The sequence below is a fragment of the Mirounga leonina genome, unplaced genomic scaffold (genome assembly GCF_011800145.1).
Source record: "Mirounga leonina isolate KUSES-001 unplaced genomic scaffold, KU_Mleo_1.0 Mir_101664, whole genome shotgun sequence".
In the NCBI taxonomy this organism is placed as follows: domain Eukaryota; kingdom Metazoa; phylum Chordata; class Mammalia; order Carnivora; family Phocidae; genus Mirounga; species Mirounga leonina.
In genome coordinates this window covers 20,275,013-20,335,372 of record NW_023270175.1, presented here as the reverse complement: position 1 = coordinate 20,335,372, position 60,360 = coordinate 20,275,013, and the positions used below count along the sequence as shown (strand labels likewise).

The window sequence follows — 60,360 nt, the reverse complement described above, 5'->3', positions numbered from 1 at the left end:
AAACCAGTTTATATTTTGGGCTACACAATCCCTTGAGGTCAGCTCCTGGAATGAGAAGGCTGGGCAGAGTCAGAGACTAGGGCTGTGCCGGGTCAGTATCAGATGCTCTCACTTGGATATCAAGTTTAGACCATAATCTAGGAACCTCATTTACATAAAGCACCTAAATTAATCCCTGGCTCAGGAGATTCTTAATAAGTTGTCTTTATTGGTGAGAGAGTAGCCTTAGGGCTAGTGTTGAGGGTTCAAGCCCAGCACCTAAAACCATTCAGGCTGGAGTCAGAAATCCACAGTCTAGAGATGAAACAAAATTGAGAACCAGCAGGAGCAGACAGGTATCAGAGGTGGGAACAGAGGCTAGGTTTGAGTTCAGTTGCATTGTAATATCACCTTCCCTGCCACCCTAGGCATTTTTTATTGGGCTTTCTGTATGTTTAGCTTTTGCACAGTGGCATCTTAAAGGTGTCTTTCAGTCTCTGACAGGAGCCAACAATCCCAGCACAGTGCTGTGAATACGGGAGGTATATAATGAAAGAGTTCACTGATCTCTCTCCTGTTGAAATGGATAACGTGGCAGCAGTGTTGGGGATTCACTTGAGACGATGGTGCTAGAGAACAGCCATTTGGCTAGAGCAAGATTACTGCCCAAGCTTTTCCTCATCAGGGAGTGGGGTGCCTGGGATTGGGACACCAAGAGGTCAGGCAGATAAGGATTAACTCCAGGGACAAATTTAGAGGCTCTGAAAACATGGGGGCACATGGATGACACAGGTTCAACAAAGTGAAGAATGGGTTTCCTTCTTACCTTTCTACCCCTAGTCAGTAGCATAGATAAAGGAGGGAGGCAGGCCAGGTTTGTTACATATAGACGTTTATCATAACATATAGCATTGATTGTGTTTCTCTTATATGCCAGACATTTCCTGCACATTATCTCTAATCTCCCTTATAACTCTATGAAGTGGGTATTAGCTCTATTTTACAGAAGTTTATATAAGCTACTGAGGGCCAGGATTTGAATCCAGGTCTATTTGGCCATAAAGCTTTTGTGCCTTCTGCTATACACACCATTCTGCCTCTCCTATGTCAGTCATAGCAGCCCCGACCTCAGTGAAGTAGTTGCTGCCTAAGAACTAGTTGGTTATGTGTGGGCAGGGTGTCCCATGGTTCTTTCCTTTGCTCATCAATTCATTATACAAGTAAGTATTTATTTATGGCCAGAGTGTTGGGAGAGGAGTGCAGGTCAGGTAGGTGGTGTGGAAAGGGACACGTGTGTGGGGGGAGGGCAAGGGGACATGGGAGGGTTGAAACTTGAGAAAAAAGAGCAAAAGAAAAGGGTCATCATGAGCTGGAATGCAGGATGGGGGCTGATTTTGGGGGTCTGTTCGTGCATGCAGTACTAAATGGGTCTTTGGGTGTTTGCAGAAGAAATACCTGGAGCAACAGTAGCAGGCAAGCTGCAGCCCACTGGAAGCCCTCAGGCCCGCACTTTATACTGACACATCCACAAACACACACTCACAGGGGAGCCATAAATATGGAGACAGATATCTTTAAACAGGCACACCAAAATGTATACTGCACAATGGAAGCCGATTGCAATGGTTTTTCTAGTGCTCATCTTGTGACTGTTAACTCCCCTTCAAGGGAACCAAAGCTCATATGGATACATAAAGTCTGGGAGGTTTGTTGAGAGGAGAAGGAAAGAGAAGAGAAAAAAGAAACAATCTCATTTTATAGTCACAATTTAGTTGTGTGTGTGCATTAAGACTTCCAGGATTATATGAAATGATGTAACTATAGAGAAGGAACTGCTATGGAATGTTTGTCCATATAAACCTTACTTATGTTTCTTTTAGTGGTAAACACTAGTAATAACAGATAGTAATAAAACAAGCCTGACCTACACAGCCACTTAATCCCAGAGGGATGTGACCCAGAGCAGGGTGGGGCAGAGCCCAGGAATGTGTTGCTGTGACACATTGATTCCAGGACTCCCTGGGCTTCACCTGCGCCTGAGATATGCACAAAGTATGTTTGGAAGCTGCAGAGATTTATTTGTGACTGCTCCACAGTCAGGGGGATGGCAGCTAGGGTAAACATGCTATGAATAGTGTACACAGTCTAGTGTACACAGGCTTGAGAATCCAGGGGTCTGATGGGGCTGAGGGAAGTTCCTCTCCCTTCCATACCAAGCGTGCCCAATACCAGCACCCTCCAGGATTCAAAGGGGGAGAATTGGAGACAATGATACTGATCATACAGTTTATAGGGAATAAAGCAATGATTATAATCAGCATGAGTGCTAAGGAACAATAGAAGCTTTATAAAGACATACTTTACCCTAGAAATTAATTATAACACATCTCTCTCATAAGAGAATTACCTAGTGATTTTTTAATCCTTTTAAATTTTTGATTGAAGGGTGGTGCCATGAAAGTGTCAAATGTAATTATCATTAAATAGCTTTTTTTTTTTTAATATCACGTGGGACCCAAATACTGTAAAGGAGAAATAGTTCCTGACCATGTACGTGGTCCTTCAACTAACACACACAAGAGCTGCCTTGGGAAGAGCTTTGGCAGTCTCCTCTGTATTAATTGCAAATACTCTCACCCTAGAGAAACTTGATTCAAGTTCAGGAAAATAGCTAGCAACCTAGGCACTGTCCCCAACAGTGTGACGGGTAAGGAGAGGCCACCCTCAGCCCTTTCTCATATTTCCCCTTATATTTGGAAGCCAAGAGCGATACTAGTGGAAACAGACCTAATGTCTTTTAAAGTCCGCTGTATAATATTCATGCCCTGATTCTCAACTGTTTTTCCCACTCCAGTCTCGAACTTCTTCTAAAGGATGCGGCTCACTCTGGATCAGTAGCAGTGGCTCATTGTGGCAGTAGCTGCAGAGGGGGGAGGCAGAAGGAAAGAATCAATGTGGTTGGTGGGTGGGGATTCTGCCTTGGATCCCCGCCCCCCTCCAATTATCGTAAGCTCTCCAAAGCGAACAGTAATTTACAACCTTCTTGGCAATCCTACTTCATTTCCTACCTGGAAGAATTTAAGTCCTGTCAGTAGAGTTTCTCTAACTTCATACAGTCAATTACTTGTTTTCGGTACTGCAAAATGATTCTACGTTCCTGGGGACAGCTATCCCTTTCAAGTTTCTTTTTATGTTTGTTTTGTTGCAGAAGCCTTAGAGATGCAGGCCAGGGTGACTGGGACAGAGGTGAGGTCCCTAACTAATGAATGGGACTTGGGAGGCAGAGGACTTGTTTTTATGCTGAAAAAGAGTAAAATCCGGAGTAGCGGTTGATTTCATGCACGTACGGCCGACGAGGCCCAGGGCGGACCTAGTATGGGGTGAGCACCCGGATCTGTGAGCCAGTGTTGCTTCAGCGTCTCACCCTGTGTGTGAGAGGAGGCTGGTAGCCCTCATTGTCCCATCAGCACTACCCTTCACTTCCGTCTCTGCATAACTATATCAGTAGAAAGCGACACTTCCCACAGCGGCGCTCGGACCCCAAAGGGAGGCTGGCAGTGGCTTGGCAGGTGGGCACGAAGCCGGGAGATGGGTGGGGGAGTGGGGCGGAGGCAGCGTCGAGTGGCGTTTGGGATAGCCAATGGTAGTTCGGGGCAGGGGAGGCAGGGGCGGAGGCGCCGAGGCCGACCAGCCAATGGCGGGCGAGCAACTACTGGAACGACCTGGTGACGTGAGGAGCGTTCCATTCGGCCAGCGGTGGGCGGTTGCCACAGCTGGTTTAGGGCCCCGACCATTGGGGCCCCTTGTCAGGAGGAGGCAGCCTCCGGGCTGGGGAGGAGAAGTCGCTGCCACCCCTGGCAGCTGACGCGTTCCCCTGGGACGGTGCACTTCCTGCCCTCAGTTCCCGGCCGAGTTCGGTCTCCCGGGTTCAGGTAACGAGGGGTGGGGGTTGGGGTCTCCTGGGCTCGGCCGCATGGTGGGCTGCCAACCCCTCCGCTGCGCCCGGCCGCGCGGACATAGGCACCCGCCCTTCTCAGCGGGGCTGCCGCCGAGCCCCTGACCGCGGGTGACTACACGTGGCGGGGCGTGTGTGAGTGTGTACGAGCGTGTGGAGGTGGCGCGCGTCCCAACCTTCCTGGGGCGGTGGTCGGCTGCGTGGCGGAGGCAGGGCTGGCCTCCCGAGGCCGCGCCCGCCGCCCGCCCAGGACTCGGGCCTCCGGTCCCCGGCTGGTGGGCCGGTCGCTGGCTCTCGACGGATTTTGATCTTTGTTCTCCCAGGGCCCGGCTCCCCTTCCTGGTCTCTCTTCTCCCGCTGGGCCGGTTTATCTGGAGGAGATTATTTTCCAGGTTAGTTTTACACAAAGGAAGTGTTCTCTGCACCTCTGGTGCTCCCTCCCTTTGGCCAAGCCTTCTTGCTTTCTCATTTCCCTGCTCATCTCCTGGTTTCTATTTGGACCCTTGCCCTCTCCAGCCCGGAATGATTTCGGGTCGGTTGTTTCTCATCAGTCAGGCGGGCTGCAGGCTTCCACCTCATTCTTGCCAGCGTGGGGCATGTGGTGTCAGTAAACAGAAGCCACAGCACCACACCTGAGAGGAGAAGGGTGGCAGTGGTTGAGAAAGGCTGGGCCTGGGGGTTCAGGATGCCAAGTAGAGATGGCAGTTATGAAATGTCCCAGAAAGCAAGCACCTTTATGACTTTTCTTAGCTGCTGCCATGTCCACCCACCCCCACCCGCAACCATTCCAGAACCTCTCCTGCTTAAGTCAGCCTTTCACCTACAGATCTGTGATGTGGTTTCATTAAGATTCCCACAAATGTTAGGCTAGACTGGCAAGATTGGTTCATTTCCCGAACTCAGGAAGTTACAGAGGGTTTGATTAGGGGAAATCTGTTTTGAGTAAATACAACCTGGGTATGTGTACAGAGTGTCCAGAACCTCCTAGCCCTGCCAGAGGGTGATTTGTTCCCGGGTGTGATTCATATTTGAGTGGCTAATTGAAGAAAGAAGGTGAAGTGGAGGAGGGGAGGGAATGGCTCCTTAAGGACAGAAACTCCACTATTGTTTTTAGAGTCCTCTTACTGATGATTATAGAACAGTGTGGTATACTGGAAAGTGCCCTGGACTGGAAGTCAGCAGATGTGTTTTCTTGGCTTAGCTTTGCAGCTGTGTGACCCTGGACAAGTTATTTCCTCTCTTTGGTCTTAACTTTACTCATTTCCAAAACAAAGTAATTGGGGTTATCACCCATAAAATCCCTTCTAGTTCCAAGGTTCTATGATGATCAAATGAACAGTATTATATTGGAAGCATAGGGATTTATTTAAGACGATATGCTAGCCCCCTTCCTTTTTTTTGAGAACCTTTAACCTTTTCTCCTTTTAGGGGACAAACACAGATTGGAAATAAACTTTTCCCGCTTCCCTACCCTTACCCCTTCAGGCAGTGCTCATCTTTCCACCTCTGGGAAAGGAGGATTGAACTGCATTTTCTTGTTCCTGCCTCATTTTTTTTCCTTTTGTGCTTTTTCTTAGGGCTAGAAATTGGACTTTTGATGATGTTTGACCCCGCGGCAGCAATAGCAGGCATCGTGATTTCAAAGCTGGGCTCAGCTTCTGTTTCTTCCCTCTTGTAATCACAAAGCTCATTTTGGACCAGGAATTCCAATCATGTCTGTGATGGTGGTGAGAAAGAAGGTGACACGGAAATGGGAGAAACTCCCAGGCAGGAACACCTTCTGCTGTGATGGGCGAGTCATGATGGCCCGGCAAAAGGGCATCTTCTATTTGACCCTCTTCCTCATCCTGGGGACATGTACACTCTTCTTCGCCTTCGAGTGAGTTTCCATTGAGTAGAGTTACCTGATTATGGTTACTTTGGGTCTAGAGGAAGAACCGTCTTTCTGGGAAGTTTGTGGATGGTCCTTGGAAGGCACTATCCTCTTGAGCAATGTCCTTAGATCATGCCAACCGAATTCATTTCTTTGTGCTTTTAGCAGAGTACCTGCTTCCTAAAAAGGCCAAGACCTTTGACCCCAATTTTATAGCACTGATTTGGCGTTACCCTTGGCACACTTGGGAAATAAAGGAATTTGTCTTTGTTATTCACCTCTCTTTTTCAGTGGTCTCCTTAGTTGCTTAGTGGCAGACTCCCTCTTCCCCACCCCTTTTGGGCCTAGGGGCAGCCCTCATGGTCATAACTCGATACCACAAAACTCACCTATTCTGTTATTCTGGGTCCTATTTCCTTAGGGCTCAGCTGTCTGCTAGCGATTAAATTGAAAAGCCATCAGAATTGGGGACCTACAGATCAGTTCCAGCCTCAACTGTGCCACAAACTAGCCGCATGTGTGGTACATATGTGCTTATTAAATGTGAGTTTCACTCAGGATCACTCAACATAAACAATTCTGTATTCTGTGTGTGCCTGATACCAGCCTTGGAGTTATTTTTTTCTGCCATGTAATAGCTAGTACTAGAGCCACTGTTTGAATCCTGTATAGGTCACTGCTCTAGGGAGGTGGCCAGTGGGATTCTAGGGTACTATGGCATGACTACTGGGTGTGCTGAGAATACTGTATACTCTAGGGATGGAAGCAATGCTAATTGGTTTAGGATTATTATGAGGAGGGCTCTGAGGAGCCAAGAGGTGTGTGTGTAGACTGGGAGCCACACCTGATATGAGCCAGCTATAGTTCATATACTAGAATGACCTGAAAATGGAGCTCCCATGCTGGGGCGTGGCCATGGGAGGGAGGAGGGGGCTCCTTGGCCAGCCTCTGTGGGTAATTAAAATGAGCTCTGGTCTCTTGGAGCTCATTTTTGCCCTTCTTTTGTAAGGGCTCCAGGCTTTCCCAGTGCATCAGGAGTGATTTTTCAGGCTGCTTTGCCAGACTTTTTGATGGTTGAAGCTGGCTTGAATAACAGCAGGGAGAGGAAGGGGCAGTTTATAACAGGGCTAGGAAAGGAAGGTCAGAGAGGCTCTTTGTCAAAGGCACTTTTGCTGCTGCTGTTGCTGCTGACTTTGTGAAGTATTTGGCAAAGTCGGTTGGTGATGGCTTCTTAGCTGCTTTCCAGTCTGAGGTTTATGGTGGAGCGTGTTATGTGTGTACTTGTGTGTGGTACAAGTGAGCATGTGCGGTCAGGCAGGCGTATGTGTAACATTAAAACAAAATGTTTCCCCTCTCACCCTTCTCTCCAAGTTGTTTGTTTTTTTCTCTTGATTCCTGCCTTGCTGCTTTTTGGAAGTACAGAGCTGAACTCTGCTCTCTATCATTCTCCCTCTCTTTCCATCCTCCTGCTGCTGAATCACTAGCTCTTTCTGCCACCACACCCTTCCATCTTAGAGTTAAATTTTTGTGGTTGGAGCCATTTGAAACAGAGATGAGATTTGTTTTCAGGCCCTGAGTGAGCTGGTAATTCTGGGTCCGGGAAACCTCTGGTCCAGGGGAACTTGAAATTTGGAGCTATTGGCGTTTGGCCCTTTTTGTATCTGGGAGCCAGACAGAGTCTGATTTGGATCTGTCCCACTTAGGCCCCAGAAGCCTCTGAACAAAACTGCCTGTGGGATGAAGCTTATAATTAGCCAAGTTACTGTTTGACGGAGGCAGGTTGAGTTTTCTACCAAGATGACTTTTTTTCCCAAGTTATTTCTTGTGCTTTGCCCTCAGATATGAAGGGTAAGGTTGTCTGTGAACTGCCTTGAGTTCCAGCTATCTGTGTGATAGAGTAAATATTTTTTTAAAGATTTTATTTATTTATTTATTTGAGAGAGAGAGAGAGCGAGCAAGCAAGCCAGGAGCAGAGGGAGAGGGACAAGCAGACTCTGGGCTGAGCGCAGAGCCCAATGCAGGGCTCCATCCCACAACCCTGAGATCATGACCTGAGCTGAAATCAAGAGTCCAACGTTTAACCAACTGAGCCACCCAGATAGAGTAAATATGTTTGTGGGTAGGGCTGGGGGGAGGGAAAAGGGAGAGGAGAAGGGAGAAAGAAGTTAACATGTGAGCGAAGGAGTGGAATGGGAAAGCATAAAGCTGACCAAAGGGGAGAGGACCCTGGTGATGAATCGTTTTACTGAGAGTGGTGGAATCTGTTTGTGCACACGTGCACGTGTTTGTGTGTGTGTGTGTGTCATGTGCAGACACACTGACACTCTAGGTGGTGGCTGCCTTATGCCTAGCTAATGACAGGCTGTACAAAGGACACTAGCATGCCTCTGAGGCATGCAATCGCTTTCTGGTCGACCTTTTCCTTTGGAGTATATAATTCACTACCAACCACACAGTGGGGGATAGGATTTGGGGGGCAGAATATGGGCCCCTTTGTTAGCATTAGAATTTAGGGAGACCTCAGGAAATCAGCTGATCAAGTCCCCTGCCTTCAGGCAGGTGAGGGCATCTGAACCACCAGTGACAGAGGACTATTTTCATCCTCAAATTGTCGAGGAGTGTTGATTCCACATCCTCTGGCCGCTGCATTTTTGCCTTAGGGAAGTCTAGATCTTGCTGCACATCTGGACCTGCAGTTTTGTAATAGGGTCTTGCCTGCAGCAGGTGCTTAGGAACTAGTGCAAGTTGATTTATAGCTGCCCATTGCACAGCCCTGGGTCAGCCAGATGGCTGGGGAAATCTGGTCAGGCATGTGGGCACCCCTTGATGAAAAACATGCAGTATTAGTAGTGCCAGTGGATATCTTTTTATTTTGGGATTTTGCCTTTACACGTTTAGACTTCTCAAAGGAGGGACCTGTAATTTTCAGTGGACAGACAGTATAGGTTGAATATATAAAATGAAAGAAGGTTGTCCATCTAGGAGCTAGCTAGCTCTGTATTGTTAGAAGTGTTTCCAGAGATACTCGGTGGCCATCTCTCAGGGCTGCTGTCGCAAAGTAGATTCCTGCCTGGGATGGGAAATTGGGCTAGATTATCACTAAGCCTCCTGCAAGTCTGAGAGTCTGAAATTCTGTGTAACTGTTGTGTTTGTCTGGAAGATTAAAATATACACACTGAAAAGGAATGGTTGGATTACCAGTAGGTAGCTGTATTTAAATATATTTCATATTTAAATGTAACTGTAACTATGGTAAATGTATTTAAAAGCAGAGTGAAAATTGTGCAGTGCTTAAAAAAAGGATTTCCTAATTTATTTTTAGGGTGAGGTATTTAGGAAATGTGAGTGGATATGCCAGTTTCAGCTTTGACCACATGAACCATTCTCCTTCTTTTCTGCCCAAACCCTGTCCAGCTTGTCTGAACAAGTAGCCACCAGCTTGGCCGGTAATGTCAGGACATTATAGTGGAATGGCACTGACAACTGTGAGGTGTCCAGCTACTCAAAGACTATTGTGGTGTTTAGTTAAATTCAACTTCCTGATAAAGCTTGGAGGAAGGACCAAGTGCACTGTCTTCTGGAATTGGCTTCCTAGCTGTCTCTTTTAACTTTATGACCAGATTACAGGTGGGGTCAAGGTACCCAGACTTCTCTTGTGACAAGAATGACTGTGTGACTCTTGACGCCTGAAGTAGAAGCACTTTGCTTCTACGATCAGCACTTATGCCTCATCGTGCTGTATGTAGAGGAAATTGTATCAAGGCACTATCGAACCCTGTTGGACTGACCCTTGCAGGTGCTTTTGATATGTAGAAGAGTCATTGAATTGGATGAACTGAAAAAAGCTTTGTAGTGCTGCTTCATAATTGACCCACTTCTAGTCTATGCAAATTCTGCCTCTCTTTCAAGTCCCTTCTTGAGTCTTCCTTCATGAAACCTTTCCAGTAATTTCTGCATTTGTAGGACTAATTGTACATACTGCTCATTTAACACATCATCATATGACATTTCTTAGATTTCTAAATTCTATGATTATTACACTTTGAGCTCTTTCAATGTCAGGGACTATCTCCTATGTCTGTATAGCCCCCCACGGTGCCTTCCACCAGACCCTATGTAGAGTAGGTGGTCAATAAATGTGACTGAATTAATACATTCTGGATACACTTAAAATATAACAGTCTTGACTCACAGAATCATAGAATGGTAGAACTGGAAGGGGTCTTGGAGACTATCGCTATCCTTTTGCAGGTAAGGAAATCAGGCCCACAGAAGAGAGGTCCCTTTATTGAGATCAGCCAGCCAGCCAATGCCTCTATATGACACTACCTTTCATCTCATTGTTATCTTTTGACTATGGAATCCTGAAGACATTCAGATTTACTAAAGTGTACATAGTGCCAAATGCTAGACTAGCATATTCTGGGTTCTTCCTAGCTAGTGATTGTGTTACCTAGTAGCATCTAGGTTATTTGGGCCTCCCCAGCTCATGCTCCTAGGAAATGAAGGTGTCTTTGTAGAAAACTAATAGCATTCTGGCATAGCATTCTGGTAGTCTTGCAATAACAGAGAAGCCTATGTTTAGTGTGAACCTAGAAAGGAAGTTTTGTGGGTTAGGGGGGATCATCACCTCTGTGGCTACTCATAGTCCCTGCTGCCCGAATGAGGATGGCTTGGAGAAAAATTAAGCAATGTGTTCTCCCTACCTCATTACCATGTGGGTGATCCTGATGAGAGGGGCATCATGTCCCTGCAGAGAGATGGAAGAGAAAAAGCAATATGACAACACAAAGTTACCAGGTTGAGGGAACACAGAGCTATGTAGACCAAAACCAAACCGACATGGCAGAATATTTGTGTCTATAATTCCAAGGTCCAGGTTCCTGAAGTTACTTACATGAGATTGGGAGGAGGAAAAAGTGGCTTTATCATGATCTCTAACCAAGAGAACATTCTCTGGAAAATTTTTCTATGGAGGTTCTGTCTTGTGCTTTACCTAGCCCAAGATTCTGTCTAAGACTTGGTCAACCAAATGGCAATTTTAGAAAGTCATAGTTGCCTCTCTGATACCAATCTGTTAAGGTACGTAGCTAAGTTCAACTTCCTGATAAAGCACATTCCCTGGAGAAGGGTTGGGTTGTGTCTCCTGAACAGTATGCTTTCCTTTCTTTGCAGTTCCATCATTCAGAATTTATTTGTATATTTTCAGCCTCTACTACCTTTTGTGGTGATGAGTTTCACACTGTCAATCTCTACTGAATGCATCTCCCATCTTTTTTTTTTAATATTTATTTATTTATTTGAGAGAGAGAGAGACAATGAGGAGAATGAGCGGGAGGGGCAGAGGGAGAGAGAATCTCAAGCGGACTCCATGCTGAGTGCAGAGCCGGATGCGGGGCTCCATCCCAGGACCCTGAGATCGTGACCTGAGTTGAAACCAAGAGCTAGACGCTTAACTCACTGCACCTCTAGGCGCCCCTCCCATCTTTTGAGAATGAGTCTCAATTGAGTATAGTGATCTTCTATTTTGGGAAAAGTGAGCACAAAGAACAGGGATTTCCCCCAGCATGCTGACATCAGTTGAGATGTTTATTGAGGGAAAGAAGAGACCTCCTAAATCTTCTTCCTCAGAGACACCCGAGCTGGTATTGTGTTTAAGAACAAAGGAGGTACCTTATGCCTTTTGCAATAGCAAGAAGCTAGTGAATTCAGGGTAATTAGGGGGATATTTCTGGAATGGTGCAATGAGAAGGCAAGAACCTTATGATGATGATTAGATAAAACCAGTTAATGGAGGGCCTTGGAATACTGGCTTGTGGGGTTTGGGGATTAATATAATAAGCAGCAGGGAATTGTTCTAAATTTTTGAGCAGGAGTATATTATATTTGAAATTTGTTATTTGTTATATTTGAAATTTGTTATTTTTGTTATAATCGAAATGTGAAATTTGCTATTATCACTGCGATTTAGCAACTACTTAGCAGGTTTGCCTGGCTAGAGATTTTGGCCCTCCTCAGTGAGAAGATGGCTCATTGCCTCAGAATTGAAGATGTCCCTGTTTGGTTAATTTTCCCCATTGCTACTGGAGCAAAACAGCCTTATGCATCTTCCTCTGACCTTCACATAGCAGTCAATCTAGAGGCTGATTTTAAATTATGTTTTTAGTGTCCAAGGAAACTTTTTCCCTATCAGCAGACTCTTGAGTGTCATCAGAAGACCCTCGAGCCAGTCTTATAGGTGATTCTACATGTTTACTATGCTTTAGAAGTAGGTAGTGTGTAAGAGAACAGACAACCGTCCATATCAGTGAGGACTTATAGCAAAGGCTTATTACTATTATGTGAGACAAGGGCCATCATGGGACTCTAACCTTGGGCCCTTTCTGCTGTTCCAAGCACAGCTTTTCCTTAAAGGCACCCTTAACAGCTGCTATGGGAGTGGTTTTAAGCAGCCACCAACTTCCCAAGAGAGCTCTTCTCTGACCGCTTACAGTCCTTAGAGTCTGAATCACCATCCTAACACTTGGTTATTGGTCTGATCTTATTCTTTAGCTGTTTCATATGTTAGTTATGTTTTTCCCAACAAAATTAAATCCTATTTTCTCTTGTTCTTCATTTGTTAGACACATAAATACTTGTTGGCTGATTGATTGCACTGAGCTATTAGGGAGACTTAGAGGTAGAGTGTTGTTTAGAACACCAATCCATGCTCCCAGTCTGTGAGGCAGAGCTCTGCTATGGAATCTGTCTGGTTTCTTACCAGATCCACTCATGAATCTCTTGAGTTTTTTCATGTCAGTTGAAGTCTGTGTCATTATCATTGTCCCGCCAATGAACTAGCGTGCTAGGAATGGGGGATGGGACATGACACACCAGCCCAGCCTGGCACTGCTGGTTACTGCTAGACAGTACCACCATGTGGCCCATGGGACATGTGGAAGTCCAGTCATGTAGCCCAGCTATGGAAGCCTGAGGCCAAACAAGAAGTTGGTAGAAGGTGGCTTAAAATAATATTTCTTCAGGTGGCGTAAAGGAAGATAGTGGGGACATGGTTGCGTTTATAAAATTCACAAGGGAGAAAAGCGACTTCTAAACCCTTTGGAAGGGGGAAAGCCTCTTAGTACTCTAAAGACAAAAGAGAGTTCTGTTTCAAGAAGTGTATGAATATCATTATTCCAAGAAGTAATATAAATGGAAAATACTAGGGGATTTCAAAAACAGTTAGCTTATATTCATGGATGACAGATCCAGTCCTCCAGTAGGATGAATTAGTGATTTAGGATACTCCTGACTTTTCAGATTGATGTTGGGAATTGCCACCCAATTTTCACATACCCTATTCCTGTCAGAGACAGATCTCTGGCTTGCTGCAATTACGGGATTAACTTAAGGGGGTATTTTTAAAAAAGATTTTATTAAATTATTTGAGAGAGAGAGCAGGAGCAGTGGGGAAAGGAAGAAGCAGGCTCCTCGCCGCTGAGCAGGGAGCTGGACGTGGGGCTCGATCCCAGAACCCTGGAATCATGACCTGAGCCGAAGGCAGACAACCAACTGAGCCACCCAGGTGCCCCCTAAGGGGGTATTTTTGATCATAACTATTAAAGACAGACATGATAGGCTGTAGTTAAGAGCAGTCTTAGCTACTGGCTCTCTGTTTCCTCTTACTTGGAGTGGAAAGGCCTGCTGGTCCCACATCTGCCTTCCCAGCCACACCCACTCGCTAGTGACAACTGGCTGCCAATAGCCTCATCTCTGGAGAACAATACAATGAGCCTATTGTGTACTTGTTGATATACAGAGTGGATTGTTTTAGCAGGTGCAGAAGATAGTCCGTGTAGAGATTACAGAGACCTTTATCCTTGATGGCGTAGCATAATTCAAATCTAAGTTGTCCTTTGTCTGGTTAACAAGCAGGTGTTGGAATGAGATTTAGTTAATCTCGGGTCCTTCATGCATGGTGGCAACATTGATCTTGTGTGTGTGTGTGTGCACGCGTGTGTGTGCGCACGCGCATGTGTGTGTGTGTACGAGGGAGAGAGATTGTTTTATTTTCTCTATATCTTTTTCCTGTAATAAAATGATTTAAAATCCCTTCGGTGGCCAATCAGATAGCTCTGATTTTTCTATTCATTGGAGACTGTACACCCAGAGCAGTTTGTGTCCTAGAGAAATTATTTGTTTGTTTTCAAAGAGTGATCTTAGAAATGGGCAGTGACTAGAAAGATGGCTATTTTCTGTTAGTGTGGTAATTTTACTTGGCTTGCTTGTGAAACAGTCTTATGTTTCTCCTGTGTCCTTTGGGTCCCTGATTAGGTGGAGGTGACTTTTGTTTCCAAATTCACTTCTTGATTATCTGTACTACTGAAGGTGGAACATGGAAAAGAAGGTAATCCACAAGCTAGTGATACGCAAGGGCCTTAATTACCCTGTACGTAGTCAGATCCTTCAGTTCTTCAAATTATACCCCCTACCCTTAGCTTTTAGGGGAAGGAAGTAAATCATACAAAATCAGTCTATGACCAAGGATTTTGTTAAAAACAAACAAGCAGGCAAGCAACCAAAAAGCCACAAAATCATTTTGCAAGTTCACTACGTATGTTCACCTTCTGCTGACAAACTGCTCAGCCTAATATTATAGTTGGGCTATACTGCCGCCCCCCCCCCCCCCCCCCCCCCCCCCCCCCCCCGCCGCAGTCATGTGTGTGGCAGGGAGACAGGGGGAGGATCTCATGTGGATTGTTCCAAAACTACAGTGAATGTACAACCTGGGGTTAAATGTTCACTCTGAGTGGACAGCAGCTTGCTTAATCCCCATGCCAATGAGGTAAGCCTTTTTCCTCAGATTACTTTCTCCGCTCTCCCTCTGGTCCTTGCTCATCCACTTAGAATCTGCCTCCAAGAGAAGATCTCTGTATTGAAGGAAAAAATGTGCCTCAGGAGGAAGAGAATAAAAATAGGTCAGTGATAACTCTCACCACACATTCCTATTTATTTGGTTTGAAATTCAATTGAGTGCCACAAGTATTTGTTGATAGCTTCTTTGTTCCCATACTTGTATTAAGCTCTGGGAGATACAGAACTACGATGGTAATGTTAAGAGCTGACATTTACTTAACGTTTACTATGTGTCAGGTGCAGTTCTAAGCACTTTATTTATATTCATGCATTTGATCCACACAATAACCCTATGTAGTACTATTATTATCCTCATTTCACAGCTAAGGAGACTGAAGTTAATTAAGTCACCCAAGGAGGAGCTGGTAGAGCCAGAATTCAAACCCAAACATTCCCACTTCAAAAAGACAAGGTTCTTGCTCTTCTGAAGTCCAGCTGGGGGAGATGAGGTCAACATAGTGAAAACCAGCTAGGAAACAATACAAGGCTCTGGCAGTGAGGACGACAGTGGTAGAGAAGGGAGAGATTAGTGCAGCTTAGGATAGGCCTCTCAGAAGAGGCAAGACTTCTCTAAATCCCAGAGTCTTCAGCTATCAAATGGGTATGATAGACTCTACCTTCTAGATTTAGTGTGAGACTTGAATGAGATAATGCATATAAAGGGCTTAGTGCAATGCCTGGCATATGCTGAGTGCTCATTAAATTGTCGTGATGATGACAACGATGGCATTGATGTCTCTGGGACCTGAAAGATGAGTAGAGTTGGGATATCCAGAGAGGAAGAGGGATGGCCTTCCAGGTGAATTATGAGGAAAGAAGAGGGGCAAACATGATGTTGGGAAGAGGTGCTGAGGAGATACAATTTTCTTATTCCTTTGCCTAAGGTCACTGAGTACCTACTAGTAGAGCTAATTGAGGAGAGAAGAGGATGGATGTTGCAAAGTCAGTCAGCAGCTGTGAAGCTTTTTCATTGGCCTTGAAGCATGCCAGACGTACCGTCTGACGCTGGGACCCTGCTTCATGGATGGCCCTCATCTTTTCTTCCTCCTCCTTGAGCTCAGGCCTAATGCCAGATGAGTGGTTATGAAAAGCTCTAGACATTCCCAGAGTGAGAACAGCCTGTGGTACTTACAAGTCCAGGCTCAGTTGCTTCCCTGACCTTAGTAGGTGTGAGCCTTTCCCAAGGCACAGAGGGAATGTGGTTCTCAACAGGCTGACAGGAGGAACTGGATTTGGTGATGGAGAGGCCCCTTGAGACTGTCTTCTGTAGGTTATAGGTGGCATCAATCAGATAAGTGTTGAGCTCCTGCTATGTGCAGAACCATATATTAGGAGTTATGGGTAGTTCAAGAGAAGAAAACCAACATGGTCCCTTCCCTCAAGGTACTGCTGATTTTGTTGTGGAGACCGGATCCACATGCTGGTAACAGTTTGTGATCAATATAGGGTAGGTATAACTAAATGTTCAATCACCTACTTTCTTCAGATGTCGCTACCTGGCTGTCCAGCTGTCTCCTGCCATCCCTGTGTTTGCTGCCATGCTCTTCCTTTTCTCCATGGCTACACTGTTGAGGACCAGCTTCAGTGACCCTGGAGTGATCCCTCGGGCCCTACCAGATGAAGCAGCTTTCATAGAAATGGAGATAGGTGAGTGTTCTAACCAGCTGGCAAGATGCTGTGCAGTGGGTGACTTTAATCACTAAGGGAATGGAATCCTAATAGTAGTTGGAGATTAAGAATCATTTCTAGCCTTTTCCCTCTAAGATCCTGAATCTGAGATCATGACCACCCTATGATTTTGGTAAGGCAGGTTTAGCAAGATTTGAAAGCCATATGCTTCATTCTTCCTTGCGTTGGGTTGTGTTTCAGGAGGGGTTTGTTACCAAGGTCTTGCTGCACTGTTCCCAAGAGGATGGGATTTTTTTACTTTTGAGGGGTCATGAACTCATTTGGTTCTTTTTTTTTTTTTTTTTGGATGAAAGCTATAAGCCTTCTTTTCATAAAAATATTCTTTTTTTTTTAAAAGATTTTATTTATTTATTCGAGAGAGAGAGAATGAGAGACAGAGAGCATGAGAGGGAGGAGGGTCAGAGGGAGAAGCAGACTCCCCGCCGAGCAGGGAGCCCGATGCGGGACTCGATCCCGGGACTCCAGGATCATGACCTGAGCCGAAGGCAGTCGCTTAACCAACTGAGCCACCCAGGTTGTCCAAAAATATTCTTATATGTTTGCATATACGTATAATTTCAGATGTAATTTCAGGGATTCATAGATCTTTTGAAGCACATTCATGAGCCCCACCAAGAATTCCTGCTTTAAGGCAATACATAAGGTGAGAGGAGACAGCCATGGTGCCAGGAACCATTGAGAATTCTAGGAAGGTAAAGGAGGGTAAAGGAAGCAGTTACAGGCTCATTACAGTGCAGTTTTCAGCTCAGGGTAGGTCTCTTTGGGACAGAGATAAAGTGGTACACTAGCCAGGAGCCAGGGTGGCTCCACAAATTGAAGCAGAAGATCCCAGGGCTAGAGGAGGGAATATCCTAGGAGCTCACACTGGGAAAGAAGGCCATGATACCAGTGCTAGCGGGGACTGGGAGCCCCTCAGACCCCATAGCAGTGCCTGCCGAAATTGTTTGCAAGTCCAGTACCCAAGTAGCTTGAGTCAGCATCCAAGCCAGATAGATTAGAAGAAAGGGGCCCAGAACTTGTAAGACTAAAAGCTATGCCCATGGACCACCAATCTATAGTTAGCCTTTAAACTGTTAGGGTGTTTGTTTGTTTATTTTAATATTATTTAATTAAAAACACACAAACATATTAAAGTTATAATAGGTAGTATATTACATTTATATTTTTTGAGAGAATTTACATTTGTATAATATTATCTGCCTATCCAAGAAAATACTGTGTCTTTATTTTCAGATTGAATTTTATGCCCTTGAATAAAATTTTTAGTTTTAGAATCTAGTTTCTCTGTTTCTCATATTGAGTTTATTCCTAATGTTTATATGCATGCTATCATCAATGAAATATTTTCTCCCATTTCCATTTGATGTTTTTTCCTCCAGTTTTATCAAGATATAATTGACACAACATTGTGTAAGTTTAAAGTATACAATGTGTTGATTTGATACTCCTTTAGAGTGGTTTGAAAGCTTCCAAGTTTTTGTATTTCTTTTGTTTATTTTAGTTGCATTTCCCTCTAGCTTCTCAGCGAATTTCTTTTTGAAGAGTTCCAGCCTGTTTTAGTTGCGCTAGGGGGACATAGGTTTGTGCACGTCTGAGCTTGAACTACTTAGGGATGGGGTGAGAGTGGGAATAGTGGGGAGAAAGCAGAGGCTGGGTGTGCTGGTGCAGCTGGAGTTCAGGGGAGACCTGGTAAAGCTGAGATAGGAGCAAGATAGGAGGGAGAGTTGTGTGTGCCATCTTTTCTCCATCTCGATTATTCTTTTATCATCCTCTTTCCATTCACATATGGAGAAACTGAAGGTCAAGGCAGTGCCTTGACTTGTCTCTTGCATCTAGCAGCAGGTGTTAGCAAGGTTAGTTCTGTTTTGCCAGATCACTGGGCCTGGAGCCCAGGCTTGAGCTGTCACATTGAGACCTCTCCTTTTAGCATGTTTCTCTCCTTAGAAGAATGCATTCTTGTGTTCATTCGTATGTTTATGTTAGCAAGTTTTTGTTAACTTACATTCATCCCTGTGCTGGGTATGCTGTGTGCGTGGGGGCTGGGGGACGGGCAGAAGACGACACTGTGATTCCCTTGCATCATAGTGCCTCATGGGGAGGATGAACCATGAACTCTATCTCACGGGTGCCCTCATGTAAAGCCCATGCAAAGGAATATTAAGGTGGCATGCTGGTACTTATATCATTCTCTAATGAATAGCTATCCCCATCCTTTTAAGACTTGTGGCACACTGTTATTGTTTGATTTCACAGCATCCACCCCACTCTGCAAAAAAAGGAAAAAAGTTCCATATGGCAGATATTTTTAAAATCAAAGTGAATTGAAAAATTATTCTGTTTTTAGAATTATCCTGCACATCTAGGGTGCAACGAGACAGGCATTCTCATATGCTGCAGATGGATGGGCGTGCAAATTGATACAATCTGTCTGGGAAGCATTTTGACAATAAGCAATATGGGCTTTAAGGATTCATACCCTTTGATCCAGTAATTCCACTTTGCTTAGAGTTTAGTTAAAGGAAATAATCAGAGTTATACAAATTACTGTAGAAGGATTTTCAGCACGTCATTTTTTTCTTTTTCCTTTTTTTCTTTTTAATATGGGCCTAGCTATTTTAATGCCAGCAACTTCATATATTACTGCTCAGACTTCAACATGTTTTTCTTTTTTTCTTTCTGTTTGAGAAATTAATTTTAATGCATGTATATATTCTTTTTTTAAAAAGATTTTATTTATTTGAGAGAGAGAGCAAGAGAATGGGGGGAGGGGCTGAGGGAGAGGGAGAGAATCTCAAGCAGACTCTAGGTGAGCCTGGAGCCCAACTCTTGGGGTTCAGTCTCACTACCCTGAGATCATGACCTGAGTTGACACCAAGAGTAGGACGCTCAACCGACTGAGCCACCCAGGTGCCCCAACAAATGTATTTATTCTTGAGGAGGGGAGGTGGAAATTGGGATTGGGGTGGTGATCAGAGGGGATTTAAGCTTTATCTGTAATATTTTAAGTTTTTTCATGCAACACCATTTAAATAGTAAAAACCCAGAGGCCACTTAAATGCCCTACAGTATGGAATGGTTAAATAAATTATGGTATGTGCATATGAGGGAATATTATATTGCCAATATTAATATTTTTGGAAGAGAAATTAACAACCATGGAAAAATGTTCACCATATAGTGTTAAGTGAAAAATACAGGGTACAAAATTATATTTATAATATGATCTCAAGTTTTTAAAAATCACGAATGTTTATTCACCTGTTAAGGAAATACACCAAAATGCATGGATATTCCTGAATTGAGAGACTGTCGGTGATTTTTATTTTTTCTTATATATATCTTCTGTTTTTTCCAAACTTTTTACAATAAGCATACATTACTCTTATTTTTAAATGAGTATTATTTTTTTTAAAGATTTTATTTATTCATTTGAGACACAGATACAGAGAGAGAGAGAGAGAGAGAGAGCATGAGCAGTGGGAGAGGCAGAGGGAGAGGGAGAGGCAGACTCCCCGCTGAGCCAGGAGCCCGATGTGGGGCTCGATCCCAGGACACTGGGATCATGACCTGAGCTGAAGGCAGACGCTTAACCATCTGAGCCACCCAGGCACCCCGAAATGATTATTTTTCTGATTCTAAGTATTACCAGTCTTTTTTTCATGCATATATTTTATTTTTGCAAGATAGAATGTACACTAGTTGCTTTCTAGTGTACACTTTCATTGTGCAATATATTGTGACTGTTGTCCTGAGTCTTCATTCACTTGTCTATATCATTTTAAATGGTTGCATAATATTCCATCCTATGCATGTATCATAATTTACTTAACCAACCCCCTATTGTGACACTGAGGTTATTTTCAGGTTTTCACTATTAAAAGGGACTCTGTGACAAATATCCTTGTGTTAACATCTTTTGTGTATCTCTTTGTAATTTTGTTAAATTCTTAGAAATAGAATTGCAGGGTCAAAAAATATATGCCTTTAAAGTTTTGGGAGCCACTGCTTTATTGCTTACTGATAATGTATAAAAATACCTTCTTCCCGTCCTTGCCAACACTGGGTATTTTTATTCTTTTTAGTATTTGTTAATATAGTAGGAGGTAACAGTATCTTTGTGTTGATTTTTATGTCTTTGATTCTTAGTGAATTTGAATGTTTTCATTTCATATATTTATATATTTTTTAGCCATTTTTATTTCTTTTATGAATGTTTTTCTTTGTAATCTGCCAAAAATGTGAAGAAACCTTTTTTCACATTTGCACAAAAGAATTGCATGGCATTCAGCAGAATTTGACACGACACTCTTTGATGTTGAGAGTGCCCTCAGGCAATGCTAGTCTGGAGAAAACAGTGGGCCTAGGGAACTGGTGATTGCTCCCACTGCTTTTGGAGAAGTGGTGAGACTTTGGGGCTCAAATAATGGCTGGCAGTGATATTAACTGTCTTTACTGATCTACAGAAGCTACCAATGGTGCAGTGCCCCAGGGCCAGCGACCGCCTCCTCGTATCAAGAATTTCCAGATCAACAACCAGATTGTGAAGCTGAAATACTGTTATACCTGCAAGATCTTTCGGCCTCCCCGGGCCTCCCATTGCAGCATCTGTGACAACTGTGTGGGTGAGTAAAACCAAAGGGGCTCTGTCTGGGGGGAAAGGCTGAGCTGAAGGAGAGGGTCAGGGTTATTTTTCTAGGGAAAAATCAGTAGGGGTGGGAAGATAGGTTTCTATAGGAAATAAGCTAGATTTAGTTAGGAAACTTTAGATAGGAAACATGCTTCTGAACAACTGTAAATCAACTGTACTTCTGTAGTAGATCAAACCATAATTTAAATATCCTCTAGTCTAAAATTTATTTAAAAAAACCTTTTTGGTAAATGGGGAAGTAAACTTTACCTGTTTTTCAAATCTGGATTTGTTTCAAGTGGAGCCCACCTTACGTAGGGGGAGGAGAAATCTAGTCCACTGGAGGGCAGCATCGGGGAAGGAAGGGATATGTAAGAAGTAGTGTTACCAAAGAAGAAAGTTGCTAGCATTTATTGAGTTCCTACTATATCCCAGGCACTGTGCTAAGTGCTTTCCCTTTCTCTCATTTAAGACTCGTAAGAACCCCATGCGATAGGTATTATCCCCTTTTTACAGATGAGGAAATAGGTGAAGCACCTTTATGCAGGTTCATGTAATTAATGTGAGATGAAACTGGAGCAGGTCTGATTCCAAAACTGTCACTTCATCTTTCTCTGCTGATGCTGCAAGGGTGGCAGGTGTGCATAATACATGGGTCTGTGCTTCTATCTGGGTATATGTGGCTTAATTGTAATCACTGCCTAGTGTGTGCTGAACCCTGGGAAAGATCAGAAACAGGCAGTAAATATGTCTGTTGATAGGCATATATGTGCAACTCCTTACTTTACCAATAAACATACTTCCTTTTTTAAAGATTTAATTTTTTTATTTGAGAGAGAGAGCTCGAGTGCACATGCGTGCAGGGTAGGGGGATGGGGGGGAGGAGCAGAGTTGGGGGTGGGGAGAGGAATAAACAGACTCTGCACTGAGCACAGAGCCCAGCACAGGGTTTGGGACTCGATCCCAGGACCCTGAGATCATGACCTGCACCAAAACCAAGAGTCAGACGCTTAACTGACTGAGCCACCCAGGCTCCCCAAGCATACTTCTAGCACTCTTTGTATATGCCGTGGAACATGCCTGACTGAGTACATTGCTTTCTTCTTATTAGCCAATTCTTTAGGCAAATGTTGGGAAGATAAAGCTTACTTTATATGGTAAAAATCTGTATGTAGATAGGACTTTTATAAATTAAAACTATTTTTTTTATTTTTTAAAATATTTTATTTATTTATTTGACAGGGAGAGACACAGCAAGACAGGGAACACAAGCAGGGGGAGTGGGAGAGGGAGAAACGGGCTTCCCGCTGAGCAGGGAGCCTGATGTGGGCCTCAATCCCAGAATCCCAGGATCATGACCTGGGCCAAAGGCAGACGCTTAACGACTGAGCCACCCAGGCACCCCAAAACTTGTTTTAAATTAGCTAGGAAACTTGATATTTCAAGAAGGTCTGATATGAAGGTTTTCATAAAGAATTCCCTCTCCTTATTAATATTCTTAAATATAAAGAACTCATGCAATTTGATTTTTTTTAAAGATTTTATTTATTTATTTGATAGAGAGAGACACAGTGAAGAGGGAACACAAGCAGGGGGAGTGGGAGAGGGAGAAGCAGGCTTCCTGCTGAGCAGGGAGCCTGATGTGGGGCTCGATCCCAGGACCCCGGGATCATGACCTGAGCCGAAGGCGGATGCTTAACAACTGAGCCACCCAGGCACCCCTGATTTTTAAAAAGAAGCATTAACATTCCAGTAGAAATATGGACAGTTCGTAAAACAGGAAATATAATTAACTAGTTAACATGAAAAAGGGTCATCCCTACTAAACATCAAAGAAATAAAAATTAAAACGGGATCTTTTTAAATTTAGAACATTAGCAAATAAAACCTGATAATGCTTAGTCCTACCGTGACAGGAGTGTAAATTGGAACAAACTTTTTGGAAGACAACCTGGTGAGATTCATAAAAGCTTTATAATATGTATACCCTTTGATGCCAGTGATTCCCTTTCTAGGAATCTATCCTAAGAAAATAATCAGGGATGTGATAAAAGAGTTAGGTATGGAAATATTTACCTCAGGATTATTATAATGATGAAAAATTGGATAAACCCAATTGTCCACCTGTAGATAAGTGGTCAAATAAATTGTGGGACATTCATGCAATAGACTTACGGGAAAAACTCAAATCAGAAAGCTAAATGAAATAAAATAGGAGATAGGCTATATATATAGTGTGATCTTAGTTACACATTTGAAAAAATACATGTAAAGATATATGCAAGGTAACACACCAAGATGCTTATGCTTGTAGTTTATTATCTATAGGTTGTGGAATTATGAGTGATTTTGTTTCCTTCATTTTTCTTCTTTCTTTTTTTCAAGGTTTCTACGATGAGCATGTATTAATTATATTATCAGAAAAAGTGTGATTTAAAATACAGTAGGGGTGCCTGTGGCTCAGTCAGTTAAGCATCCAACTCTTGATTTTGGCTCAGGTCATGATCTCAGGATCGTGAGGTCAAGCTCTGTGTAGGGCTCTGTGCTCAGCATGGAGTCTGCTTGAGATTCTCTCTCTTCCTCTCCCTCGGACCTTCCCCCCACTCTCTTTCTCTTTAAAATAAATAAAATCTTAAAAAAATAAAAATAAAATACAGTAAAAATATATCTGTGTAAATCTACAGTTTCCAATGTTTTTATGTGGCAGGTTTGCTTAAAGAGTAACTCTCCATTTTCCTGGTGTCTCATCATCATCTTCTTCCTATAAGGATACCATCTGACAGGATTAGGGCCCTACCCTTATGACCTCATTTAACCTTAGTTACCTCCTTAGAAACCCTGTCTCCAAATATAGTCACATTGGGGGTTAGAGCTTCAACATATAAATTTGGGGGGGGACACAATTCTGTCCATAACAATACCAAAAAGAATTGAAAATAGATAGTCAAACATTTTTGTATGTCAGTGTGCATGGCAGTATTGTTCACAGTAGCCAAAAGATGGAAACAACCCAAGTATCCATCAACAGATGAATGGATAAACAAAATGTGGTATATCCGTACAATGGAATATTATTCAGCCATAAGGAGGAATGAAGTGCTGATATATGTTACAATGTGGATGAATCTTGGAAACATTATGCTAAATGAAAGAAGCCAGACAGAAAAAGTCAAATATTGTATGATTCCACTTACATGAAATATCTAGAATAGGCATAGAGACAGAAAGATTAGAGGTTACCAGGGTCTGGGGGAAGGGGAAAGTGGAGAGTTACTCTTTAATGGGTACAGAGCTTCTCTTTGGAGGTGGTGAAAATTTTTGGAAATAGGTAATGGTGATGGTTGCACAACATTGTGAATGTAATTAATGCCACTAAATTTTACACTTAAAATGAATATTCAAATTGCATGTTATATATTTTACCACAATAAAAACTCTAATAAAAAATTACTGAATTTAGGGGCACCTGGGTGGCTCAGTCGTTAAGCGTCTGCCTTCGGCTCAGGTCATGATCCTAGGGTCCTGGGATCGAGCCCCGCATCAGGCTCCCTGCTCAGCGGGAAGCCTGCTTCTCCCTCTCCCAGTCCCCCTGCTTGTGTTCCCTCTCTCACTGTGTCTCTCTCTGTCAAATAAATAAATAAAATCTTTAAAAAAAAATTTAAAAAAATTACTGAACTTAAATTTCTGTGCACATCTCTATTTCCTTATGAGAAATTATTGAAAATGGATTTATTTTGCCAAAGGGGTGTGAGCCTTATTATGGCTGTTGATACACACCGCCAAACTGCTTTTCAGAAAGACTCTCTCAATTTATACTCCCACAAAGAGTATATTAGTGTCCATTTTAAGCTATTATCACCAGCACTGGATATTGTTTTTTTATATTCTTATTTTGATGGGCAAAAATTGTACTAGTATTGCACTGAATTATTAATGAATCTGAAAACATTTAAATATATGTTTATGTGGTATTTGTTAACTGTTTTGCCCTTTGACTATTTGTAATTTGTTATTGATTTATAAGGATTTCTCATATACTAAGGTCTAAAATTTACATATATTTCTGTTGGTTTTCTCCTGTTTAATATTCTTTTATAGTATTTTTAACATATTTAAGCTATTTTTTAAGGTTTATGGAGTCAAATATATTTTTCTTTAATATCTGTGTTTTCTTTCATTACTTTTATGGTTACTTAGAAAATACTTGTCTATACAGTGGATAAATGTTCATCCATTCTTTTTTTTTAAAGACTTATTTATTTACTTTAGAGAGAGCGAGCAGGAGCAGGAGGGGCAGAGGGAGAGAATCTCAAGCAGACTCCGCACTGAGTGCGGAACCTGACTCGAGGCTTGATCTCATGACCCTGAGATCACAACCTGAGCCAAAACCAAGAGTTGGCCCTCAACTGGCTGTGCCACCCAGGCACCCCTCATCTATTCTTTATAATTATTTTATGGTTATATTTTGTTTTTACATTGATTTTTTAATTTTTTTAGAGAGGTAGAGAGAAGGGGGGGAAGAGGGGCAGAGGGAGAGGGAGAGAGAGAATCTTAAGCAGGCTCCATGCCCAGCTCAGAGCCCAATGTAGGACTGGATCTCACAACCCTGAGATCATGACCTGAGTGGAAATCAAGAGTCAGACACTTAACCGACTGAGCCACCCAGGTGCCCCTGTAGTTTTATCATTTTTTTTAAAAAAACTAGAGGCTAAGAAAAACCATACTACTCATTTTTTAAAATTTCCTTGGCTATTTTTTCACCTACTTATTCTTCCTGAACTTAGTAAGTCCACCTAAGATTTTTCTTTGGAAAAGCAAAGTCTCTGTTGTCAACTGACAGTGAGGCAGTTCACTTGACCCCTCAGTGCCTTAGTTTCTTCAACTGCAATGTGAGGACAAGAATATCTTCTTTTGCTTGACTTCCAGGGTGATTGTGGGGATCAAATGAGATGACTGAAAACATTCTGAAAAAGTGAAAAATAGAAACCAGTGTTTTTTTTATAATTGAAATCGGCAGTGATCCTGGGGGTCTTTAAATTAGGTACTATGTGGATGGCATGTTGTGCTTTGTTTTGGAGGCTTTGGCACTGGACTCTCTTTCTCCCACAGAGCGCTTCGACCATCACTGCCCCTGGGTGGGGAATTGTGTTGGAAAGAGGAACTACCGTTACTTCTACCTCTTTATCCTCTCTCTCTCCCTCCTCACGATCTATGTCTTCGCCTTCAACATCGTCTATGTGGCTCTCAGTGAGTATGCAGGGCAGTGTCTGTTGGTGAAAGGTGGGAGAAGACTTAAGGAGAGCTGAGGGGAGTGGCTGGGTTTCTTGGTGGGACTTTACTATTGCAAAGGCACCCTAGGACCAATTAGAAATGAATACTACTCTGCTCTCGAGCAGAGCTCCAAACCTCAGCTCACATCAATCCGTATTCCTGAGCGTGTTGGCCTTTTCACTGGCCTTCTGCTGAAGACTGAGGCTCTGATTACTGGTCTGTATCCAGAGTAGTGGGCATTTCTGAGGTGATCCCAAAGACTGCATACTTTCTTCTTCTGTCTTATAAGACCTGCTCTGTGCCAGGTGGTAGAAGGGGGTTATACTAGAGAAATGCCTTTCAGTAGCTCATGGTCTACTTTGGGAGACAGAAAATACACACCCACATGTGTGCATATGCATGTGTGCATGTGCATGCGTGCACACACACACACCAAATCACCCTAAAGACAGATGGGATGTGGAGTTAAAAGAGGCTTCTTGATCAAGAGATGAGTTCTCAGCTGGATTTTGAACAAAGGAGGTACACGGATTGGTGAGGAGAAAGGATTTTTCTTAGATATTTCTGATTTCTTTCATCTATGAATGAATATTCCCCATCCATGGCCATAGTTGGGGGCTCGGGGAAAGGGAGAGGAGCAGGAAGCTTGGCTTCTGCCAGACTCTGTAGTCCAGTGCCAGGTCGTCCCGCAGTGAAAATGTAAACTCTTCAGTGAGGATACTGCCAGCTTGTAGGTGAGAGTCCCTTGTCTGAGTGAGGGCTAATCTCTTGCCAGCTTGTAACAATGGATAGGGAGGGAAGGAAATGAGTGGGTACTAGGATAAGTGTGCATTTTTTACTAAAGTCATTGATTTTTCTTTCTACTTGTCCTCCCAATTTAACAGAATCCTTGAAAATTGGCTTCCTGGAGACGTTGAAAGAAACTCCTGGAACATATCCTCCCCTGGCAGTATGTCCCTGTGACTCCCTCTTAAACTACTTTCGAGTAGGCGTTCTCTCTGCATTTCTCCCACCGTCTCGTTTTTTAGATGTTAGAGAGTGCCAAGATCTGAAATTAAAAAAAATATATAGTCTTAATGATAGCAACCGGAATGGAAGATGGCCAGGGCTTAAATGGAGGTTTTTCCCTCAGCCCATTCTCCACTGCCTCCCTCACAAGTCCTTCTGATCCCGGGCTCAGCCTGTGTTTGTTTCAGTACACCCCTTATGTCGCTTGACCAAAGTCCTCCCTTTCTGTTACAGCTCAGGCTTATTTTGTACAGCAGTTGCATTTCTGAAAAGGAGATTCAGATGGGGTTTCTGTAAGTCACGTTCTGTTTTTCCCACCAAATTTTCATTTATAAGGTTTATTTTTTGATGGATTTCCCACTGGCAGTGATGGCCAACATTATTTAGCTTTGGCCCTCTTCTAAACGTTCTCTTCAAAGAACTAATGATGAATAAACAAACACTTAAAAATGCCAGAAATGTTAGAGAGCTACTCGTAGTGAATAAAGAGGAGTCCTTCACCTTTCATATATGCAGCGAGTTTAGAATTCATCTGTTGTTATATATGGATACTTGGCCACTTGTGGTATATGTTCTGAGAGGTAAAGATGGTGTGATTGGCGCCATGAGTATGGGCTGAGGCCTTGAGTCCCTGGTGTAGCTTCTTCAACATTCCTTAGCATCACCTCACTGTTCTAGAAGTGCTCATTTGCTTCTTCACACTCTGGTCCGTCGTGGGACTGACTGGATTTCACACTTTCCTCGTGGCTCTCAACCAGACAACCAATGAAGACGTGAGTCAACTTTCCCTTTTCCTCATCACATATTCTTTCTCTCCCCAAAACCTATTCTCTCATTACCCGCTTGAGAACTGAGTCTCCAGGGCTTGGGAGGTCGAGGCAGACAGAAACCTGGCTTGGGAGATTGTTAAATCCAATGCGTGGAAGAGAAAGCACACTGCTTTGTTTGGAGCTGAGTGCCTATTGAGAATTGGAAAGAAGGGGTTCAGTGGTTGAATGGGTACAAGGTCTTCAGCTGTTCAAAGGTCCTTAAAGGCTAGTTAGTGCCTCTGGATTTGGAATGGAGAGGGGCAGTTGCACTGAATAAATCCCTGCTTTTTAAAACTTACCAATTAATCCATGCTCATTGTAGAAAATCAGAAAATACAGATGAGTAAAACATGGCAAATAAGTCCCTGTAACTTTACCTCCTTGATGTCACCATGGTTTTTTTTTTTTTTTTAAGTTTTTATCTAAATTCACCATTGTTAATGGTATGATTTGTAGTCTTCCAGACTTGTTCCCATGTTTGTTTAGATGAATATATATTTCGTATTTTTAATTGAAAATAATACATACTGTTCAGCCTCTGATTTTTCACTCAATTGTGAACATTTTTCCATGGCTAGGCAGGTATTTCTTTTTTTCCTGTTGTGGTAAAATATACATAATATAAAATGTACCATCTTAGCTATGTTTAAATGTAGAATTCAGTGGCAGGAAGTACATTCATGTTGTTGTGCTACCATCACCACTATCCATCTCCAGAGCTTTTCATCTTTCCATGCTGCAAGTATTTCTGCAACATAATTTTTACTATAAGCCTTGGCTTTTATCTTGCAGATCAAAGGCTCATGGACAGGGAAGAATCGTGTCCAGAATCCCTATAGCCATGGCAACATTGTGAAGAACTGCTGTGAAGTGCTGTGTGGCCCCTTGCCCCCCAGGTACTCAGAGGACTAGAAGATACTGGGATTCTTGGGACAAGCAATTCAACCTGATCCTATTACCTGGCCTGATGCATTCTTTTTCTTTTTCTTTTTTTTTTTTTTTAAATTGGAGAGAGAAAGCAAGAGCGGGGTAGGAGAGGGGTAGAGGGAGAGGTAGAGAGAGAGAATCCTGAAGCAGATTCCCCACTGAGCGGGGAGCCTGACATGGGGGCTCAATCCCAGGACCCTGAGATCATGACCTGAGCCAAAATCAAGAGTTGGATGCTCAACTGCCTGAGCCCCCCAGGAGCCCTTGATGCATTCTTCTGAATGTGGCCTTTTGGGGTCAAATGGGTCTTCCTGGGGATTATCCCTTGGTGCCATATCTACACAGACCACAGACCACAGGCTAGTTGTTTTGAAGGGATGACCTTTCATTCTTATTTCATTTGTTTGTTCCCTGCTTAATGTGGTGTTCCCTGGTCTGTGGAAGAAAAAACTGAATGGAAGACAGGAGACATGTGTTAGGAAACACTAGGCTTCTAAAGGTCAGGTTTATGTTTTCTAGTACACACAATGAGGTTCTGGGGGTGGGTGGGTGGAGGGGTGAATACAAAATGCTTTATTAACAGTCCTCTCTCTTTCAGTGTGCTGGACCGAAGGGGTATTTTGCCACTGGAGGAAAGTGGAAGTCGACCTCCCAGTACTCAAGAGACCAGTAGCAGCCTTTTACCACAGAGCCCAGTAAGTATTCCTGATGTAATGGCTGAGTCAGTGATAGAAGGTGTAGGCTAAATTTACACCTTTGAGATATAATTAGGCAATTTCATGTCCAGTCGTTCCAGCTTCTCTGTCTCTGCTTCTGCCCTGACATTGTCTTCAGATCTTTGTGCCCTTGAGGTAGATTAAGCACAGTCACTGTGCTAGGTGCTAGGGATATGCCAGTGAACAAGGCAAACAATGTCCCTGCTCTCAAGGAGCTCGTTGTCTAGTGGGGATGAGAGACAAGAATACAGGCCATTGCTCAATGTTATGAAAAGTGCCTTGAGGAGGGAAGCATAAAATGCTATCAGAGCAAAGATAGGGGTCAGGACAGTGGGTTAGAATTAATGGAGGGGTTACCTTGGTGGAAGGGGGCTTCCTCCCTAGCATATGCAGATGTTGTGGAAAATCTCCCAGCTGTCTTGCTCAGGATATACTTTACAAAGCATGTTCCTAAAAAGTTACTATTTGACAATTTTTAAAGATTTTATTCATTTATTTATTTGAGAGAGAGAGCATGAACAAGGAGAGGAGCAGAGGGAGGAGACTTCCCACTGAGCAGGGAGCCCGATGCGGGGCTCAATCCCAGGACCCTGAGATCATGACCTGAGCCGAAGGCAGACGCTTAACCAACTGAGCCACCCAGGCACCCCTTGACATTTCTTTTTTTTTTTTTTTAATAATAGCTTTATTGAGCTATAATTCACACATTATAAAATCCCTATTTAAAATGTACAATTCACTGGTTTGTAGTATATTCACAGATTTGTGCAATCATCACAACAATCAGTTTTAAAAACATTTTCATGATCCCTCACCAAACCCCTGTACCCATCAGCAGTCACTCTCTCTTTCTTCCTAGTTCCCCCAACCCCATCCTTAGGCAACTATTAATCTACTTTCTTTTGCTATAGATTTTCCTCTTCTGTACATTCCTTATAAATGGAATCATATCATGTGTGGTCATTTATGACTGGCTTCTGTTATTTGACATAATATTTTCAAGGTTCATCCATGTTGTCTCATGTAGCAGTACTTCATTCCTTTATATGGCCGAATAATATTCCCTTATATGGATAGTACCACATTTTATGTATATATTCCTCCACTGATAGCCATTTGGGTTCTTTGCACTTTTTGATTATTATGAATAATGCAGCAATGAACTTGCCTGTGCAAGTTTTTGCGTAGACACATATGCATTCATTTGTCTTGGCTGTATACCCAGGAGTGAAATCACTAGGTCATATAATAACTCTATGTTTAACCTTTTGAGTACCTGGTGGACTGTTTTCCAAAGTACCTGCAACCCTTCTACATCCCCCACCAGGAGTGTATGAGGGTGTCAGTTTCTCCACATTCTTGGCAACACTTGTCATTATTATTTGACATTTTGGTTCTAGCCATCCTAGTGGGTAATGTAGTGGTATCTCATTATGGTTACGGTTACAATTTGCATTTCCCTAATGATGTTGAGCATTTTGTCATGAGCTTATTGGCCATTTGTATATCTTCTTTGGAGAAGTGTCTATTCAGATCCTTTATCTATTTTTAAATTGGGCAATTTGATTTTTTTTTTTTAATTGTTGAGTACCAAGAATTCTTTATATATTCTCTGTGTTAGTCCCTTATCAGATATATGATTTGTAAATATTTTCTCCCATTCTGTGGGTTGTCTTTTCACTTTCTTGATGGTGTCCTTTAAAGCACAAAAGTTTAAATTTTGATGTAGTCCAATGTATCTATTTTTTTCTTTTGTTTCTTGGGCTTTTGTTGTCAGATCTAATAAACCATTGTCTAATCCAAGGTCACGAAGACTTATGCCTCTGTTTTTTCTAAGAATTTTATAGTTTTAGCTCTTATGTTTAGATCTTTGATCCATTTTGAACTAATTTGTATATATGGTGTGAGGTAGGGGGTTCAAATTCTTTCTTTTGCATGTGGATATCCAGTTGTCTCAGTACCCTTTGTTGAAAAGACGATTTTTTCCCCATTGAATTGTCTTGGCACCCTTGTCAAGAATCAGTTGACTGTAGGGCACCTAGGTGGCTCAGTCATTAAGTGTCTGCCTTAAGCTCAGGTCATGATCCCAGGGTCCTGGGATCGAGCCCCACATCGGGCTCCCTGCTCAGCAGGAAGCCTGCTTCTCTCTCTCTCACTCCCCCTGCTTGTGTTCCTGCTCTTGCTATCTCTCTCTGTTAATGAATAAATAAATAAATAAAAAATCAATTGACTGTAAATGCAAGAGTTTGTTTCTGGACCCTCAATCTTATTTCATTGATCAGGATCTCTATTCTTGTGCCAGTATCACACCGTCTTGGTTATTGTAGTGTTGTAGTAAGTTTTGAAATTAGGAAGTGTGAGTAGTACAAATTTATTCTTTATTTATTCAATTGTTTTGGCTGTTCTGGGTCCCTTGAATGTCCCTATGCATCTTGGGATCAGCTTGTCTGTTTGCAAAGAAGCCAACTGGAATTTTGATGGGGATTGCATTGAATCTATAGATCAATTTTTGGAGTATTGTCTTTCTAACAAGATTAAATCTTCTGAACTATTAACATGGGCTGTCTTCATTTGTTTAGGTCTTCTTTAATGTATTTTTCAGAGTATAAGTTTTTTTTAATTTTATTTATTTAGAGGGTGCACACGTGAGCAGGGGGAGGGGCAGAGGAAGAGGGAGAGAGAATCTCAAGCAGACTCTTTGCTGAGCACAGAACCAATGCGGGGCTTCATCTTTTGACCCTGAGATCATGACCTGAGCTGAAATTAAGAGTCAGACGCTTAACCAACTGAACAACCCAGGCGCCCCTAGTATAAGTTTTTGGTTTTTTTTTTAAGTTTTATTTATTTAAGTAATCTCTACACCCATCGTGGGGCTCAGACTCATGACTCAAGATCAAGAGTCACATGCTTCTCCAACTGAGCCAATCAGGTGCCCCCGGAGTATAAGTTTTTTACTTCTTTTGTTACATTTATTCGTAAGTATTTTATTCTTTTTGATATTATTGCAAATGAAATTATTTTCCTAATTACATTTTTGGATTGTACATTGGGAGTATATAGAAATTCAGTTGATTTTTGTATACTGATCTTGTATCTTGAAACCTTGCTGAACTTGTTTATTCTAATAGATTTTTAGTAGATTTGAACTTTCTTTTCAAATAGAATCCTACTTTTAAAAAAGTGAATGATTTCTGTAAAGTCAGTTGTTCTCTACTTTGCCTTTCCTAAATTTTGAATTTTCTTTTTTTGAAGTAAAGCAAACTCTTGTTTATATATTATTATCATCATTTTAATATCATTTTTCTGATGAATCTGACGTTAAATCATAACAATCTAGGGGCGCCTGGGTGGCTCAGTCATTGGGCATCTGCCTTCGGCTCAGGTCATGGTCCCGGGGTTCTGGGATCGAGCCCCGCGTTGGGCTCCCTGCTCGGTGCGGAGTCTGCTTCTCCCTCTGCCTCTGCCCCTCCCCTCCCCTGCTCATGCTTGCTTTCTCTCCCTCTCAAATAAATAAATAAAATCTTTAAAAAAAAATCATAACAATCTAGGTTAGTGATGCTAAGTTGAATGTAGGGAAGGATAGTATTTTAGAATCACTCGGGGCATTTTCCAACCACATATACCATCTGAAGATTTTGCCACCCCACCCTGTTTGGTTTAGAATCGCTGTTCTAGTGAGCTGTGTGTTAAGAGAAAAAAAAAGATTGAGAACCACTGGATCAGGCCTTGTTAGACAAGTTATGTTATAGCATTCTGTTGTGAAGGTGGGGTTTCTGTGTAATTATTTATGGTCCATTTTATTTTTATTTTGAATAATAAGGGAAACATCTGTCCACAACAGTGAAGAATAGAACTCACACTTCAGTTGCATTCTGTTGAGAAGACTGTAGTTCAGTCTTGGTTCCGAGTGTGGTGTCAGGGGCTGCATATCTGTAGCATCAGTGTGGTTGATGGGTTCAGAAGAAGAGTTCAGTGTCTGTGTATTATCTCCATTTGGATTTTAAGGGAGAGCTTTGCATTGAATTTGATTTGTTTTCCTTCTCAGGCCCCAACAGAACATCTGAGCCCAAATGAGATGCCAGAGGACACCAGCACTCCTGAAGAGATGCCACCCCCAGAGCCCCCAGAGCCACCACAGGAGGTGACTGAAGCTGAGAAGTAGCCTATCTATGGAAGAGACTTTTGTTTGTGTTTAATTAGGGCTGTGAGAGATTTAAGGGGAGAAGATAAACCTGAGACAGAGAGCAAGTGAGCTGTCCCTTTTACTGTTTTCCTTTGTCTTTATTCACCCAACTGCACACTGGCATTTTCTTGCTGCAAGCTTTTTTTAATTTCTGGACTCAAGGCAGTCACAGAAGATGTCAGTCACCTCTGGTAACTGGACAAATGGGTCTCTTAGGCCCTGGCACTGGCTTTCCATGGCCTCAGACACGGAGTCTCCTTGGACTCCCTTCTCTTTTCTCCAGATCCCAGCTCTCCTGCTTGGGGTCATTATTCCAATTCTGGGGTTAACGGTTCTTGAGACTGGTTCAAATCCTCTCAAGCTGCTGCATGTCCTGAGTCCAGAGGCAGTCACAGAGAACCCTGGCCGGGGAATCCTAACTGGATTCTTGGGGCCTTCAGAATTGAAGAGTGGGCTTGGAGGATTCTCCTGGCTACAAAGTGCCAACATTGCCAGCAAATCCTTTCAGGAACGGGGCAGGTAACTTCCACTTGTATTTATTCATGTAGCTTCTCCTTTGTCCCCTGCCCACTCTTAACACCCAAGCCCCACTCTTTTCCAGTTAGATATATGTAAGTAGTTACCGTAGAGATAACAATTCACATTTCTTGTAGACTGTCCAGAAACTTTTTAATACCTGTGCCATTCTTAGTAAGAATTGATGAGATGCCAACGGCATGGCCCCTCGCACTCTTTGTCTCATCTCTCCTTTCTCGTTAGCCCCTTTTGTTTTCCTTTTGACTCCTGCTCCCACTAGGAGCAGGAATGGCAGTAATAAAAGTCTGCACTTTGGTGGTTCCTTTTCCTCAGAGGAAGCCTGAGTGCTCACTTAAACACTACCCCCTCAGACTCCCTGTGTGAGGCCTGTACAGGCCCTGAATGCACAAGTGGGGAAACCAAGGCACAGAGAGGCTCTCCTCTCCTCTCCTCTCCCCCTATGTCCCCTCAAAGAAGAAAAAAAAAAGAATAACCAGTACTTCCATTAGGCCTCGGCTGAGTGAGGAGGGAAAGCCCAGCACTGCTGCCCTCCCGGGTAAACCCACTCCAAGGCCTTGGCCCACCTCGGGCTTGGTAACCACACAGGGGCTTTGTCCAAGCCCCGCTCTTCCAGCACTTCCACCGGCAGAGTCCCAGAGCCACTTCACCCTGGGGGTGGGCCGTGGCCCCCAGTCAGCTCTGCTCAGGACCTGCTCTATTTCAGGGAAGAAGATTTATGTATTATATGTGGCTATATTTCCTAAAGCACCTGTGTTTTTCTCTTTCTAAGCCAGGGTCCTGTCTGGATGACTTACGGGGAGGGGGGGGAAGTGTAAACCAGAACTTTTAATCTATTTGAAGGTGATTAAACTGTGTCTAATGCAAACTGCCTGCCTCCTCCTTCCCCCTTCCATTTCAAGAACCACCATGAGGTTGTGAATGTCTTTGTGTGGGGGGCTGGGGGTGGGGGTTGAAGGGGTTGCTTGTTACTACCCATACTCCCATTTCCTAGGGGGCCCTTGAGTTGGAGAGATAGCTCCCAAACTCTCCACTGATCTATATCACATTCTGGGCTGACGTTTACCTGATTCTGGGCTATGAAAAAAGGACTTTCAAGGCAATATACAGTGTTAGCAAGATTGGGAGGGTCGGAGGGGGTTATATTTACTTAAGAGAAAATGTTCTTTATTAGGATATTGTTTTTATGCAGAGGGATGCTGTTAATTGCAAATGAGTCTTAGTTATTAAAGCAGGCTCATCAGGGCCCCCTCTTGGAAATATTTTGTTAGTGATCTTTTACAAGCGATGGTATATATTTCTTTTTAAATGGTCTAAAGTCAAGACTCCTTACCAATAACTATCTCACCCTCCCCAGTTAATTAAAATTAATGAAATTTAGCTGCTTCTAGATTTTTCCATATGTCTTCCTATTTTCCTTGTAGCAGGGTTTGAGTGTAGCAATCCTTAAGGGGAGTGGGGAGACTGGCTCTGACTGACTCAGATTCCTCTCCTATCTGCTTCTACTTTCCCATTCTTTTTCTGGATCTCTCAGATTTATCCTTGTAGTTAGATTTTAGTTAGTACAAAATGAGGCCAAGCCTCGAGAGTTTGGAAGTTACTAGGTTTTTCCAGTTAACCTGACACTCAGATGAACCCCTTTTTAGTCAGTTCTCAGCCTACCCTGTCTCAGCCCATCTTTTCTCTTGGGTTATGACAGATTTCTCTCCTCACTCAACTTAACCTCAACCACTCTTCTGCTGACCCTGAGGTCTGTCAGAGAAGCTTTCTCTTTCTGAGATGAAGGGTAAACCTGGAAATCCCTTATCTCTAGTGTGAAATCAGTTTTTTAAAAGTTTCTGCTTTTTTCATATACTCCCTGTCCTCTTTCTTTTCCTTTATAAATCGTCTGTATTTAAGGCCTTGGCCTGAAGATCTGTCCCATTCATACTGTGCACCAGCTGGGACTGTCCCTAGTCTGAGTTACAGATCAGAGAGGAGACTGAAGAATTGGTCCTTCCCGGGGGAATAGGCCTTAAATTGTTCACTCTTTTCAATGGCTAACATTCTTTCCACCTCTCCCCTTCCTCTCCAACCCTTAAGTTTCCTATGCACCCCACTTCCCCAGGCCAGGGTGGCTGGCATGGATCCAAAACCCCTTTGGAGTGGTGGGATTTGGCTATTTGGGACCACTTCTTCATGTCCGTTTGGCTCCGGGGCCCTCTTTGCCCTAGTGGAGAGCATCATCTCCCCCTTTGCATTTTTTTTCCCAGTGGTAGATGTAGGTTCTAATCCTATAGCAGCTAAATTCCATTCTTCCTGCCCTGTCCTTCCTGCCTTTACCCTTAAGGTCCCTTTTCCTACTGACCAAATCTCTTTACCTTGTTGGGGAAAAAAGTATTTTGTTTTTAAATCTATTTTCTAACTTAAATGCAGTTTAATATGTAAATCTCTGCACTTTTGTGTGAACCTACAAATGTGTATGTGTGATAGGTTTTTCACTCTCTGGTATTTCTTAATAAAGAAATCTTTCTTTTTGGGGTGAAACCAATTAATGAAGGAGACTTGAATGGTTTTAGAAATACAGGGATGTCTGTTTCTTTGTGCTTCTGCCTCACTTCTTTACTTGTGCCTAGTGTGTGACCAGCCCCTCCCCCACCTTTTGACCCCCTTCCTTTGAGAGAGCCCTCAGCCTAGTGGAGCAGGGAGAGGGACCTGTCCTGTATCTGGTACTCCTCTGGGACTGCTTAGATTGGCTCAAGTGGTAACCTAGCAACCTAGCACCCCCTCTCTCCCCATGGTCTAGCCCTGTTAGTCCTTTTCTTCCAGCTCTGTTCATTTTACTTCTGAGGATGGGGCCAGGCTAGGGAAAATCACCAAGGGATCACAGTAAATGGTTTCAAAAAACTGACAATTTGTCCTTGTGCTTGGTGCTACTAAAGAAGAGCAATGCTTTCAATAATTCCAAAAGAATACATTCTAGGGGTGCTTGGGTGGCTCAGTTGGTTGAGCATCTGACTCTTGGTTTTGGCTCAGGTCATGATCTCAGGGTCGTGGGATCGAGCCCCGTGTTGGGCTGTGCCCTCAGCAAGGGGTCTGCTTGAGATTCTCTTTCTCCCTCTGTCCGCCCCCTACATGCGTGCTCTCTTTCAAATAAATAAATCTTTTTTAAAAAAGAATGCATTCTAGGAATCACTTGCTATTCTTAGGCAATGGGTTTTAGAAATAGTATCAAAGGCTAAAACTGTGAATGTCATTAGTTTTAAAGGATGCAAGCCCAACTCACAAAAGAGGGAGTCATTATGAATTTCGTGTTTTGGATAAATATGAAGTGGGAATGGGAACTAGAAATCTGTATCTGTAAATTTTCAAATATCCTATAGGACATCAATGTAAGTGGGAAAACCTAGTGTAAGTAGCTTGGCCTAATTATTTTACAAATCAACACAAAATATGTTTTTACAATTTTTTTTTTAAAGATTTATTTATTTGAGAGAGAGAGCGAGCGAGCAGGGGGAGGGGCAGAGGGAGAGGGAGAGAATCTCAAGCAGACTCCCCGCTGAGTGGGGGACTGGATCTCACTATCCTAAGATCATGACCTGAGCTGAAATCAAGAGTTGGACACTTAACTGACTGAGCCACCCAGGTGCCCCTGTTTGTACAATTTCAATATATACACTGAATTTCCAGGACTGCAACAACTGTGTAAATTGAGGGAAGATGGTATTTTATTTGGTTCAGAACTTTACCAAGAGTTGTGACTTTCGAAAATCAAGTCACCAACGCAGTGTCATTCATGGATTTTTAAGTTGCCAGTGCAATGTACCTGTATTTGTCTTTCTTTGTAGCAATTGCATTCACAGTGGATCTACATATGTAAGTGGAAGCCTCTGAGTGCTTTATTATATCTTTTAGTGTAGTCTTGCCCAGGCATTTGCATATTGAAATATATATTCTCTCATAAACAAACTTCCTTTTTTTCTCCTTTATATTATAATTAGTATATTACATTACTATTCTGGAAATTATGTATATAAATAGCAGGTTATCTTACCTATGAAAGTCGTTTCAGGATGGCAAAGGGTGCATCACAAAATATTGTAGCTACCAAGGGAGGATTGGGGCTGATAGGGTTGAGAACCACTATATTATATCAGAGGTCCCTTTCTGCCTCTAAATATTCGGAAAACTCAGAAAATAAACAAACATCCCCCTCCCCTCATACCCTTAATGTGCTTTTTAATTTTAAAAGCAACACATGCTCATTGTTGAAAATTGGGAAAGTAAGATAATTTTAAAAATTACCCATAAACTCATCACCAAGATACAATAACTGTTAATGTTTTGGTGTATTTCCTTCTAGTCTTCTACCCCCAACATGGGGCTCAAACTTACAACCATGAGATCGAGTCGCATGCTCTACTGACTGAGCCAGCCAGGTGCCCCCGTGTGCATGCATATTTTTAAACGTAACTGGAATTCAACTATAGAGTTTGTAATCCTGCTTTTTTTTTTTTTACTTAGCATTTTCCATATCATTAGAAATCATTTGAAAATACTTAATGATTCCATAACATATACATAACCCCCTATTGTCAGCCATGTAGGAGTTTCATTTTTCATTATTATAAATCCTGTTGTGATGAACTTCTTTATATATAGGTATATCTGTGATTATTTCCTTAGGATAGATTCCTAGAAGTGGAATCACAAGAGTCAAATGGAGTACTCTTTTAAAGGCTTTTGATAAATATGGCTTTACAAAAAGCCTGTCACTGTTAGTCCTGCCAGCAGTGTATCGGAGAGCCTCCTTCAACACATCTCATTTAAGCATTTGGTAATTTGATAGTTGTAAACTGGTATCTCGTTGTCACTTCATTTCTATTTCTTTTGTTAATAATGAGGTCAAACATTTTTTGTGCCTCCCATCTGCCTTATGTTTCTTGCCATTTGTATTCTGTGAATTGGCTGGCCAAGCCCTTTCTTTTTCTTCTGGTGCTGGGGGGTTTTCTACTCGATTAGTAAATGAGAGCTTGGAGCTCACACTCTACCACAGGGCAGGAAATGAGGGGGCCTTGATTTAGAAGTGGTTTTACAATGTTGGGAACATGGTGTAGAATTACCTCCCTGACATTCCATGCCCGTTCACTTTCTTCAGGAGCCCCTCTCATTGCCTTTTCTGTCAGCCACTGCCCATCTTCAGCTATCTGGTTGTTCCAGTGTGGCTAAAGGGTTGTAGTTTTGTGCCAAATTAGAGACAGGGTGATTGTCATACAACCGGGGCTCTGTTAAATGATGTTGCTGAAAGGAACATGCTTGCATTTGCTCTTGCTCTCTCACCAAATTAAATACTGTGACTTAACCTGAGGTCACATAGACAGTTACTGGTAGAGCCGAGACCAGAACCCAGATATCCTGACTCCCAGTCCAGACAGCTTTCTGGCATAACCCAGGTGCAGACAGATAAAGAGGTTTGAATAACTCCAAATGTCTACTTGAGAGCCTATTCATTTATTTGACATTCAGTAAGTACTTATTGAAAACTGACTGTGTGCTAGGGTTAACTTTAGGAGAAATTGCATTGCTGATCCCATTCTCTTGTGAGTTAAGAACCAGCAATGATTTTAGGATTTTTTTTTTTTTTTTTTTTTTTACCATTTTGGATTAATCTTGCCAATGATCTTTCCATTTTAGGCATATAGAGAGCTAACTATATGTAGTCAATCTGATATGGGGGTGGTTGTTGGGTTTTTGTTTTAAACTTAAATCTCTTAAATATTTCTCCAGATCCCTGCACTTAGGTTGAACTGATGGTGGGGTTTCTTTAGCACAGAAAGTCAGGAAGTTGCCTTGCCTGGTTCCCACAGTTAAGTTGGCTGTCCCTTTGTGAGGGCCATTGCCCTGGGCTCCTTCTGACGCTATCCCTGGCAGGTCCCAGAGGCAATGGTATACAAATGCTATATTGGTAACTGTGAAGTTGTAGGAAAAGGTGAAGCCTACATATCAAGTGCTATAGAATTCCATTTATTTAGGGCCTTCCTGGAGGAGGAGTCTTGGCTGAGTCTAGAAGGGAGGCAGTTCCTTCCCACTTGATTGTGTTGTTGGCTGAATAATATAGAATGTGGCCAACGTTGTGTGAGAAGCTAAGGTAGCCTCTATTGTGAAGGAGAGGTGGGAGAGCCACTTCTTTTCCCCAGCTGGGAAACCTCATACTTCATCCTGAATTTCCTGACTTAGGTGGGGGGAAGGTGTTGGACCTTACTGAGACAACAGTGATCAGTGCCCTTTTTTCCTTTTAAAACCGTCTTTTAGCTTTTGTTTTAATGCCCTTGGTCTTGGCTGGCCCCACCACGGCCTCCACTTATGCGAAAGACCTGGGTATGGGGGTCTTTATGAGTGAGAGCTGGAAGCCACGGCTGGGGCCAGTGATGAACTACACTGCTATAGGGTTTGGCGTGTAGGAGAGAGAATTTGTGGAGTTGACAGCCTTCATTGCGAGGTTTTAGGGGAGCTGATCTGAACCTACCTGGGGAAGTCTAAGGGAAGCTTGTGAGAAATAGGGAGAGCAAGTTCATTCCAGTGGGATGTGCTGATTCCGCCAGCTGCTTCCCTGATGAGCCAGGGAGGAGGAAGTTGATCCTAACCTTGAATTGGGGAGGAGCTGGCTGGGCTCTAATTCTTTCTTCTTGAATCTGGCCTATATCCTCTTCCTTCTGGTAGCCCGTGGATGTCCAAGGGAATTGCCTGAATTAAGTGTAACTTTCAGGGCTGATCATCCTATTGTGAATGGGGCAGGTCCAGGGCTTCCCCCCACTCCTCAGGTGGTCTTTCTCTCCATCACCAGCCTCTCTGGGAGCTTGGTTATCAGTTTGTCTCTAGGCTGTAGCAGTTAGGCTGCAGACAAGCACATTTGGACATGACTTTTGTGCCCATTCTTGAGCTCAGTACCCTGGAGGTTATAAGAGAGTCAGAAGGCCACCATTTATTGTTACCTTGGGCCAGGAACTTTATATGCATGATCTCATTTGTATCTCTAACAACCCAAAGAGGAAGAATATTATTAGATCATTATTCTTTTTTAAATTTAATTTTTATTTTTTTAATTAGTTTTTTATTGAGATATTATTAACATATAACATTGTGTACGTTTAGGGTGTGTAGTGTGTTGGCTTGATACATTTATATATTGCAATATAGATTATTATTCTTATTTTACAGAAAAGAAATGTGTATGTATGTAATTACCCAAAGTCATGTAATCAGTAAGTGGTGGAGCCAGGATTTGAAGGCACTTTAGTTTAACTCCAAAGCCTTTGCTCTTGGTCACTACATGAACTAGGGGTTCAAGGTGAGATGGGCCTTCAAGGGAGTGAAATGGAGGGAGCAAGGTGATGTGGATTTAGGGGATCAGACACATTATTATTCATTAGGCATTGATTTTGTCCTGGACACTCTGCTAAGTTTTACATACACTAGTTCATTCAATCTTTGTAACAACTGCATGGGGCTAGTACTATTATCCTTACCTTATTGATTTGGAAAGTGAGGCTCAAGGAGGTTAAGTGGCTTGTCCAGGATAACCCAGCTAAGGGACAAAGCCAAGACTTGAACTCAGGTGGGCCCTGACTCTTAATTGCTAGGCTTTGCCTGACCTAGAGGAGCTGCCACTTGCTGTCCCCAGGCCCTGGAGGGGCCCAAGATCAGAGGGGCCCATTGTCCTCTTGGACTAGCCCACCCCTACCCTTCCAGGGGGAGCTAGAGGCTACAGCTGCCTGGGCTTCTGACATACTAGGTTGGGGGTTGGGGCAGGGGGTCTCCAGCTGGGAAGACTCAGCCTCTTGGACTGCAGCCCTCAGTTTGCTGGACTTAGGGTACCTCCTGGCATCTTCTAGATGTCCATGGGCTGGAGAAGAGGTCCTGGCAGCCCTGCCTGGAGGAGGAGCTTCGGGCCATGGGCTGTAGCCTCACCTGGCACTGCCTTTCTCATCCCTCAGGCCCTGGCCTGTAGAGTACATTTCCTTGTTGCCCCTCCTCACTTACCCCTCCCAAAGTCCTGTGGTCACTGGAGTGTTTGTATGACTACCTACTTCTAGCCTGTATCCAGCCTATAGACCCAGCTGGGGCCAGATAGTTCTGAGATGCTCCCACCCTCCTCCTTAGGCTGGGAGGGGAGTTCAAATTACTTTCTCAGTCTGATTTTGCTTTCTCTGATATTTTCCTTTCCCCAGGTTAGACCTAATAGATAGATAGTACCCAGGGATTTTGAAAGGTTTATGAATCTCCTCTGATAAGGTCCTCTTGCTGTGTGTGACTTTTAAGTACTTTGGGCATTATTCATCCCCCACTCACCACCTTTCCAGAAGCCTGTGCCAAAAGATAGCAGGGTAATGACTTTGCCGCTGCCCCAAATTGCAAGCCAGAGGTTTGGGCCTATTTATTTATTTGGTTTTATTTTTTTCAAAAATTAAAATGTTGTTCCTTTTTAAATAGATGTAGAATAATAGATACTCTTGAAATTCAAACAAAAGAAGAATATAGAAAGTGAGTGTTTCTCTCCCTCACTCCCCCAGTCCCACCCCACTTTTCTCACTGGTAACCATTTGGTGCAGATCTTTCCAGTCTTTATTCTTTTGTATGCTTTCCTTTTTTTAAATAAAAATGGAATCACCCTATAAATAATGTTTTAGTATTTGTTCCCCCCCATGATATAGCACAGATTTCTTTTACAACAAGAATGTTTGTACATTATTTGTGTAATTTTAAAAAGTTTTAATTAATAAAAAATCATGAAGATTTTCCCTGTGTCTTTATATATTTTTCTACATCATGATTAATGGCTACACAGTATCGTGTGAACAAACTATAATGTATCTAACTAATTCCCCATTTGTGTTGTTTCCAGTTCCCTACTCTTACAGACAAAGCTGTTGTATCTTTGTCCCTATCTGTGTGCACTTGTGTGGCTCTTTCTGCGGATCAAATCCTAGGAGGGGAATGGCTGGGTCAAAAGGTGTCAAAGGCACGTTACAGAGGGTCGGATTGCCCTCCGGAGGGCCGGGGGCCTCTGAAAGCTTGTTGGACTCCCTACTCAACTTCCTCAACCTGTGTGAGCTACGGTTTCCTCCTCTGTAAAATGGAAAGATGATGGTATGTACCTCAGTGGGGTGCTGTGCAGATTATCTGAGGGAGTCAATGCAAAATGCTTGGTTTCAGGCCCCAGTGTCGGTGCCCACTAAGTGACAACAGTTACTCGGTGCCATTGGAGCTTTGAGGCTGGGCTTCTCCTTGTTTCTTTGGTGAGGATAATGCTGGCCGTTTCCTACTGCCCACAGCCACTAAGGGCAGTGGGATGAGTGCAGCTGAGAACAAGGCCTGGAAGCACAGTGGCCTTGTCTTCGCTCTGGGGGCAGCTCTCACTCCAGTCTGCCCTCCCTGATGCAGTTAATGCCGGCAGAAACAAAGGAAGCCAGGGGTCTTCGTCTCTGTCCCACCTCCTGGGAGATGGTGTAGCTTCAGTGGGCACGAGGTGGGGCCCAGGAGGAGGTGGCCTCAGAGGAAAGGCCTGGCCGAATCCAAATCTCTCCCTTTTGGACACTGGACAGGCCCTAGTGCCGGCCCTTCCTCACTGGGGAGGCCCTCAAGGCTCTTCTTAAATAATCATTCTAGGAAGAGACCACTCTCAGAGCCCAGCAAGGCCTGTGGCCCTGGGAGCCTGTACTCAGGGGACAGCTGGTTAGTGGGAAGAGCAGAGACCATTAGCGCTTCAAACTGGAGCTTTAGGTCAGCAGGATCAAGGGCACTGGGCATCTGCAGGGAAGGGGCAGATGGCCCTGAAAGGATAATGGAGGTCACTTTGCCAAGTCCAGCTTCGAAGGATATTGGTCTGACCCTCCCCCAGCCCTCTCTCCATAGGAAAGATAACTGGAGACTGTAATTAGTTCTACCTATGTTTATTGTTGCCAACTTATCCCCCTCCATCCCCTCATATGTACACCCAAACCCTTCCCCCAAGCTAGCTTTTACCAAAGTTCCTCGTAGTAGGTCCAGAAGTGTGTTCACTAAGCAGGCAGTCCTAGATGTAGTGGGCACTGTCCCCAGGCCAGCTGGGCCCTGGGGAAGGGTTACTCTGCAAATTCAGGGCACAGACTTGGTACTGAGGTCAAGGGAGGCCCCCACCAACAGATACACTTCCTCCCTTTCTGGAGCTCAGGGTACATCAAAACCTTTTGCAAAGCAAAGTTGGGGTAACAGACTCCCCAGTGTCAAGCTTTGTGCTTTCTTTGCTTGTAAGAACCCATACAGGTGGCCAAGTCTGAGTTCAGACTTGCATGTGACTTCCGAGGGGCAGTTCTGTCCTTGGAAGCCAGATCTGACCATCTGCCATCAGCGTTCAGGGGAAGTGTCATTGGACGGGGCCAGGAGTGGAAGGGGGGAGTGCATGTTGCATGAGGTCTGGGCATTGTTTTAAGCTGGGGGGAGCTGCAGCTTGGCTTGAGTTATGTGGGGAGGTATGGAATGAATGAGCGGGAGGAGCCATTTCACTTGGGAGCCCAAGGCCCCTTCAGCTCCCTCAGTCAACCCCACTGGTGTCCTGGGCCACAGGTAACAGGAGAGCAGACATTTAATGTCCCAGAATGTCAGAGCTGGCAAGGCCCCCAGCAGTATCCATTCTAATCCCCACCAGTTAGTGGCCAAACCTCCAAAAAGGTTAAGGAGAAGGAATGTGGGAAAGGTACATGCGGCTTTCCTCAAGCCTTATTTGGGGAAATCTGTACCTACCCATGATCAGTTAGGGTCCTTTTAAAGGGCCAGCTTCCCTAGGGTTTTGAAACCATCCCGAAACACTGACTTGGCCTCCCTTTCAGGAGCAGTGTGCCAGGGGAAAGTGGTGTGGGGCTGAGGAGGGTTTGGGGGCCTCGGTGGTGAGGGACATGGGTAGGGCGGCCCCTCAGTGTCCCACTTGCTGTGGCTGGGAGCAGGTGGGGCCTGGAAGTTCTGTGCTGTCAGTAGCTGGTGGAGGGAGGGGGCTGCACGGGTGGGATGTGCCTTGGGTGGCTCCCCATCCACTCCAGCCAAGCCTACGGCGCCCCGGCTGACCTGCCGCCCTGGGCGCTCCTAGGGGAGCAGGGCCCGGCTCAGCACCAGTCCTCCAGGGAGTGCGCCACCGTGGGAGGCCGGGCCCGTCCCTGCAGTCTTTGCTGCTGGGGCCCCGACCTCGGCCCGCGCCTCCACCTCTGCCTCAAGGCGCCCCGGCCAGGGAGAGGCCTTGCAGCTGCTCCTCAGCGCCTGCCAACTCGGCCTCATCACGTCCGCTCTCTGAGCCCTCGAAGCAGCCAGAGTCTCGAGGAATGTCCACCTTGGGTCCAGACACTGTGTTTGCAGCTGTCTCCTGGCTGCTTTCCGCACCCTCTTCCGCCTCCTCGCTGCCGGCTGCCGGGCCAAAGGAGAGGATGGAATATGGGGGGGGGGGGGCTTGGGCCTTAGCTGGGAGGGAGCTCAGAGGCCCCAGGGAGCCCCTGTGTGTGGGGGGGGGTAGGGACTCTGGGAAGTCCACTGTGGGCAGTCTTTCCCTCTGGGCACCCACTACCACCCCTGCCCCTCTCACCCTTCCCAGCTTAGAACCAGGTGGCGTGGTTTCCAAGCCAGCAACCCAGCCCAGAGCCAACTTCTTTAGCAGCCAGCTAGGGGCCGGGAAACCTGCGCTTGATTGCTGGCTCTGCTATGACCCAGCTTGGAGGCCTCGAGTATATGCTTTACCTTCTCCGGCCTTAAGTCTCCCCTTTCATCCCAAAGGGAGTTGGACCCCATCATCCCTAAGGCCCCTCTGTCCGCAAACTTTGCCCGAGACTGGAATTCAAGTGTGGAAAGTGCCTTCCCACTGCAGAGGGGTGCCGGGGCTGAGTGTGGTCATTGGGCCGGGCTGGGGCAGGCCTTCCCTCCCCGGAATACCTGGAGGCACCCCCCCAAACCTGGCTCCTAAACCCACTCACTGTCGTAGTCCAGCAGCAGCTCGGCGGCCGTGAGCAGCTTGGCCCGGTGCTGTGGGTCCATGATGTTCAGCTCATTGAGGTGTGTTTCCCGCAGCTCTTTGAAGTCCTCCAGTGTCTGGTAGCCATTGAGCAGCAGGGTGGATGTGTGTTCCTGCGGGCAAAGGCAGACCCCCAGTGGGGCCACTTACAAGCCACCCCCACTTGGGATCCCTCCCTTCCCACATAGCTGACCATGCCCTAGCCTCCATCCCTGGGGCAAGTGTGCCTCCCTGGAGGTCCCAGCTCCAACCTCCAGGCCTATGCGCTCCAGCAGCTCATGCAGAGTCTTGGGCTTGGGCCTCTTGCCCTTGCTTTGTCGGCGACTGGGGCGGGCGGGCCCTGCAGCCTCCTCAGGCAGCACATCCACGTAGATGAACTTGAAAGATCCCAGCCTGCCATTGAGCAGGCCCAGCCACGTGCCCACAGGTGGCTTTTCAATGATCTGGATCACATCTCCTTTCTGTGGGAGGACAGGAGAGCAGAGTGGAGCAGGGGAGAGGAGAAGGGTATTCCCTTGGCTTCCATGGACACCGTCTTATCCTGGCTCAGTACAGCCTTCTTTATGGGCCCAGCCTGCCAGGCTCAGGAGAGGCCTAGACGCCAACCTTACCTGCAGTTTCAGCGAGTCACGGTCGTAGGGGCTGGGAGTAAAGTCGGTGTGGACTCGTGCCCTGCCACAGAAGGGCCCTGTGTACTGGGGGGCAGGTGGTTCCTCTCCGAAGCTGCTAGAACCTGGGCTGGGGCTGCAGAGCTCACTGCCTGCAGGAGATGGGGCAGGGAGGAGGGTCACCTTTGTCGCAAGACAGCTGGGGGAGTACCCAGCAGGTAGCTGCCAGGGGCTGTGGCTCGAAATCCCAAGGCCACCCTGCAGGAGCCCAGCTTCACCTTTGGGGCCTCAGACATGAAAACAGTTGACCACAGAAGGAGAAAGGGCTCACAGACCAAAGAATGAGCAAATTGGGAGGACCTCTACAGACCAACTGGGCCCAATGAACAGATAGGGAAAACTGAAGCCAGACAGGCCAACTGGGCACCCAAGACCTCTCACCTTATAATTGGTAGCCCTGGGTCCATTTGACTCCAGGTCTCCTGACTCCCAGTCCAGTGCTCCTGGAAGCCACCTTCCACACAGGAAACCACACCCTAAACTAGTATTTTACTTTCTGTATGTAATAAGACTCAGCATCTAGTTACAACATCACATGAAAACTCAGAAGGGCTCTTTCTCTCTGGGAAGGGCGGGATGAAGGGCATTATAAGTGGCTTTCAGTGGGGGCAGGGAGGTGTCTGTGGAGCCAGAGAAAGAGCACGGAACTTAGAACTAGCCTGAGGAGTGAGAAGGCCAGTGCCTCTGTGGGTCTGCAGCTCAGAGCCTGCAGCCCCTCCTCCAGGAGGGGCTGCTGGAACCTCCTGTCCAACCTCATAGGCACCTAGAAGATGCCAAATGGCGCCCTGAGCCCAGCAAACCAAGGGCTGCAGTCTAAGAGGCTGAGACTTCCCCGCGGGAGACCCTCTAGCCCCACCCCCAGTCTGGGATGTCAGAGGCCCAGGTGGCTGGAGCCTCCGGCTCCCCTTGGAAGGGTGGCGTTGGGCTAGTCCAAGAGCGCAGTGGGGCTCATCGTCTCCCTTGGGCCCCTCCAGGCCCTGACGACAGCAAGTGGCAGCCCCTCCAGGGTAGACCTCAGTTCAAGACTGGGTCATCTTGGGCAAAGTGAAAAACCTCCCTGAGTCTCAGTTTTCACATCAATAAAATGGGGATGATAGTGCCAGCACCATGAAGTTATTGTGAAACTGTAATGTGAAGACGGCTGGGAAAGTTCCCCGAAGGCAAACTGCTAAGGTTCATTCCTCTTACCTTCCTCCCACACAGCCAGCTTCCAGGCCCTAACCCAGTCCTTTTCTCCAGACTCAGCAGATGTCCCCTTCGGTCGCCTACTCACCCGTGGAGGCCTGGCGGCTAAGTGCTGGGAGCTCACGCTCCTCCTGCTCAGAAAAGGCCAGTGCCATCTTCTCGGGGCCGGGGCTGTCCAGGCTGCAGTCTGGAGATGTCGGGGAGGCGGAGCCCTCCTCCAGAGTGTTTCCCTGCAGGGGACGGAAGGCAGGGGACCCTGAGCAGCCCTGGCTGGGACGCCCAGGGGCACAGAGGAAATGGGCCTGGGCTCTCCGGGGGGTGGGGGTGGGGGTGGGGGCTCCGAGGCTGCGCAAGCTCCCACTTCGCTGATGTGGGAATGACCGTCCTCAGGCGGCGACCTCCTGCAGCAGGAATGTGCGGGGTCCGCGCGGAGAGGGCTGCGGCGCCCGAGCTGGGGCTCAGAGGGGCCGCCAGGGCCGAGCTACCTTCGGCCTTGCTCCTGCGTGCCAGGCGGGCCTGTCAGGTCCTTGCACCCTCACAGTGACACTTCAGGGTAAGCGCTCTGATGGTCCCCAGTTCACAGAGGAGCAGTCACGGAGGAACATCCCCAAGGCCGCACAGGAACCCACAACCGAGCTGAGCTGGCCTGACTCCAGAGCTCCTCCGCCTCACCACACACCTCAGGGCGGGGGCCGCCCTTTCACAAGCGGCCCGGCTCTCTAGGAACCAAAGGCCCGAGCGTCGTACAGACTCCCCCTCCGTGGAGTCGCTCACCAAGCCGCACACCCTGGGGGCCAATTCCGCTGCAGGGAGACTACAGAGGCAAATAACCTCAAGAGCCCAGAGAACAGTGAAAGGTAGTATAAGATTCAGGAAATTATGAGTTTTGAAGGTTGCCCGTAGTCTCTTTATTTTCAATAGAACTTACTTAATTCTAAGTTTATAGAATGTAATTTTTGGTAATGGTTGGGTTTCACCCCTGGCTCACCAAATTCCTCAAAATTTGACCAATTGCTGTCCTGAGCTGGTAGCAGCCAGTAAGAGCTGACTAGGGCACTCCCCCCCCCCCCCCCCCCCCCCCCCCTTCGGTCAGAGCCATGGCCACAGCCAACTCACTGTGTGACGTCAGCTACTTGCACGTGCCTGCCCCACAGCTGTCTGTCCCACCCTCTCTCCCTGGGCCCAAGCCAGCCTTCTCTATTTTCTCTCCTAGGGGCCCCTCTTCCAATCCAGTCTTCCCAATCCCAGAGGCTAGTTCCAAGCAAAACTTTGAGGTGGATGAATTTGCTTCAGGCAATTGCATCTCCCTTTCAAGCGCCGCCCCCCCTCCTCAGGCCAGGCTTCCTCGGAAGCTTCTGTTACCCAGACTTTCATCCCTCCTCAGACCCCACTCCTGCTCCCTCAGGACCATGCCTTGCTGCCAGGCTCATGGCTGAGTGAGCTCTCTTCCCTTATGACCTTCCTTCTCATAGTGAATCAGGCCCTCAGGCCCAGTACCCGAGCTATGGCCTTCAAGGTGGCTATGCTCACAGGCGGCCAGAGCACTGCCTGCCCTCCCTGCCCCCCACCCCTCCCGCAGGCCTCACCATCTCTTCTGACAGCGCCTTCACCATCATCTTGCCCATCTTCCTGTTCATGGTTCTGGAAATCACGGCCCTCCACTTTTTCCCCAGCTTTTTGCCACTCTTCCCAGCATCTTCTGCGGTAGGGACACCTGACTCATCTTCTGGAATCTGTGACAACAAAGGAGGAGGTCCGGGATTTAGGGGCAGAAGGAGGCCTTCAGGTCCTGGCAGAGGATGGGGGTGGGAATGAGAGGCTCCCATCCCCTTCCCTCCTAGCCCCAGTCCCGTACTCAGCCCCATTAATCTGTAATTAATTTGACAATTACAGTTGACCCTTGAACAACGTGCGGGTTAGTGGCGCCAACTACCCCCGCCCCGCGCAGATGAAAATCCACGTATAACATTTGACTCCCCCAAAACTTAACTATTCATAGCCAACTGTTGACCAGAAGGCTTACTGATAACAGGGGGCTAATACATATTTTGTGTGTATATGTACTATATTCTTACTATAAAGTAAGCTAGAGAAAAGAAAACATTACTAAGAAAATTATGAGGAGAAAATACATTTACAGTCCTGTACTGTATTTATTGAAAAAAAATAAATCTGCGTGTAAGTGGACCCATGCTGTTCAAACCCGTGTTGTTCAAGGGTCAACTGTAATTTGTAATTGAAAACGATGTGGGTGATTTCTAGGGGGCCCAGAATTTTGACGGGTGGGAGGGTTGGCCTTCTGTGTGTAAGCAGGCTTTCCTCAGCAATCCCCAGATCTCCTCTTCCCCCCACCCAGGGCCTGCAGCCAGACCCCCCTGGGAGGCTCTGCAACTCACATTATCATCCAGATTAAATTCCTTCTCGCTCACCACGGGGGAGCTGGGTTTGGATTTGGCAAAATCCTTGAAGCTGCTGGAGCGCTGAAGTGAGATCTGGAAGAAGCAGAGGTGTGGCCCTCAGTGGCTGGAAAATGGCTGCTCTCCTTCAGCAGAGGGTAGCCCCTAATGCGGGCCCCAGAGCAAGCTCCGGACCTCAGGAGCCTCCAACCTCAGCCAGGCCTCACACGAAGCCCACGTGACCACCAGCACCTGCAGTTTGGTCCCCAGAATTCTGGAGGCAAAGAGCAAACGAGTCTGAGCAAAAGCATATCTCCTACTGGAGACGTACCTCAGCAGGACGATAGCATCACCTTTACCTAATAGAGCAAACCTTCTCCAACCCCGCCGCCGCCTCTTTGCTCTGGACCCGAGGCAAGCATGGTGTCCCTGTCGCGGTGATAGAGCTGAACACACTGAGGTCGCCAGCCTGATGAATCTGTGTCCCCAGAAGAGCAAGGCAATCCCCCCAGGAGTCAGTAAGACCTGGCATTCTGCTTTCTGGAAACCCTTGGGAGAGGCTTATTAAGAGAAGGTGCCAACAGATTTGGGACATGAATGACTGGGGCTCATTTCATAAAAGAAAGTTGCTGTTTTAAATTCCTCCATCTCGGCTTTTAACCTTAGCCACTACCGTGATGAGCTGGCTACTGCTGATGACATGTGCCAGAGCTTGGACTTTTAAACCCCGCCGATTGTTTGCGCTGATGAGACTGTTTTCAAGAAATGAGCTTTCTTAACTGCATATGCATGCGCATGGCAAGATAGCAGCCAGAAGCCAGGGCCCGGCAGGTAAGGAGTCAGGCTTTACACGCAAGAGGTAAGGCTGAGCCTGCATCAAGATCAGCAGTCAAGACCAGAGAGAGATACACACAGGAACCAGGGTTCACAGATGGCCAGACAGATAGAGCGGGATAGACTGCAGACACCAGAGATAAGGGCTTGAGGAACCGAAGCCCCAAAGCCACACAAAGCTGAAAGTTTCACATCCTCTTTCCTATGAAAGGGGGGTCCAGTGACAACCCCCCAGGGCCGCCCCCCAACACGCACACAATTGGCCCCAACTCCTGGGGACTCCGGTGGGGACTCCTGGGGACTTTGGTTCTCCTGGTGGGTCTTGACCAAGGCAAGTCAGCACTCAGGGTCAGGGGCTACACTTTCCTAGAGGTTGCAGCAAGCTAGTGGGCCCAAAACTAGGTCAGCGGTCAGGCCATCAGATGCTGCGGCCACAGGGGCCTCCCGGATGGGGCACCTACGGCCTCTGTCAGAAAGCCTCTTCTGTGCTACACTGGGGAGTTGGAGAAGGGGAGGCCATGAGTGGGCATAGGCAGGGGAGAGCATGACCGTGGGGCGACCGCTCGGATTCTCATGCGTCTCCTCCATCCTCCTTCCTTGGTTTTCCCCACCCACTATTCTTTCCTCTTTTTCCCCCTTTCTCTCCCCTTCTTTCCTCCACCTTTTGTTTATTTCCTCCTCTTGAATGGCTAGGATGCAGCTGCCTGGGTAACTTCCTCCTCTTACTGCCTGGAAAAGAGAGAGGGTGGGCACCAGGCTGGCCTGGGCCCAAGGAGGGCAGGTTGGGCTGCTATTTATAGACCGATGGGACCTATTACGGCCTTCCCTTCACCGCCCCTCAGCTTGGTCTGCAGACCGGGAGGCTGGGAGTCGCCCCAGAAGCCCCAGGGACTCCGAGCCTGGAAAGCATGCAAGAGGGCAGGCCCGGCACTGGAAGTGGGCTTTGTTGGGGAGAGTAAACTCACCACCGGGCCCCAGTTTTTTCCTTTTCCTGTCATTAATCTGCAGGCTGGGGGCTGGGAGGGGGACCTTTGGCCCCCAGGGACCTTATGTCAGGGCCCCTCTGTCCCAGCTTTCGCTCAAAGTGGGAGGAAACAATCCAAAATGCCGTGGGGTGGCGCTGGGACTTGGGCCCTGCTGGCCACTCCTTGGCCCAGGGTTATGGAAAGGACTAGACATGTGCTTCGGGTGACAAGGGTTGGGGCCAGCCAGGGTGGCCTTTTGCCCGGCCTACCTCCAACCTCGGGGCCAACCCCAAATATCCTGAAGGTCTTTGGTGACCCTGAAATGATCCCCCTCCCAGGTAGGAGTTAAAATCCTTGGGTCCCCTTGGATTTTCCACCTGGTCTCCCTTTGCAGCCAGGCCTTCCTGGGGGTCCTGCACAAGGCAGCAGGTAGTACCCTACACTGTTGGCCCCTTTTCCATGTCCAAGGGGAGTATGTGGGCCTCTTGGAAAGAGCTACTTTTCTGGCATCAGACGTTGGTGAGTTCAACTTTGGGATATGTGACCTTCGGGGAGTTATTTAACCTCCTGACCTTCAGTGTCTATGAGCTGACAGGTGGTCACATCTTGGTTCTGCCATTGACCAGCTGTGTAAAGTGGGGAGAGTTCCACAACTTCTCTGGGCTTCCATTTCCTCGTGGGTAAAACGAAGACAAAGGCAGCTACCTCGTTGGTTGCTGTGAGGATAGAAGGCCCGACTGCTAACACAGCAACCCCTCAACGAATGTCCATGTGTGCTTAGCCTTTCCTCTGACCCCCTCCAGACTCTTACCCAGGGCATGCCCCACCTGGAACACGCCACCCTTCTCTGTCAACCATGGTTTCTCCCTTCCTTCAAAATCCAATGGAACTGGAAACAGCCCACGTGCCCACCAACTATAGAGTGGATATAGGAATTGTAGCAGTCATTGAAGGGAATAGTACATAGCGATGAGCTTGTACAGCTTTCCCTAACAATATGGATGAATCTTGCAGATACACTGTTGAGCAGAAGGGGCCAGCCACCAGAGTACATTATATGGTTCCTTGTATAGAAAGTTCAAAACCCGGCAAAACTAAGTTATGCCATTGGAAGTCAAGATAGTGGTTACCCTTAGGGAAAGGGAGCATGTAGTGACCAGCAGGGGCATGAGAGAAGCTTCTGGAGTGTTGGGAGTGCTTTTTTTTTTTTTAAGTAAGCGCTATGCCCAACATGGGGCTTGAACTCATCACCCTGAGATCAAGAGTTGCGTGCTATACCAACTGAAGCAGCCAGGTCCTCCAAAGTGCTTTGTTTCTTCATCTGGGTGTTGCCTATGAGGGAATGTTCGCCTTATGGAAACTCATTGAGTGGAACACTTGTAATTTATCCACTTCTTTGGACAGATATTATACATCCAGAGAAAGGCTTTCCAAATCCAGTTTCAAAGGTGCTGCCTCCTGTAGGAAGCCTCCCCTGGTCACCCCCTCAGAGCCTCACACTGCCCGCCGTTGGCATCTTCTTCCCCTGCTTCCTAAGCAAGCTTGGCTTTCACTGGGTGTCTCTGCAACTAGCCCCCAGCTCCTTCAGCGGACCAGTCACATACCTGGCACCCTCTGGGCTCCAGGCACTGGCCTGTGCATGTGTGGGGATCCGGGAAGAAAGGGGTTAAACACCTCCCCCGTGCCCTGCACCCTGTCCACCCCTTCGTGTGTGCCAGCTCACTCCAGCCTCACTCCAGCCCCGTCTTAACACCCTTCCTGCCCAGCTGAGGAGCCTGAGACTCAGAAATGAAGTGTCTGAGGCAGAGTTACACAGCGGGCAGCAGCAAGAGCAGGGGTTTGAACCCCGTTCCGTGACTCTGGAAGCCTGTGTGTGTTGCTGTGCTCAGAGCTCACTAAGTTGTCTCCAGTATAGAAATGCACTGAGTGTAATGGAAACTGTGGGTGGCGTTTGGAGGGAGCCTCCTGGAGAGTGAGCGGGAGCATGGAGGAGGAAGGGCTCAGGAGGGCTTCAGGGAGGAGGAGACACATTTAAGCTGGGCTATGCAAGGGAGCCAGGATTTCTCTGGGAGGAACTGGGAAGGGTTTAAACAAGAATGAGAGTTAGGAACAATCTAAGCATAGTCGGTGTGGTGCGAGGTGGAGCAGAAAAGGCCATGGAAGGCCCTGGCCAGCCATGCCGAGGACCTTGGGCATTAGCCTGCGGGCAACGAGGAGCCACTGGAAATGCAACATGTATGCTGGTGGGGGTGTCACGTAGAGGTGTGCTTTCCTACTCATGGGTTGAGTCTCTTATGTTCATCAGATTCTTCTAGTGCTTCTGGGATCAGTAGGGGGACAAGAGAGTAGAGGAAGAAAGGGTTAAGACTCTGGAGACTGATAAGTCTTGGCTTGGATCCCTGCTCTGCAGCTTACTAGCTGTGTGAACTTGGGTGAGTCACTTCACCTCTCTGAGACTTGGGCATAAAATAGAGATAGAGGCAATATCTGCCCCTGCTTCACAAGGTTCTCATGAGGAGCCAACGAGCTCCAATACAGGTACAGTGTGCGGCACCTGGCGCCTGACAAGTCCTCCCTTAGTGCAGGCTCTTAGTGCTTTTAAGTCTCATTTCCTCCACCTCAGGGCTGGGACCCAGGCTTGGTCTTCTCTGCAGTGCGCGCCCCGCGCCCGCCCACGCCTACAGCATGCACCCTACTCGTGTGCACATGCCTGCTCGTGAGGGAGCACTCTCATGTTTATTGTCCCGGGCCATCTGCACAACCTCCTGAGATGGGCAGATCAAGAGCTAGCCTCTTTTTCCAAGGTGAAGGAACCGAGGCCCAAAGAAGGTCAATGAACTGTCCAAGGTCCTACTGCTAGAATCCATAGGATTTCAACTCCCCTGTCTTGCCTCCCGCTCAGCACATTCATTCTGGCAGACCTGGGAGGAGGAGCAGGGGCAGGTGAGAGAGGCCTCACTTGCCTTTGTGCTTTCCCTCCACTGTGTCACCTCAGCCACTGAGAAGAAGGGACTTGCCCAAGGTCACGGTGCTGGAGCTAGGCTGCTGTCTCTGGGCGTGGGGAAGATGCTATCTCTACCTTCTGGAAGCTTGGCTTCTCCAAGGCCATTTCCACAGTATTGGGGCTTGGAGAGTGGCTCTTGAGGCTGGCCCAGACTCAGGCAGGGGTGGGGCGGGGTTTGCCTGGATGATCCTCCCTGGAGGGAGGGACATGGACCTCAGAGTGCCACACGGGCTTTGCTTCTCCTGGGAGAAGCCTGGGGGGACAATCCCAGAGGCCTCGCCACCAAATACAGAATCCAGATAAAGGAAGTCAGGGAAGAAGACAGGGACTTCCGGCTTCTGTGTGCCCCTGGGCACCTCCGCCTGAGATGGCACAGGGTCCCAGCGTCAAAGTGTCAGCTCTTTCTCAGGCTCTTTCCCCCAGCTCAGCTCCCCTGTGGTTTGGGGCCCAGCAATGTCTACAGTAGTCTCTGCTTCCCACCCCCATCAGCCAGAGAGCAAGGGGAAGTGGGACCTGCTCACCCCGGAGTGGCAGCCAATGGTAAATCTGCTGGGCCTAGCACCAAGCAGGGCTTAGATGGGGGTGACGAAGCCCGTGTGAAGACTCATGAATCTCCACCCCCCTCTGCCCACCTCCACTGCAACTTAGAGAAGCATCTGGGGTGGGGAGAGTACAGCCGGAAGTGGCAGCCACCCCAGGACCTGAGATGGGGCAGGATGCACACCCCAGTGCCCAGGGGCTCAGCCTTTCAGCTGGCTTGGCCTCCGTCTGGGAGCTGCTCCCCTGACAAAGGGGCTCCCCCACAGGGCACCTGGGCTGAGCTCCCGGGGAAAACAGCAGGATACACTGAGGGCCTGGAGGTCCCCCGAGTGTGGCCTGGGGCTAGGCCTAGGTCTCTTGGACCCGGTTCAGGCCTGCTTGGGGATGGTCCTAGGATCCTGCTGGATGTGTGGAATGTACTTAGCTGGTGTCCTGGGAGAGTCCTATAATCAATTCAAAGATTAAGTCTAGAAATTCTCAAACCCAACTAGAGAAATCTAGATCTGGCAGTCTTCAAGGAATCTTCTGGTCTGGTCTCTGCTCCAGGAAGAGGAATAGTTCAGCTGTCCACGATAGCTGCTTTTCCTCTTGGTCTTTAGAGTCCCTCCACTGAATTTTTCCTCCTCAGCCCCTATTTCCCATCTCGCCAGCTTCATTTCTCATTCTTCACAAATAATTTCTCCCCGCCTGGGAAGAACCTGCATGCCCCCTGCATCCCGCTGCAGGTTTGGAGAGCCTTTTCCTGAGTCTAGAAATCCCCTGGGCCCCCTCTCCAGGTTGGCCACCTCTCCAGGAGGGCCTGGGGAGCTGCAACAGAGCTGAGCCAAGTGGGCAGAGTCTGGCTATGGCTAGAGGGCAGAGGCCCCAGGAGCATCATGGCGTCTATCTGGGTGGCCCCGCAGGTCCCTTTGAGTGAGATGTCTCCTGAGAGGCCGTGCTTGGGCAGAAGCAGTGGCAGGACTGGCATAGGGGAGAGAGAATTGAGTACAGTCTTGGGATGCAACTCGAGAAGTATATTTTGTGATTCTTGAATTCTAGTCTAGGATTCTACCCCTGATTTTAGATCTCTATCCCATCATTGTAGGGTTGAATTCTGTAACTCTAGACTTCTAAGGGTCTGGAACCCTGACTCTCTAGATTTTGAAAGTCTCTTCTGTACTTTTGTTACTCCAGTAAACTTTGGGGCCCTGTCCCAATGCCCTTGGGAGAATGGCCCTTGCCTACAGACACAACGTCCGGCCTTTGGCTCTTCCCACTTCTAAGAGTCCCGGAGGGGGTGGGTTGAGAGAGCAGAGGGAAGGAAGACGCGAATTCCCAGAGATGCTCCTCACCTTTCTCTTCTGAGTGGGCTCCTTATCGCTGGCGTTGGAGGGTTTGCGGCGCAACATGGTCCTCTGCCCTGGTGACACTCCGTCCCCGCAATCTTAGGTGTCGAGATGCCGAGGCCTCTTGCTCAGCCTCACGAGCACCGTCCAGGGGGCACGGCATGGACTGAGCCTCTGGCTGCCACTCTGCGTGCTGGAGTGGCAGCTTGGGGGCACGGGCCATGGACACCCAGCGGCAGCAGCATACAGGAAGCCCAGCCACGTGACCTGCTCTTACAGCAATCGCAGCCCCGCCGGCCCCGAGGGAGGAAGGAAGTCCCAACTTCAGTCTCCAGAGATTCTGATACAGACGGCTCTTAGGTTGAACAAGCAGAGAAAAGTCCCTACCCTGCCGTCTCGTGTCAATCATTACCTGCCCTGCTCCATCTCCTTGGACGTGGCCCATCGACTTGACATGATATGGCCTACTCAAGCCTCTTCTCCCGCCGACCAGGAGCCAGAAGCCAGAAGCGGGGCCATCTCTGCCTGTTAGGCCAATGCTCCTGGTCGTCTTGCATCACCAAGGTCATCACTATCACCACTACCACCCCTACAACCATGACCCTACAGTCATCCCCTATAGCCTGTCGTCGCGACAGCAAGCACCCTACAGCCAGCAGCCTCGGACGTCACCCCCACCATCATCATCATTGCTGCTGGCACCCTCACAATCAGCAGCCTCATGGCTGTCACCCTTATGGACATTCCAGCTAGTCACCGACAGTGATCTGACCCCTACAACCATCCGCCCTACAGTCATCATCCTTACAGCCATCACGACATCCTTGCAGGGGTCACTGGGGCAGTCATCCCCACTGCCACCAGCATGCCCGTAGCCATTCTTAGCAGAGCAGTCATGCTTGCAGTCAAAACACCTTGGCTCCCCCGCGTCCCCCCTCCCCCCGTATATTTATCATCACAACAGCCGTCACCACGAAAAAGGCATGTTCTCGCAAGCAACTGCATACCATCAGCAAATGTCCCAGGCAAGAGGCATTTCTTAAATGCATGTGTGGTTTAGAATGTTCGCTTTGTGGGTTATCTGTAACAGATATTTTAATAACTTCAATGATCTTCTTATTACAGAAGCAATTCATATTCATAACATAATTTAGCAAACACAAATACACAAAAAGAAGAAAATTAAAATTTTCTCCATAATTATACTGTTTGGATAAATATCTTTTTCTATTTTTTAACATTTAACTACCCCTCCTCTCTATTTTACAAAAATCATACTGCGCAGAAAGCAGACCTGCGGTTTGAGAGGTCAGAAAGAGCACAAGGACCCTTTCGGGGGTGATAGATATGTTCACTATCTTGGTTGCCGTGATGGTTTCATGGGTGCATACGTATGTTAAAACAAATCATACATTTTAAAAATGTGCAGTTTCTTGTAGGCCAATTACACCTAAACAGAACCATTTTTAAATTTTTAAAAACTAAAAAAAGTCATACTTCACAAACTGTGTTGATATCTGCTTGTCAAACTGAAGTATCATTGAGATTTTCTCACGCTGTGAGCTATTTGTCAACTAATGCCATTCGTAATGGCTGCTGAGCAGCCCACGGCACACGGGTACCATGATGATTTCAACAGGCCCCCACCGATGAACTTAGGATGGCTTCATATTTTTTTTTTTTTTTTACTCTTCGTGGTACATCCTTAAGGCAAATATTCACATCCACATTTTTTTCCTTTGGATAGATTTCCAGAAGGGGAATCCTGGGGTAAAAGTTGTGCATCTTTTTAAGGCTTTCCTTTCTGCGGCACTTGTGAAATCCTGGGCTGGCCCTCCCCTGTTCCCAAGATGTTCTTGTGACTTCCTCCCCGCTGTCCCCCAGCCTGCCCCACGCCCTTTGAACATCCATCCCTCGGGCTGAGCTCAGGGAAGACAAGGTCCTTCTCCCCCAAGCTGAAGCCATACTTCTTTGGCTCTGTCCTCCTCAGCCGGCCAGGCCGGGGGTGCCAGCACCCCAGTTCGCTCCCCCACGGGCCACGCTCCCCTCGTTGGCAGCCGGGGGGAGGGGCTGGCGCCAGGGCTCCCACTGCCCGGGCTTGGAGGCCTGGGAAGGAGCCTGCCCAGGTTGGGGACGAGGTGGCGGGAGCAGGGGTGGGAGGGTGACCCCACAGGAGGCGAGGGGCGGGCACAGGGCTGCAGGGGCTCTGGGCACTCGGGGCTCGGGCAGCGGGAGCGGTCGGAGCCGGAGCCCCCCACAGAACCTTCTGGGCCTGCGCCGTGACGGCACGTCCGTGGACCGGCGTGCAGGATGTGCCCCGCTTCCTGTTTGCTCAGCCCCGGCCGCGGGCGCAGCTCACACGCTAACCGCAGAGCCTTCAAAGGCAGCCAGCTAACCAGGGTGCTGGGCGGCCACCTTGCCCAGGCCTGGGAAAAGGCGGCAGGGCTGGAGAGGAACCTCTAGTAAAGTACAGAGAGGTCCCCAACGCCCCCAGGACAGAAGGGAGCGAGTGTGTTCAGCGCTGCCCTTCTGTCTCCCTTTCAGGTGTGCCTCCTCCCCACCCCCGCTCTGGGGGTCCAGGGGCTCCCCCATTTGGACTGGCCTTCCCCCAACTTATCCCTCCCAGCACATTGCCCTGGCCTGAGTCCCTTGAGGTCAGGCCCCAGCTGGCTAATGGGCCTTAAACACGTTTTAAACAGGTTCCCCCTCCGGGCCACACATCAACATTTTATAGGTCACTTCCCAGGTACACAGAGCCCTCAGCTAAAGAGGTGATTCAGATCAGTAGTGCAGTGAACGAGGCCACCTCAAACTTGATAATGGGCTGGTAGACAGGACCTAGGAGTAGCTCTGGGCAGAGCCTTGTGCTAAGCACTATGAAGAGATGCAAAATAGATAGTTGTCCAAGTCCCTTGCACCTGGGAGCTTCCGTATCTGCAGGGAGGCAAGCTTACATTTGCGCAGCATTGT

At 46.4% G+C, this 60,360-nt stretch overlaps 2 protein-coding genes across 3 annotated transcripts; one reads left to right on the top strand and one right to left on the bottom strand.

The window, feature by feature from the left end:
* The first annotated feature begins 3,706 nt into the window (after window positions 1–3,706).
* Window positions 3,707–37,400, top strand: ZDHHC9 (zinc finger DHHC-type palmitoyltransferase 9). 2 transcript variants are annotated; one of them, XM_035008450.1, is made up of 11 exons: window positions 3,729–3,911; window positions 4,258–4,326; window positions 5,512–5,813; window positions 16,189–16,349; window positions 20,855–21,013; window positions 26,128–26,265; window positions 27,174–27,222; window positions 27,968–28,070; window positions 28,899–29,002; window positions 29,632–29,728; window positions 33,795–34,715. In XM_035008450.1, the coding sequence occupies exons 3-11, from the start codon at window positions 5,647–5,649 to the stop codon at window positions 33,909–33,911; spliced, it is 1,095 nt and encodes a 364-aa protein (XP_034864341.1). In that variant the 5' UTR covers window positions 3,729–3,911; window positions 4,258–4,326; window positions 5,512–5,646; the 3' UTR covers window positions 33,912–34,715. The 2 variants fall into 2 exon arrangements, with proteins under 2 accessions (XP_034864350.1, XP_034864341.1); XM_035008459.1 differs by lacking the exon at window positions 4,258–4,326 and having other exon boundaries at window positions 3,707–3,911; window positions 33,795–37,400.
* A 6,979-nt stretch (window positions 37,401–44,379) lies between these two features.
* SASH3 (SAM and SH3 domain containing 3) lies at window positions 44,380–57,617 on the bottom strand. The gene is made up of 8 exons (XM_035008438.1): window positions 57,397–57,617; window positions 50,723–50,818; window positions 49,913–50,059; window positions 48,415–48,556; window positions 47,085–47,233; window positions 46,725–46,934; window positions 46,436–46,586; window positions 44,380–45,875 (listed from the first exon to the last, which is right to left on the bottom strand). Exons 1-8 carry the CDS (start codon window positions 57,451–57,453, stop codon window positions 45,685–45,687), a joined length of 1,143 nt encoding a protein of 380 aa, XP_034864329.1. The 5' UTR covers window positions 57,454–57,617; the 3' UTR covers window positions 44,380–45,684.
* Window positions 57,618–60,360: the final 2,743 nt, after the last annotated feature.

Bases quoted from the DNA above. Each gene is read 5' to 3' on its own strand.
- SASH3 (XM_035008438.1), bottom strand. From the start codon at position 57,453: ATGTTGCGCCGCAAACCCTCCAACGCCAGCGATAAGGAGCCCACTCAG. The intron at 47,234-48,414 runs GTGAGTAGGCGA...CATCTCCTGCAG, and splicing joins TAGCCGCCAGGCCTCCACGG to GCAGTGAGCTCTGCAGCCCC. The intron at 45,876-46,435 runs GTGAGTGGGTTT...TTGGCCCGGCAG, and splicing joins GCTGCTGCTGGACTACGACA to CCGGCAGCGAGGAGGCGGAA.
- ZDHHC9 (XM_035008459.1), top strand. From the start codon at position 5,647: ATGTCTGTGATGGTGGTGAGAAAGAAGGTGACACGGAAATGGGAGAAA. The intron at 26,266-27,173 runs GTGAGTATGCAG...CCAATTTAACAG, and splicing joins CATCGTCTATGTGGCTCTCA to AATCCTTGAAAATTGGCTTC. The intron at 27,223-27,967 runs ATATCCTCCCCT...GCATCACCTCAC, and splicing joins TTGAAAGAAACTCCTGGAAC to TGTTCTAGAAGTGCTCATTT.